The sequence below is a fragment of the Bos mutus genome, chromosome 25 (genome assembly GCF_027580195.1).
Source record: "Bos mutus isolate GX-2022 chromosome 25, NWIPB_WYAK_1.1, whole genome shotgun sequence".
Taxonomy (NCBI): Eukaryota; Metazoa; Chordata; class Mammalia; order Artiodactyla; family Bovidae; genus Bos; species Bos mutus.
In genome coordinates, this window is record NC_091641.1 from 38,310,807 (window position 1) to 38,371,295 (window position 60,489).

The 60,489-nt window shown below is 50.9% G+C and overlaps 1 protein-coding gene across 1 annotated transcript; it reads right to left on the reverse strand.

Moving 5' to 3' along the window:
- Positions 1-7,400: 7,400 nt before the first annotated feature.
- Positions 7,401-42,863, reverse strand: C25H16orf96 (chromosome 25 C16orf96 homolog). Its single transcript, XM_070362523.1, has 16 exons — positions 41,305-42,863; positions 32,422-32,526; positions 31,222-31,302; positions 30,935-31,021; positions 29,529-30,813; positions 25,253-25,338; positions 24,834-24,944; positions 20,482-20,556; positions 19,072-19,236; positions 15,876-15,994; positions 15,102-15,164; positions 13,674-13,766; positions 12,478-12,658; positions 12,272-12,374; positions 8,463-8,543; positions 7,401-7,630 (listed from the first exon to the last, which is right to left on the reverse strand). Exons 1-16 carry the CDS (start codon positions 41,725-41,727, stop codon positions 7,401-7,403), a joined length of 3,288 nt encoding a protein of 1,095 aa, XP_070218624.1. The 5' UTR covers positions 41,728-42,863.
- Positions 42,864-60,489: the final 17,626 nt, after the last annotated feature.

A 60,489-nucleotide genomic window follows, 5' to 3' on the forward strand; every position in this document is an offset into this window, starting at 1 on the left:
CAGGCTGGGCAGGCACCTACTCCTCTAAGGGAGAAGCTGGGCACGACTCTGCCCTGGGGCAGCTTTGAGAGAAGGCAGCCTAGACCTTGCACCCCTTGGTGAGGCTGGAACTTGGGGGAGTAAGGGGACGTGGGCCCCTGCAGATGGTCACCAGTGGACTGACTTCCTAGTCAGGAGGCCTACCCCACTCAGCCCATTGGACAGTGCCTGGGGGTGGAGAGTTCTGTTTCAGAAGATCTGGCTGGCAGGCACCTCAGCACCTGCCAGCGGCAGCCCCGCTGCCACTCCCCGGGGTCACCACACAGCCTGTTGCTGCCCTGTTGGGGTCTGGAAAGCCTCACTAGAGGCCCCCACTGGTCACAGGAGTGACTGCAGCACCCCCACTGCAGCTGTTGCTCATGTCCTCACCTTGAAGCCCACCCTTCTAATGGCCTTTGGGGGCAGGGGCACAGCTCTGCCTCGGGTGCCTGGGGGGGGAGAGAGGAGGCTGTCCTGAGCTCCTGAACATTCACTGCAGCTCTTTCATCCTTTTGGAGGGAAGACAGTTCTCAGGTCGCTGAGGGTAGGACAAGACTGAGTGACTTCACTTTCACTTTTCACTTTCATGCATTGGAGAAGGAAATGGCAACCCACTCCAGTGTTCTTGCCTGGAGAATCCCAGGGATGGGGGAGCCTGGTGGGCTGCCGTCTATGGGGTCACACAGAGTCGGACACGACTGAAGAGACTTAGCAGCAGTTCTCAGGAAGCTGCCACACCCCCTTCCAAGTGTAGGAGGCAAGGAAGTGCTTCTGTGGGTGAGTGTGAGCTCCCCAGTGGCCAGACGACTGAGGTGGCCATACCCACTGGAGCCATGCAAGAGGGTGCACGGTCCAGAATGTCCACTCAGGCTCCCCACCCCCACGCTGGCCTCAGGGTGGCCTGTGGGAACTATACCCTCACTCCTCAAGTGTGGTCACCAGACCAGCTGGGTCCCACGGGAGCTTGTCAGAGATGCAGAACGACCTCTCTCTCTAACCCCAGCCCAGACCTCCTGAGTCAGAATCTGCTTTGAACAGGATCCTCACGTGCCCTGTGGACATTCAAGGGTGAGAATCCCAACCTGACCAAGCCCACTTCTGTCTCCAGAGGCCACCAGGGGCCAGGCCTGGAGGCCCCAGGAGGAGGTCCTGGAAGGACTTAAGTTTCCTGTAGATGCAGCTTTTCCAGTGTGGGCACTCCAGACACTGGGGTGTCCTGTGCAGCACCCCTGACCCCTTTCCATGAGTTCGAACCAGTAGCAGCGCCCAGTTAGGACAACTAGAAGTGTCTGCAGGCAAAGTCACCCCAGTGGAGAGCCGCAGGGCCTCCGGGGAGCCCCCTGGGGGCCCACAGCATTGGTCTCTGGGGTGGAGTCCTGACAATAGTTTTAAACATTCCCCAGGGCATTAGTGATCAAGTTGTGAATGTACTAGAAACCACTCAATCATACACTTTAAAAGGGTAAACTACGGCACGTCACTTATGTCATAGCTGTTCTTGAAGCAGCTTCCAGGTGACTGATAGAAAATGACTCATGGAACACAAGCCCCTCGTGGCAAGCGGGAGCCCACTAGACTCGTGACCCTCCAGCCTGTAGAGCACAAGTGTCCCCTGGGTGCTTGAGGAGGAGGGCCCAGGAATCTGATTTCTAATGAGGGCCCTGGGCACGCTGGGAACCAGAGCAGGAGGGAGCGGAGGGTGGGGCTACAGCTTTCCACCAGTGCCCAGACCTTGCCAGGTTTGCTGGAAGCCCCACGCACACCCTCCCTCCTCCTCCGCTGAGCACCTCCCAGACAGGCAAAGGGCTGCAAAAGGGGGTGGGAGACGCGAGGGGAGGCAGAGGTGGGCCCACATAGATGTCAAGCACTCCGGATGGAACTCAAGGGCAACACAGAACCTGGAACTTCAACTTCTCCAAGCCTGGAGGCTCAGAAGCAAGACAGGAGGAGTCAGTAATCACCTCCCACCACATGTGCAAGTGCAAACTGGCTAAAATGCAAAGATGAGGTACAAACGGAACAGTCACATTTACAGCCATTCTTAGCTGTCCGTTTTGGCACTTCCTGGAGCCTCCTCAACAACACATGAAGACCAGCCTCTGGGCTTCATCACCACCCACCTGATCACCAGACTTGAGCTCCATCACTTTGTTTCCAAAAATTTCACTCTGAAAACACCATTTGCATCCCAGAGGTTCCGGGAAGAATGTGATTGGAGCTTTCCTTTCTGACGAGGGGACACGACTGCAGATGGACATGGAGGCCTAGCCTCCCCATGTGACTTGACGTGGGTGGGCCCTGTTCTTCAATGATTGTGCATGCATGCAAAGTCACTTTGGTCGTGTCCGACTCTGCGACCCCATGGACTCTAGCCCACCAGGCTCCTCTGTCCATAGGATTCTCCAGGCAAGAATACTGGAGTGGGTTGCCATGCCTTCCTCCAGGGGATCTTCCAACTCAGGGATCAAACCTGCGTCGCTCATGTCTCCTGCATTGATAGGCGGGTTCTTTATCAATAGCGCCTCCTGGGAAGCCCATTAAATGATCGGGCATCTTAAGGGTTTTCAGACTCGGAGGCCCCTGGTGTGTGCCGTTGGGCTCGATTTGTTGGCCAGCACTCTAAAATCAGTTTACATGAAAAGCTCCACTTCCAGCTTACCTTGGACGTTTGTCACATCTGGCCCAAGTTCCCTTAAGGCCACAGCTGGTTGAAGTTGACCCATCACGGTGGGAGGCCTCCCAGCCTGGCCCTGGCTGGCCAGCCACTCCTCTGGCCACCATGGTGGCTGTGTCTGCCTTGCACCTCAAGTCAGCTGGCGTCTCTGAAAGAGATTTGCTCTTCCCCAGGAGCATCTGTGAAAGTAGATGTCCTGCTCTGTCAGGGGAGGGGGGACCGGAGGGGTGAAAGGAGGCTCTGAAATGCTTTCTGCAGGCAGGCAGGGTGCCTCCTTCAGAGCTGTGAAGAGAAGGGCTTGTTCTGAGATTCCCCTGGATGGAGGCAGACACTCAGGGCCCCTGAGAACACTGTAGCCGAAGCAGAAAACCACGCGGCTCCCAAGACTGTTCCCCCACAGCCTGGCGGCCGGCGGGGCCGCTGTGGCCCTGGAGGTCTCTGAGGGTCTTTTCATAGCCAGACTCCTCTAAGGACAGATGAGGGCTTTGACTCCAGTTCCTCCTGGTGTCTGTGTTGGGGAGGCCGCCCGGGTTGGCCAAAAGGAGATCTTTTGAGGCAAGGGCTATTTCCAGTTCCTGCATTTGGAAAGGTCTCCGGTTGCTTAGCCACAGTTGATGTTTGGGAAATATATGTATTTCAAGTAAGTCTTAGAAGAACGCAGCTCTTTTAGGGGTGTAAGGGTGCTGGGTCCCTGGATGGCTGAGGCCAGCCCAGCATGAGGCACCAGGAGCCTGCTGGCAGAGTTCTGCTCAGCTTTCTGGCCCTTTCTCATCTCCTGGGAGATATGAGGTGCAAATATTGGGGGGGGGGGCTCATTTTCTATGGATCTAGGAAAAGTTGAGAGCAAGAGGAAGGGGAGAGAGAAGAGAAGCCCTTCTCTGGAGGTTGTGTGTATTTGGAGGGTCTCTGCTTAGAGCTCTCGAATCCATGGAAAGTCAGGGCTCAAGTCAGCCAAGGGAGTGGTGCCAGGGAGACCCATGTGCCCCTAAGACGTCCCTGCCCAGAAGGCCTTTCCTCCGGTGCCCCTGGCGGCCTGCTTTGGGGTCCTGAAAGTGAAAATCCCTCAGCCATGTCTGACTCTGCGACCCCACGGACTATACAGTCCATGGAATTCTCCAGGCCAGAACACTGGAGTGGGTAGCCGTTCCCTTCTCCAGGGGATCTTCCCAACCCAGGAATCAAACCCAGGTCTCCCACGTTGCAGGCGAGCCACAAGGCGGGGTCCTGTGGTGCCTTCTCCAAGGCACACCATCTGGTCTGGGACACATGCTGTCAGTGGTGCATACCTTAGGGTTAATGAGTCTGTGGTCTTTGAAAGGAAGAGAACCTTCAGTGACCCTTTCATTTGCATTGGTGGGTTGTGGAGCTGGTTTTGGGGTGCAGAGCAGTCACCATGCAACACACCGAGGTAGGATTCTCTGCTTGGCCAGAGCCATCTCATCTGTGCCCCTCATGCCAGGCCAGCCTGTGTACCTCCCTCTCCACAGGGCTGATTCATCTCAGTCTTTTTTCTTTTGGCTGCACCTCAAGGCTTTGGGGATCTTAGTTCCCCAACCAGGGATTGAACCTGGAACCTTTGGCAGTGAAAGCCTGGAGTCCTAACCACTGGACCTCCAGGGAGGCAAGTTTTAATGTGCTTTTTTCACAGCAACAACACCATCAAAATAGCCATTATGGGGAATTTGCATTCCTGCAATATTGAAACCTAGCAAATGTTTTTATAAAGAATTTTTTTTTTTTTTTTGGCTGCACCACACGGCTTGTGGGATCTTAGTTCCCCAACCAGGGATTGAACCTGGAACTTTTGGCAGTGAAAGCCTGGAGTCCTAACCACTGGCCCACCAGGGAATCCCCTCATCTGAGCCTTAAAACAGAAAGTTCCAGGGATCCCTCTTCACTCGAAGGCAGACCAGGACAGTTGGTCACACTACTCCTTGTCCAGCCTGGCCCAGCCAGGAACTGTGGTCCCCCAGCAGAGCAGGAGGTGGGACCCAGGGCCTTCAAAAGTGCCCCCTCTACTGACCCCACCCCCGGTTTCACCCACTCCTGAAGCACCTTCCCCTGCTGGGGGGTGGACACCCTGCTGAGCATCGGCCCCCCCCAACCCCCTCAGCCCGACAGGAGGAGGTGCAGCACCGCCCTCCCAGCTGCCAAGGCCAGCAGGTCCCCCGCCCCCGGGGTCCGGAACAGGGCAGGGGGGTTTCTGCCCTTCTCCTTGGCAAGGATTCTGCCTCCAGCTCCCGCCTGCAATCAGGCCAAAAGCTGGCTTCCCCACCAGCCCCCATGGGGGACAGAACTGTCATCTTCAAGACTGCTCCTGGCTGGCTGCAGGTGGGCTCACCGCCCCCCTCCTTCCCAAGCACCCAGGAGACCCGTCCCTGGGCAAACAGTTACCCAGGGCCCTACCTGGCTCACCCCTCCATCCCCGGGCTTCAGGAGCCCACTCAAGCACTGACTCCATCTGTAAATTGAAAAAATGGGCTGGAAGGCAGCTACCAGGGGCTGAGAGAGCAGGGCTTGGCTGCTGTGAGTCCCCACATGTCGAGGCGGCAGAACACAAGCCTGACCGCGCCTGGCTCGGGCGCTTTCCTGGGGCCCCCACCTCTCCTCTGGCCCAAGCCCAGGCCACACGGGAGAGGTGTTGGAAGTTGGACTCCTTACACCAGTGTCCGGCACCCAGGAAGCACGGCCTCCTGGGCAGGTGGCTGGAGAGCTGAGGCCTTACCGTGTGAGCCTGGGTAAGTCACACCACAGCCTCCTGGGTAAGCCACACCTTACCGTGTGAGCCTGGGTAAGGCCCACCACTCAGGGCCAGGGCCGCACAGGGCACTGTGCCGTGGGGGCGTGTGTGATGGGGCAGGGGAGGGTTGTCATGATTCTCTGTGGAGATTCAGCCCCGGTGGGGTGGTGGCTGGCACGGGGCTGACAGGCCCACCCACCCATGTGGGACGGGCAAGGCCAGCCACTGCAGAGGGCATGGGGCCAGTCACCCTCATCCACAGTCAGAAAAGTAAAAGGTTTTATTCTGGGGAGAAGTTGATAAAAATACTCATCTCTGCTACGGGGGTGGGGCCAGGGCTGCACTGGCTGATGTCCCCCAAGGCGGCGTAGGTCACGGGGCTCAGGAAGCGCTCGGCTTCATTTGGACGCAGTCCTCGGAGAAAGAAAAGAGAAGTCAGGTCCAGGAGGGGGTGCGTGGGAGGGGAGGCGGGGCTGGGGGATCACTGGGGGTCGGGGGGGTAGGCACTCAGCACCCAGGACGCCTTTGGCCACTGGTCCAGAGGATCCTCTGCCATGCCAGCGCCCTGATGCCCCCAGGGGGGATCCCCAGGGCAGCTCGCCGCCCCCCACCCAACTCCCTGACTCGCTCCACCACCCCAGGGGCCTCTGGTGGATGCTAGGGGGAGGTGTGCCCCAAAACCAGGCAGAAGGAAGCTTTTTTTTAGTCTTTGTGGAATGTGACAGAAGTGTCAGGAAGCATACAAAGGGTGGAGGGTGCAACTGGACAACCTAGGGGTGGAAAGGGAGAAACAGCCAAACTGAGATGAAGAAGCGTGCGTGCTCAGTCGCTTCAGTCGCATCCGACTCTCTGCAACCCTCTGGACTATAGCCAGCCAGGCTCCTCTGTCCATGGGACTCTCCAGGCAAGAATACTAGACTGGGTTGCCATGCCCTCCTGCAGGGGATCTTCCCAACCCAGGCATCGAACTTGTGTCTCGTACATCCCCTGCCTTGCAGGTGGAATCTTTTTTTTTTTTTTTTTCAGGTGGAATCTTTACTGCTGAACCACCAGGGAAGCCCGAGAGGGAGAAGGGGGACCGATAAACCACCCAGGGACTTCCCTGGTGGTACAGTGATTAAGACTCTGCGCTTCCAATGCAGGGGGCAGGGGTTCGATCCCTGGTCGGGTAACTAAGATTTCCCAAGCCCTGTGGTGCGTTCACACACTCACAAAACCATCCCAGGGACAGAAACCACACGGCCTGAGGGACCCATCAGGCAGGTATGAGCGCGCTGCTCTTTGCCCCAGGGCCAGTCATGGAACCCCAGATGAGCATGCTTTGGTGGTCAGTCCACCAAGCACACAGACAGTGAGCACGTGACCCAAAGAACCAGCAAGATGCCAAACAGGATGGAGCGGTCCTGGAGGATTCCAGGGCTTTTGCTCCAAGTGTCTTGTGGATTAGCCAGAAGTAAATACAAACAATCAGATTCTTTAAACACCCAACTCATAACAGTGATTACTGGTGGAAAGAATCAACAGACAGTAAAAAAGCATGCATGCAGTAAAACCCGGTTCCCATGAGAAAACCGGTCCTGGGAGAAATAACGCTCGCTAAAGAAAATGGACAGCGGTATCGGCTGTGATTGGAACGCATCCTGATGAAATCATTTCAGCAAAATAAAAAGGAAAGTGATTGTTTTTTAAAACCACTGTAACTGTGCTGTATTGAAAATGGGTCAAGGAATTCAATTGGTTTAGTGGAAAATTCAGTCTAGCAAGAAAGCTGCGTTCTCCATGAAACGTAACATGAGATGGATTGTGTCGGGTGTATCCATACCAAGTTAAAAGCAGCTACTGGGTCAAAATGAGTCCCTTGTGGAGACCCCTCCCTTAAGCCCAGGACCCCCGCACCTTGCCCAGGGCAGTGTCTCTGCCTTGCGGGGGAGGGTGGAGATGCCGGTGGGGAGGGGGCGGGCGCAGGGCTCACGGGTTGCTGGGCTCCTTGGCGGACTGCAGGCTGGCTCGGGACTCGAGGCGCAGGGACCGTGGGTGCCTGGCAGCCCCTGGGGCCGGCTGGGGGCCCAGCTTAGGGTCCTGCAGAGATGGCGTCAGTGGTGGCAGCAGCAGCACGGGCGGGAGAGACGGAGGCCGAGCGGGCATCGTCGGCAGAGGGCCCGAGGCGGCTGAGCCCATGCTGACGCGGGGGGGCAGGGCTGCAGTGGGCGGGAGGGGCAGGAGAGACCCACGAGGTGTCCCAAGAACATTCTGGAGAGAGGCTGGCCCGACGGGGCCATCCCCTCTAAGGAAAAGAGAAGCCCCAAGACTGGGAGTGTTCACCTCTGATCACCCAGCCAGGGCATCTGACACTTCCTGGGTGGGGGTAGGAGTATCCATCCTGGGGGATGGGTAGTTTCATCTATCCATCCAAGATAGATGAAACCAGAGGTGGACGAGGACATGGAGCAGGGCAGCCTAGAGAAAACGAGGCTTGGAGGCCGGGATTCCCCAGTTCAAGGTCACTGTGCCTCAGCTCCCCTGCTGTAGCGGCCTCCCCAGCCGGGACAGTAGATGAGATAAGGATGGGGTGAGGTGAGAGTGGAGGAAGTACTCTGTGTGCTGTAAAACGCGCTCAGGTTGGTGATGAGACTCGAGGAGTCGTGACCTCAGCTGCCCCCCCACCCCACCCCCCTGACTCGGCTCTCGGTTCCCCAGCGGAGAGGCCCGAAGGAATGAATGGGCACCCTTATCCCAGCCCTGCAGCCAGCTCGACTCCGGGAATACAGACTCCAGCCCTGGGCCCCAGGGATGGCACCTGGACCAGGAGGCATGGCTGGAGGGTGAAGCTGGAGCCCTGGATGGCTGGGAGCCCCTGCTCAGGGCACTGGGTGCCAGGAGGAGGTTGCTGAAGGGACCTTCTCTGGCCTTCTGGGTCTGGGCAGGGGAGAGATGGGTGAGGTGGGGCTGGAAAGCCTGAGGCTGGGAATGGGGGCCCAGACACGCTACTGGAATCCCAGCTGGGCCAGGGAGCTGGGGGCAGCTACTCACCGGAGGAGATGGCACCAAATAGGGTGCTCAGGCGGGTACCCTCATGCGGGCTTCGGGCAGGGGGATGTGGGACCTTCACAGCTTAGCGGAGAAGAAAGGGGAAGAGACAAGCGTGGGTGGGGGCGCCCCCAGGGCTCTGCCCACCTGGAGGCCCACATCCCGTCCTCTGGTGCCCACAAAGGCCCTTCACTCCAATGGGACCTGCCCTGCGGCCCCTATCCCGCCTCTTCACACACCCAACCCCCACCTACTCGTGCAGGGAAGCCCCTTCTTCCCTCCCCGCCTCCCCTTCTCAAGGCGGAGGTGTTAGGAAAACCCTTTCTGAAAGTAACTCAAGGCCAGGGAGGAGAGAGCCCTTATTCTAGCGTAGACAGATGGAGGCTGCCAGTTCTTAGCGACTCCCACCAGGGCCGGCCACCGCAGTGCCCCGCTCCACCTCCCTGTCCTTCATCTTCTCTGTGAGCACTTTTTTTTAAAGGTATGTACGTGCTGAGTCACTTTAGCCGTGTCCAACTCTTTGCAACCTCATGGAAATAGCCCGCCAGGCGCCTCTGGCCATGGGATTCTCCAGGCAAGAATACTGGAGTGGGTTGCCGTTTCCTCCTCCAGGACATCTTTCAGACTCAGGGATCAAACCCACGTCTCTTAGGTCTCCTGCATTGCAGGTGGATTCTTTACCACTAGTGCTACCTGGGAAACACTTTTTTGAGGTAAAATTCACATAAAATTAATTATTCAAAGTGAACACTTCGGTAGCATCAAGTTCATTCACAAGGCTGTGTGGCCGCCATACCCATCCAGTTCCCGAACATCTCATCACCCTTAAAAGAGGTTGGTACCCATGAGTGAGTCACCCCTGTTCTCCCCTCCCCTGAGCTCTGGCGACCACGAACCTGCTTTCCGTCTCGAGACCTGCCTGTTCTGGACACTTCATAGGAGGGCGTCGCACAATACATGGCTTTTGGGGTCTGGCTCCATCCTTCACCCTTTCTGGACGGGGGTCCAGCCAAGAATCTCCATGGCCAGCCTCCCAGACCAGAGGCCAGTGCATGAGGTGGGAACGTGCAGGGAAGAGGCCGTGAGAGTGAAGGTGCTGGAAGGATGAGGGGGTGAGGAGGGGTCAACGACGGCCATCCACCCAGGGCTGGTGAGGACAGCAGCCAGACTGGTGAGGCGCCTCCGCCTCCATCTGTGACCCAGCCACCTCTGCCTACCTCAGCCCTGCCTATTCTCAGCCCTCCCTGCACTGAGACTTCTCTGGAAGTCCAGCCTCCTGTTGGGGGCACTGTTCACTAGGCACCAGGGGTTCCTCTGGCCCGCCTGAGATCCTGGCCACAGTGTGGGCATCGGAGGGGAGGGCACAGGCTGGCGGGACGGCCCTCAGTGGCCCTGCGGGCAAAGGACAGATGGACGCATGAGACCAGGCTGGCCCTGGGCAGGGTTCGCGTCACCTAGTTTAGGTTTAGGTTCTGGGTGTGTCTTGGATTGGGCTTCCCAGGTGGCGCTAGTGGTAAAGAACCTGCCTGCTAATGTAGGAGATGTAAGAGACACGGATTTGATCCTGGGTCGGGAAGATCCCCTGGAGGAGGAAATGGCAACCCACTCCAGTATTCCTGGCTGTGGAGTCCCATGGAGAGGACCCTGGTGGGCTACAGTCCATAGGGTCGCACAGTTAGACAAGACTGAAGCGACTTAGCATGCCCAAATATTCTTTCGAGTAACAAACGAGCAATAACACAACCTGGTCAAAAAAATCCAGCCACAGGCAGGTTTTAAAGTGATCCCAATTGCCAGTTAGACTTTGTGGCCCCCAAGCAAGATAAAGCAATGAGGCGTCCTGGTTCAGTCCTGCTTTGTTGCGTGGAACTGGAGGGGAGAAAAGCCCCTTGCTCCGGTGACAGTCTGGGGCAGCTGGGTGGAGGGGGTCACCGTCTGACCGATGATGGGGGACGAGGGTGGGGTCTGTATGTCACTCTGGCCCCTCCACCAAAGGGGAGCAGGCAAGCAGCCCTCACTTGCTCGTTTGTGCAATGCCTCCCTGGCTCTTGCAGAGTGAAAGGAGGCAGTGCAGGGCATGGCAAGGAGTTGGATTCATTAGAGACTTCCCTGACAGTTCAGTGGTTAAGACTCTGCGCTTCCACCGCAGGAGGCGCGGGTTTGATCCATGGTCAGGGAACTAAGATCCCGCATGCCATGTGGCGTGACCAAACAGAATAAATAAAAATATTTTTAAAAAGAAAGAAGTTGAGCCCATTCAGTGTTCGCCACCGTTGCTGTCATCCTGCCTGGTGGTCCTAGAGGCCTGGCCTGAGTCTCTTTCTGATAGTCTCTTTCCCTCTCCCGGGGCCTGGAGCAGCCAAACCTTGTCCACATGGAGCTGTTAACACTGCAAGGGTGACATGCATGGTCTGGGGAAATAAAGGGCTCGAGATGTGTCCTGCCCCACTGGATCAGGGCAGGGGCCTGTGGTGGGTTGAATGGCAGCCCCCCAAAAGACATGGCCCCCGGAACCTGTGAATGTGACCTTGTTTGAAGAAAAGGTGCCTGCAGATGTAAATAAGTGAAGGATCTTGAGATGGGAGGAGGAAATGGCAACCCACTCCAGTATTCTTGCCTGGAAAATCCCATGGACAGAGGAGCCTGGAGAGGGTTGCAAAGAGTCGGACGGACGTGACTGAGCAACTGAGCACACACACTTCTTGAGGTGAGGCCATCTGAGTTAAGAGACAGAAGAGGAAGAGACACGGGGAGAAGCCACTCAAAGACAGAGGCAGAGACGGGAGTGATGCAGCCACAAGCCCAGGAATGCCTGGGGCCCCCAGAAGCTGCAAGAGGCAGGAGGGGTCTTCCACTGGGGCCTTAGGAGGGCGCACGGCCCTGCCCACACCTTGATTTGGGATGTCTGGCCTCCTAACTGAGAGAGCTCACTGCTGTCCTCTCCAGGCGCCCAGCCGGTGGACGTCTGTTGCGGCCCCAGGGCACTAAAGCAGGCCGCAGTCTTCTCCCGCACACCAGGGCTTAGGTGTCTCATGCTTGTTCTCAAGTCAGTGGAGGCAAATGGGGTGATGGGGGACACCACAGCCGGGACTCTGTGGCTCCTGGACGAACCCCACTAGGGCAGTGTGTGGAGCCCCTCTTCCCAGACAGGGGAACCTCAAAGGCACAGAGAAGGTGCCCCTTTGGGTGCTTCTGGCCCAGTGCTGGAGCTGAGTCCCCAGGGTCCCCAGCCAGAGCCAGCTGGAGCCAGAGCCACAATGGTGCAGCAACCGGAGTGACTCATTCCCCGTCTCCCTCGGGCCCAGCCCTCCCTGACCTGTGACAGTCCGGACACAGGCCTCCTGGCCTGTCCTTGTCTTCTCCTCATCACGCCCGACCCCGGCCCAGGTAGAGTCACCTTCCTGAGTTCCCAGCCGGGCCTGCCTCGCACCCAGCACAGCTCCTTTGCGGCTGCTATTGCCCGTACCCCCTCCCCAGAGCACTCTCGTCCCAGCTGATTCCTTCATCCAGCGAAGCTCTCTTCCCTTTTCTGAGGCCTCGGGACAACAGCCTGGGACCTCTCCCTTGGACCAGTGTCCCTGTCATGACTCTCCCATCGTACGCAGCACTCCAGGGAGGCCCTCTGGTGCCCTTCCCCAGCCACTCCCCAGTACACGCCTGGCACACAGAGCCACGTTTGCCAGCGGCTATGTGAAGAGCCCCCGTCCCAGGTGTTGCCAGCTCCGGGTCCCACCTGTCTCACACGGGGCCTCACGCTGCCCAGCAAAGGCAGACCCCAGGCAGGGGTGCCCAGGCAGGCTGACGCTCCTCACCCGCCAGCTCCTTCTCCGCGCTGGTCAGCGGCCGCCTCTTGTCCTTGCTGGTCATTCGGCCCTTGTACAGGATCCCGTCCACTCCCAGGAGGTCCACCTCAGCCTGGTTAAGGCAGCCCAGGCCCCAGGTCAGGGAGTGTCCACAGGGGCAGCAGGGCCCGCCTCCCCGGGGGTCACCCACCTCCAGGGGCTGTGGCCTGACTCACAGAGTCATAGTCCAACAACTCAGGGTCCCCATAGGGGTAGACTGTCGACAAGCCGTATGGCTTGAACTCGAGGTTGGTGTCGTTTCTGGGGCCATCACCCCAGTCCTGCGGGGGGCCCAGTGAGTCTAGGCTCCTCTCAGGGACTCCGAGGTTCTGCAGTTTCTGCAGCTGCTGTTGTTCCCTGGGGGCAGGACAGTGGGGTCAGCAGCTACCTGGAGGCACCTCCGCCCCAGAGGAGCCTCAGGTTGGGTCCCAGGGCCTGGCCAATAGCTGGGGAACTCTGGACAGACAGACACCGTTGGGGCAGAGAGCAGAAATTGAGAGCTGTGTTCCCCGAGACCTGGGGCCCTGGTCTGGCCTGCCAAGAACAGGCTCTTAACCTCTTTTTTTTTTTTTTTTTGATCACACTGTGGGGCAGGTGGGATCTTAGTTCCCAGACCAGGGATCAAACCCAAGCCCCCGGCATTGGAAGGGCTAAGTCTTAATCACTGGACCACCCGTCCCTCTTAACCTCTCATCTCAAGAGTCAGGCGAGGGAAGGGGGCATCAGGCACAGGCCCCCAGGCCCCTCACCTTCACGTGGCCATGGCTGCTGTCCAGCTATCACTCCCCACCCTCGAGCCTAGGGGCCCAGGTGTCGGAAGCACTCATGAAGCCATGGGGTGTCAGGGGCTGAGGAGCGGGGCTGGGGCTAGGGGGCCGGCCGGGGGGCAGAGAAACATGAAGGTTGAGGTGCCAGGCCTGCCATACGCTAGCTGTGACCTCAGGCCGGTGGCTGAAACTCTCTGAGCCTCAGTTTCTTCAACTGTGAAATAGGATGATAGCAGAATGACCTCAAAGGGAAAGTGTAAGGTTTCAATGAGGTCCGAACTATCAGAGCACTTGGCACAGAGCCTGCCCAATCACGGGAAGCCCCCCGAGGACCCCGAGGGGTCATGACTCACTTCTTCCAGCAGGAAGCCAGTCTGTCAACCTCACTCACAGGGGCGTGTGAGGTTTGAGACCCTCCCTCACCTAACAGTTCTTGGTCCACAACAGACGCCTGAGAACCTGTTCGTTCTTCTCCCCGTGAGTATCTCACGCACCCGTCTGCAGCCCCACCACCCGGGACAGTGTCCCTCACAGATGGCTGCGGTGCCCTGGACAGTCTTTGCGTCTTGGGACTGCAGTTTGCGCCCGGACCCCTACCTGCTCACCTCATCTGTTGGCGCTGCAGGTACTCGTAGCTGTTGGCGCTGGCCGGCCGCAGCCATGGCAGCAGGTGGGTGTTGCGAATGGTGATGAGTTGCCTGTGGAGGACAAGAGCAAAGGGGGGGTGCACGTGGCCAGCAGAGGGCCCGGCTCCCACCTCCTCCTGGAAGCCCACCCTCAAACGTGGCCTTTCCTCCAGAAAGATCCACAGCGTGGGGCCACCATCCTCTTCGTAGGTCATTGAGAACAACTGTTCTGATGATAAAAGGAAAACTCAGAACGGGTGAGTCCTAGAAATGGGACGTGGGTTGGAGGGTGCCATGGGTTCAGTGGAGAATGTAAAGTGACTGCGGATGGGCACGGGGTTTCCTTTTGGGGTTGGGCCATATTGTCAATGTACTAAATGTCCCTGAACTGTTCACTTTCTTTTTTTTTTCTTAGGCCACAACACCCAGCACGTGGGATCTTAATTCCTCGACCTGGGGTCAAATTTGTAACCCTTCCCTGTAATGGAAGCAAGGAATCTTAACCACAGGATAGCCAGGGAAGTCCCTGAACTGTTCACTTTAAAATGGTTAATTTATATTATGTGTATTTGACCTCATCACAAAAAATTAAAGCATCAGCCTTCTGAGGAGCTGGAACTGTTCTACATCTTGATCTGAGTGGTGGGGAGATGAAAATATTTTGGAATTTGAGGTGAATGGGCTTCCCTCAGATGGTAAAGAATCCTCCTGCAATGTAGGAGGCCCCAGTTTGATCCCTGGGTCAGGAAGATTCCCTGGAGAAGGGAATGGCTACCCACTCCAGTATTCTTGCCTGTAGAATTCGATGGACAGAGGAGCCTGGCAGGCTACAGTCCATGTGGTCACAGTCAGACACGACCGAGAGACTTACACTTTCATTTGGGGTTTCCCAGGTGGCGCTAGTGGTAAAGAACCCACCTACCAATGCAGGAGACATAAGAGACCAGGGTTAGATCCCTGGGTTGGGAAGACCCTCTGGAGGAGAGAATGGTAACCCACTCCAGTATTCTTGCCTAGAAAATCCCATGGACAGAAGACCTTGGCAGGTTACAGTTCATAGGGTCGCAAAGAATCGGACATGACTGAAGCCACTTAGCATGCACACACATGCACTAAATCCCACTGAGTTTTCCACTTTAAAATGGCTGATTTTGTATGTGAATTTCACCTCAATACATAAAGTATTAGACTATAAAAACATGTGCAGGGAAGTCCTACAGGGTTCAGCTTTCCCCGAGCTTCCTCTTACCCTTTTCCTCTGGAGTCCACCCTGTTCCTGGACACAGCGGGCAGCAGACGGGACTGGGGAAGGGAGGGGCACAGTACTGCCCAGGGAGCTAATGGGATCGTGTGCACAGAACGGTGTGCATGGATGTTCCCGTCCCCGACCACCCCCGCAGTACTCACGGGCTGGTCATCATCTCCACGGGCCAGTTGCAGGAGATGCATTTCACCCGCTCAAACAGTTTCCTGGAAGACACCCCACTCCGTCAGCCGCCGCCCCGGCTGGGCCCCATGAGGCCACCCCTGCCCTGGGCAGTGCTTGGGGGAGGCTGCAGGTCCGTCCGTGCCTCAGGGCCAGGGCTTCCCCCCAGATCCCACTCCTTCTGGCCTGGCCTGGCTCAGCTCAGCTCCACTGGCCCCAGCTGACCGTCACGTGGGGCCACTTGGGGCCTCAGTGGGGGATAAAAGTGGTTGTAGTTTCTCTCCTCGCCCCAAACACAGTGGAGGCCTTCTCAACCGGGGAGAGCGACCCTTCACGGTGGGACACTGGAGGGCATGAGGGGTGACCTGAGGACAGGAGCCCCCCAGGAAGATCGGGTCCCTCTGCCGGGGGCTCTGTCTGGATGGGGTGGGGGCCTGGCTCTAGTTCCAGGTCTGCCCAAGCTCCCTGAGTGGCCTCGCAGGGGCCCCCTCCCTCTCTGACCCTCTGTTTCCTCATGAAAGAACGTGGAGCCCAGGCCAGGGAGGCCCATCTCCGAGCTCTGGTGCTCTCTGCCTCATCTCTCCCTCCACTGGGAAACCCCACATCCCCCCTCCCCGGGTTTACAGGTCTGAGTCCTTCCTCCCAGAGTCCAGAATCTGCTGGGAAACCTCTCTCATTTCCTCTCTGGAGGGAGGGCCGTGCAGCCTCTGGGAGCTGCAAGGGCTGCAGGGGACCCCGCCCCTGGAGGAACTCACCTCCTAAAGCCGGCAGCATTGTCGGGGTCAAAATGGAAGCCTTCAATCAGCAGCTTCCTGACAACTTTCCAGACTTCGTCCATGTCTTTCTTCAGATCATCCAAATCGCTGGGAACCAGCTGCCAAAAGCCAAAGGGAAGAGTGTTTAGTCAATTAAGTAAACACTCCGCCTCCCTCCAGCAACCTGCAAAGTTATAGAGAGTAACAAGATTGACGGCAACTCACTCCAGTAGTCCTGCCTGGGAAATCCCATGGACAGAGGAACCTGGAGGGCTACAGTCCACGGGGTCCCAAAAGAGTTGGACAGGACTTAGCAACTAAACAACAATAAGCAAGATTGACCAAGAAAAGTGAGGTGGTTGTGGACTTCCCTAGTGGTCCAGTGGTTAAGAATCTGCCTTGCAATGCAGGGGATGCAGGTTCGATCCCTGGTCAGGGAACTAAGATCCCCCATGCCACGGCGCAGCTAAGCAACTAAGCCTGCAAGCCACACCTAGAGAATCTGTGCACCGCAATGAAAGATCTCATATGATGTGATGAAAATCCTGAGTGCTGCAACCAAGACCAACTACAGTCTTTTAAAACTACACACACACACACACAGACCAAAACTATACACAAGTTGCAAGAATAGTCCAAAGAACACTCCTATATCCACTTAAATTCACCAATTCTTAACATTTCACAATGTCTTCTTTATCTGTCCATATGTATGTAAGTGTTTGTTTTCTGAATCATGTAAGAATAATCACAGACATCACAATATATTACCCCTACAAAAAGTTAAACATGGAATTACCATACGACCCAGCAATTCCACTCCTGGTGGTCACTAAACAAACACAGGTGATCATTAAATGATGAATGGATAAATAAATGACCACTCCTGGGTATCTACCCAAAGTCACGGGAAACAGGTCTTCAAACAAAAACTTGCTCACGAATGTTCATAGCAGCATTATTCACAAGAGTCCAAAGGTGGAAATAACCCGTGTCCATCAGCAGATGAACAAACAAAATGCGGTCTGTCTGTCTGCCCATGTTATTCAGTCACGGGAAAAAATGAACTTCTGATTTATGTGACAACATGTGTATGTTAGTTACTCAGTCATGTCTTAACTCTTTGCAAACTCATGGACTGTAGCCTGCAAGGCGCCTCTGTTTATGGGATTCTCCAGGCAAGTATACTGGAGTGGGTTGCCATTCCCTTCTCCAGGGCATCTTCCCGATCCTGGGATCAAACCCGGGTCTCTGGCATAGCAGGCAGATTCTTTACCATCTAAGCCATCAGGGAAACCCATGTTGCAACATGGTGAACCTTGAAAACATGATGCTGAGTGCAAGAAACCAGACACTAAAGGTCACATGCTGTGTGACTCATTTATATGAAATGTCCCAAATTGGCCAATCCAGAGAGTAGATTAGTGGCTGCCAGGGGCTGGGGGAAGGGGGAGTGAGGGGTCACTGCCTCACGGGTCTGGGGTCTCCTTCTGGGGGGGTGGAAATGTGCCAGAACCAGAGAGAGGTGGTGCTAACACAACACTGTGAGTAACAAATGCCACGGGATTCATCACCTGAAAATTGTCAGTGGTTGATTTTATGTCACGTGAATGTTCCCACAATGAAAAATACACAAAGAAAAGGAGAGCAGTGAGGGCAGGGCCACTTAAACCAACAAACAACAAAAAAGCTTTCAATCAGGAAAAAAATTTAGACACATAGAGAGGAAAAAGACTAGAATCATGAACCCTGAAATATCCACTATGTAGATTTAGTCATTATTAACATATTGCTCCATCTGCCTTTTTTTTCCCCCTCTCTATTCAGCTGTGCTGTGCAGCTTGCCGGATCTTAGTCCCCAGACCAGGGATCAAACCCCTACAGTGGAAGTGCAGAGTCCTAACCCTGACCTCCAAGGAATTGATGCAGTGTTGGTTTTTCCTTTAAGTTATAGAAATCACAACATTCCACCCAAATATTTTAGTGATTTTCTTATATGACTGCAGTACCATTATCCCACCTAACATAACGAGCACTCATGCCTGAATTTGATCTAATTTCCAGCCAATTTTCAGAGTTGGAGCAACTGAAACATGGGAAGTCTCCTCATGTATTGCATTTGGTTGTTGTGACTCCTGAGACTCTTTCAATCTAGAGCAGTTTCTGTCCCACTTTTTTTCACCCTGCCATGGAATTATGGGAGAAAAACAGGTCAGTGGTTCTGCAGATAACTGAGTTACTTCAGCTGTAATTCTGCACTGATTTGTATGATTTTTACGACAAGTGTGTCCCGTATCTGTTTTGCTTATCGTCGTATCCTTCTTAACCAGAGGTACCCAATAGGTGGATGATGAGTGAATAAATCCTCACTTTACAGATGAGAAAACCAAGACTTGAACAGGTTCTGTAACTCAGGACACAATGCTGATCACGGCAGGGCTGGGACTCAGACCCCAAGTGCCTGATTCTAAACCCCAGTGCTTTTATCCACACCAGTCACACCAGCTGCAGGAACCACACAGCATGGAAGGGGTTAGCCTGACTTATCTTGTCTCTCTAGTGGACGGTACAAATGAAGGCTATGACTCCTTATCAACGTTTCCCCAGGGTCTGGCTCAACACAGGTGGTCCTTAAATGATGAATGGATAAATAAATGACCAGCAGGACGCTCCCTCTGCCCGCCACGTCCCTTTGCCTGTCCAGAGAGGACTACTATGGGTCAATGTCCCACACGCTCCCCGACTATCACATTGAACAGGTCTGACCTGTGTAACCAACAGGATATTACAGAAGTGATGGAGGGTGACTTCTGTGGCTAAGTCAGAGAAGACATTGCAGCTTCTGTCTTGCTCTCTTGGATCATATGCTCCTGGCGGGGGGAACACTCGTTGCCGTGTTGTGAGGCTGTTCAAGCAGCCCTAAGGAGGCCACCTCGTGATGAGGAAGTGCCAAGTCTTGCTCACAGCTATGTGAGGGTGCTATCTTGGAAGTGGCTCTTCCAGCCCCAGTCAAGCCTCTGGACGACGCGGGCCCTGGACGACACCCTGACTGCAGCCTTGTGGGAGGCCCTGAGCCACCCAGTAAGCTGCTCCCAAATTCCTGACCCTCAGAAACTTTGAACGTTGCTGTCTTAAGGCACTAAATTTCAGGGTAGCTTGTTATGCAGGAGGTGGTGACTAATACAGAGCTCCTCACCTTGGTACGTACTTCTTTGTCCAACTGCTCCACAGCCTTCTTCCAGTCATCCTCATTGGCAACCACCCTGAAGAGCATGCCCTGAATCATTTCATTCAGCTGCATGGCCACCGTGTCCAGGTCAGCCCGGCTTGCCTTGCCTGCCAGGGAGCTCTTGTCGGCCTTCTGGGGAGAGATGGGACTCAGGGAGGCAGGGCTGTGGGGGTGGGAGAAGAGGGGATCTTGGGGAGGTCAGATCACTTTGGTCAGTTGTTCTAGATAGGGACCCTGGATACCCAGCCTTGGCTTAAATTCAACCTTGGGGTCCGGCTCAAACACAGCTATTAGATCAAAGCCAGGGTTTTCCTGTGATGGGGAAGTTGAGGTATGGTTTTTAAGTTCACTTAACAAATTGACACAAACTATAATTCAGAAAGATACATGCAGGCCTGTGTTCATAGCAGCACTATTCACAATAGCCAAGACATAGAAACAACTAAAATGAACGACCAAAATCGACAGATGAATGGATAAAGATGTGGTGTGTGTGGCATGGAATATGACTTGGCCATAAAGAAGAACAAAATAATGCCATTTGCAGCAACACGGATGCAGCTAGAGATCAGCATACTAGGTGAATTAAGCCAGAAAGAGAAGGACAGGCACCACATGACATCATTTACATGTGGAATCTGAAGCATGACACGAATGAAGCCGTCTGTGAAACAGAAACAGCATCACAGACACAGGGAAAGACTGGTGGTTGCTGGGGGAGGGGTCGGGAGAAAGACGGAGTTGGAGGTTGGAGTTAGCAGATGTAAGCTTTTATACATAGGATGGATAAACAAGGCTCTACCGTATAGCACAGAGAACTATATTCAATATCCCGGGATAAACCATAATGGAAAAGAATGCATATACATGTATATATACCATGTACATTGGGCTTCCCTGGTGACTTAGATGGTAAAGAACTTGCCTGCAATGCAGGAGGCCTGGGTTCAGTCCCTGGGTTGGGAGGATCCCTTGCAGAAGGGAATGGGAACCCACTCCAATATTCTTGCCTGGAGAATCCCATGGACAGAGGAGCCTGGTGGGCTACAGTCCACGGAGTCACAGAGAGACAGACACGACTGCGTGTCTAACACTTTCACTGTGTGCATCGCTTTGCTGTACAGCAGTAATTAACATTGTAAAACAACTAAACTTCAGTTTAAAAAATTGTCACTAATCCTGAGTCGCTGACAATTAGAACTGGTGGGACAACTTTTGAGAACTTCCCCCGGATTTTCTATATGATAAAGGTGGATGGAAGCTTGGGAAGTCTGTGTGCCTGGCTTCGTGCTGGCTGGATGATTCCATTTCCCTCAGTGGGAGAGCCGGGCTCGGGGTCAGGGATGGAGTAGGGGAGAGGAGTCTCTGCTCACTCACCTCTTTCAACTCCTGCTCCATCTCATTTCGGTCTGCCTTGTACATTTCTAGGTTTCTTAGTTGAGCATAGACAACCTAAGAACAGAGGCGGAGGGATGTCAGTCGTCCTCAGGGGTCCTGAGGACAGCCTCTGCCTTCAGCCTCCGCCCTAGGAAGGGAGCCGTGGGGCGGGGTGGACAGCAGGCGGGCTGGCACAGGGAAAGGCTTGAGCTCCAGGTTTCCAGATCAAAAGGGAAGGAACGGGGGCTCGGGACAACCTGTCCCCTTGGGGGTGGCATCATAGAACTCTGCGACACAGGAAAGGAAGGAAGACTGGAGGAAGGAACGCACAAACCAGAGCTGATGCTTTGGGCCCCTAGATGTTTGAGGCAAGCGCATCTCTTCTGATCTGTAATGGAGTCTCTACATCAAGCAAGCACTTATATGCGACATGCACTGTGCCCCGTGTCAGGCGAAAACCCTCACTTCCCACCCCCATGACTCCACAAAGAACCAATTCCCTGCATCAATTCTGCCCTATCTCCACTGACTGGACCCTCCACACGACAGGAGCAGCCAGCTTCCCTGTTGGGAAGAGCCTCGATCTACTGGGCCATGTCCCCAGCAGTGGGGGAGGTCACTCTCCCTCCAAAACTGGAAATAGGCTTCTACTTCTCCCTTCATATCTGGTCTCCCTTTCACTCTCAGAAACAGAACCCCCATCTTTCAGCTGGCATCTGGCCACCCAGAATCATGACTGTATTTCACAGCCTCCTTTATAGCTTGATGTGACCACTGAAGTATAAATGGAAGTGGGTAGCTGTTCTCTTCACTGCTGGCTTAGACACAGAGTTAAATCATTGGAGCACCAGCAGCTGTCTTGGACCATGAGGTGACCTTGTGAACAGAAGTCACACACCAAGGAGCTCTATACCAGCTCTGAGTTTCTTGAACATAAAAGAGAAATACGGGGTTTCCCTGGTAGTTCAGTGGTAAAGAACCCGCCTGTCAAGGCAGGACATGCAGGCTCCATCCCTGGGTCAGGAAGATCCCCGAGAGAAGGAAATGGCAATCCACTCCAATATTCTTGCCTGGGGAATGCCATGAACAGAGGAACTTGGTGGGCTACAGTCCATTGGGGTCGCAAACAGTCAGACATGACTGAGCGACTAACAACAACAAAAAACAAAAGAGAAATACACTTATGACTTAAGTCAGCTATTTGGGGGGTTTATGTTATTTGAAGACAAACCTAATTTTAATTAACACAAAGCTTCTTCACATCACCTTGCGCCCAGGTGGGTCTCAAAGTCTAGTACAGGTGGTGGAGGTGGGGACGGGAGCTCCTGCCCTGCCTGGAGTCAGGCTTTTTCCTCCAACCCCACGTTAGTGGGGAGCTGACCTTTTGGAGTCATCAGGCCCGACAAGAACACTTAGAGCCCCATTTGGCTGATCCTAATTAAAATCTAGAAATATAGAGAAGATGGGACCCTCTAACTTCCACTGCCAGGGTTACCCATGCACGGGGTAGACTAAGGTCCTTCCCAGAATTTACACCTTCCCAGAACCTGTGAACGTGGCCTTATTTGGAAATGGCTCTTCGCAGGTGAAATCAGGTAAGATGTGCTCACACATGGATGAGGAGGCCACGTGAAGACACAAAGAAGAAGGTCACGTGACAATGGAGGCAGAGACTCGAGCGATGCGTCTACAAACCAAGGAACACCTGGAGCTGCTAGAAGCTAGGAGAGGCCAAGAAGGATCCCCCCTGAAGCCTTCAGACAGCGAGAGGGCCCGCCAGGACCTTGGTTCAGGGCTTTCAGCCTCCAAGAATTGGGAAGAGTACATGTCTCTAGTTTTAAGTCACATGGTTTGTGGTTATATGTTACAGCAGCCACAGAAAGCCCAGTAAGTGGCAGAATCGGGATTGAAACCCAGGCCTATCTAACCACAACGGGAGGCCGCCTCCCAACCGGCTGGTTACTCTGCCTGAATCTGTTTCCTCCTTGCTCAAATGGCATTAATATCACTCCTGCTCCGAGGAAGCCGAGGGGACTAGAAATGGCATCTTCCTAGAAGAGTTAGCATTCGATACATGTCACCTCTCGTATCAGTCCTCTCCTGCACCCAGCCAGAGCCTTGGATATCACCGATTGTTCCAAGAACAGCTTTGGATGTATATAACTGATTCACTTGGCTGTACGGCAGAAACTAACACAATATTATAAATCAACTGTACTCCGATAGGAATTTTAAAAAAAGAAAATAAAAAGAATGGTTTTGGGGACTTCCCTGTTGATCCCGTGGTTAAGACTTCACCTTCCAAAGCAGGGGAGTGTGGTTTGATCCCTGGTTGGGGAGCTAATGGTCCCATATGCTTCTTGGCCAAAAAACCAAAACATAAAACAAGCAATACTGTAACAAATTCAATAAAGACTTAAAAAATGGTCCACATCAAAAAAAAAAAGAGGTCCTGGAATGCAGCCTGTAGCTTATAAAAGACGCCTGCCCATTTGCAAAGGGCAGATAGTGTGTTCACATTTCCATACTGAGTCGGAAAGAGTTCTGTTCTCATTCACTTTCCTGCTGCATCCTTTGTGAGAAACGCTCCCAAAGCAGCAGTCTGAGGTGATGGAAATGCTTCCATCTGGATGGTGCTGACATGGCTGCACAAAGAGGCAAAAATGAGTCAAGCGGCTATGCTTCAAGCCTGGGCATTTTACTGTGTGTAAACCATGCTTCGATTAAAGACAAACAAATGCTATCACTCCCCCGCGAGAAACACAGAAGGGCCCGGGCGTTGTCCGTCTTCTTGACCGCTGTATCGCGGGACCCTGGAAGGTCGCCTGGTGTGGAGTGAAGGCTCAGTCACGTGGGCCGAATGACGCAGGGGTGATGGGGTTTCTCGTGCCACTTGTTACGTCCAGAACGTTTTCTCCCAGCTTTCCAGGTAGAAGGCAGTGTTGGCGGCGTTTTTTCACTAGCCCCGCTGCTGCAACAGAACCCGGGAGGGTGTCTGCCTCCCTCCTCTCTCTGCTGGAAGGGCTCCATGGGGCTGCTGATGATTCGCAGCCTGTGTTCATTTAAGAACTATTTGATGAAGTGTGCTACATACAAAGCCCCGCTCCAGATCCTTCTGGGGTCCACTTTTAGAAGCAATTAGCTCTTGTTGGCATGAGGGGCAGGAAGGAAGTCTGGACAAAGGCTGACTTAGTCCATTCAGCCTGTTGGGCCAAACTCCTCTTGAGCTTCTCTCAACGAGGGACCAGTGACGGCTTTCTGGAGGCAGATTCTGAGCCCCCCTTCTCCTACCCTGAGCGGAGTGGGATGTGGTACTGGACCCACATCAGACATGCCGGATGAACTGGTCCTGGTCTCCAACCAGGAAGGGTTCCAGTAGGTCCCTAGGACACAGCATCCCAGCCTTTCTGAAAAGCAGTGGCTAAACAAGAGCCCAGGGTTGGCAAGAGACGGCGCACTTCCTGATCCTAGTACTCACAAGTGTCTCGGCCCAAGACTGTGTATCCTGTGCCCACACATGGCCCTGGCGCTCCCTTCCTCTCCGCTCAGGCTGGGCATCAGCTCTCCTTCGATAAGCTTTCCTCCCGTCCAACTTGCCCTGTGCAGGCTGGCTTGGTCACTCCGTGTGATGACCTTGGGAGGGGAGCTCTGCCCTCCCCTCTGGCTCCCCACATCCTAGGGCGTCCCACCAACAGCCCCTGACTTGGAATGGAAAGCCCCCACAGGAACCACCTCAGGTGGCTCTGTTTGGGATTTTGTCTCATTACACCCCCGGGAGAAAAGGTCACCTCCTCCCCACTGGGAAGGACGGTGATCTTTTCTCTGAAGATCTGGGATGCCTCCGGGACAAGGCTCAGACCGGAATGGTCCCGAGGACCATCAGGCTGGGGTGGTCAGAGCAGCCCAGCCAGCCCACGGGAGGAGGTGTCTGGCTGAGTGACCCCTGGGAGGTGCTTTTCAGGGTCCTCACATTTCTCATGTCAGACGCCGCTGTTCCATCCAGTCCCTGTGGCGTGAGCGCTCAGACAATAAGCCAGTTTAGGGGAAAGGTTAGAGACATGCACAGCTGGTGCCAGAAATCCTCCTATTCATTCATTGATTCGTTCACTCGGCGCCAGGTGGGTGACCCCAGTGGTGAACGAGAAAGACCATGTTCAGGTGCTCTGGTGTATGTGTGGGGGTGGGGTGGTGGGGTTGGTTTGCTTTTTGTGGCTGTCTACTTCACACACAGTGAAATGCCAGGAGAGTGTCCCTGGTTCTCCTGCCTTTGGGCTATCTGTGAAACCTCTGGGAAGAGTCTCAACGTCCTGATGAGGAATCCTCCCCACTCTGGGCCTCCCAGACCTCCGGACCTTTAACTCATCCAGGCGAATCTGGAGCCTGTTCACTGCCCTGTCCAGCACGATGTGGTGGTCCTTTATCATCTCGATCTGGTGGCCCCAAACTCTCTCAAGTTCCTCCTCCTACACAGGAGACACAGACATCTGAGGCCTCTTCTCTTGAGGTTGCCACGGCAGGGAAGGGACTTGAAGAGGGTACTAGCCTGGGGTAGCTTCCAGCCCACAGCCTCCTAAACCCTGTCAGGGGAACCGTACAGCCGCCCAACCTTGGGAGCCCCGCCCCAGATGGAGCAGATCGGCTTTCTTTCCGCTCCGGGACAGATGGTGCTTCTTCGTCTGGAAGGGCAGGACCTGCCCTGGCTCTGGCCATGGACTCTGCGGTCACCTCAAACCATCATCTTCTCAATGTCTTTTCTGGCCAGGACACTGACCTTCATCCTGGATTTCTGGAGGTTGCCAATCTTTTCCTGCAAGATGTCCAATGTTGACCCAAGCTTGGAAGAGGCTCCCATGTTAGCTGAAAGCAAAGGAGTGGGTGGCTGTCAGGGACAGGGATGGGGAAAAATGCTTCTAGAGCTCTATCTGCTTCTGTTATGAAGTATCTAAGATGATGTCTTCCAATAGAAGGAAGCTGTGAGCTTGGGGGCCTTTGAGGTCATCTAAAATTTTCTAGTGACATCTTTTAAAAGAAAAATCTAAAAATTAGCAGGTGAAATTAATTTAAAAAATCTTTTTAACCCACTCTAATCCAAAATTGTACAGGAGGCAGTGATCAAGACCATCTCCAAGAAAAACAAATGCAAAAAGGCAAAACGGTTATCTGAGGAGACCTTACAAATAGCTGAGAAAAGAAGAGAAGTGTAAGGCAAAGGAGAAAAGGATATACCCATTTGAATGCAGAGTTCCAAAGAATAGCAAGAAGAGATAGGAAAGCCTTTCTCAATGATCAATGCAAAGAAATAGAGGAAAACAATAGAATGGGAAAGACTAGAGATCTCTTCAAGAAAATTAGAGATACCAAGGGAACATTTCACGCAAAGATGGACACAATAAAGGACAGAAATGGTATGGACCTAACAGAAGCAGAAGAGATTAAGAAGAGCTGGCAAGAATACACAGAAGAACTGTACAAAAAAGACCTTCACGACCAAGATAATCACGATGGTGTGATCACTCACCTAGAGCCAGACATCCTGGAACGTGAAGTCAAGTGGGCCTTAGGAAGCATCACTACGAACAAAGCTAGTGGAAGTGATGGAATTCCAGTTGAGCTATTTCAAGTCCTAAAAGATGATGCTGTGAAAGTGCTGCACTCAATATGCAGGCAAATTTGGAAAACTCAGCAGTGGCCACAGGACTGGAAAAGGTCAGTTTTCATTCCAATCCCAAAGAAAGGCAATGCCAAAGAATGCTCAAACTACTGCACAATTGCACTCGTCTCACACACTGGAAAAGTAATGCTCAAAATTCTCCAAGCCAGGCTTCAACAGTATGTGAACCGTGAACTTCCTGATGTTCAAGCTGGTTTTAGAAAAGGCAGAGGAACCAGAGGTCAAATTGCCAACATCCACTGGATCATCGAAAAAGCAAGAGAGTTCCAGGAAAACATCTACTTCTGCTTTATTGACTATGCCAAAGCCTTTGACTGTGTGGATCACAACAAACTGGAAAATTCTTAAAAAGATGGGAATACCAGACCACCTGACCTGCCTCCTGAGAAATCTGTATGGAGGTCAAGGAGCAACAGTTAGAACTGGACATGGAACAACAAACTGGTTCCAAATTGGGAAAGAAGTATGTCAAGGCTGTATATTGTCACCCTGCTTATTTACCTTATATGCAGAGTACATCATGAGAAATGCTGGGCTGGATGAAGCACAAGCTGGAATCAAGATTGCTGGGAGAAATATCAATAACCTCAGATATGCAGACGACACCACACTTATGGCAGAGGGTGAAGAGGAACTAAAGAGCCTCTTGATGAAAGTGAAAGAGGAGAGGGAAAAAGTTGGCTTGAAACTCAACATTCAGAAAACGAAAATCATGGCATCTGGTCCCATCACTTCATGGGAAATAGATGGGGAAACAGTGGAAATAGTGACAAACTTTATTTTTCTGGGCTCCGAAATCACTGCAGATGGTGACTGCAGCCATGAAATTAAAAGACGCTTGCTCCTTGGAAGGAAAGTTATGACCAACCTAGACAGCATATTAAAAAGCAGAGACATTACTTTGCCAACAAAGGTCCGTCTAGTCAAAGCTTTGGTTTTTCCAGTGGTCATGTATGGATGTGAGAGTTGGACTATAAAGAAAGCTGAGCACCGAAGAATTGATGCTTTTGAACTATGGTAGTGGAGAAGACTCTTGAGAGTCCCTTGGACTGCAAGGAGATCCAACCAGTCCATCCTAAAGGAAATCAGTCCTGAATATTCATTGGAAGGATTGATGCTGAAACTGAAGCTCCAATACTTTGGCCACCTGATGCGAAGAACTGACTCATTTGAAAAGACCCTGATGCTGGGAAAGATTGAAGGCAGGAGGAGAAGGGGACGACAGAGGATGAGATGGTTGGATGGCATCACCGACTCAATGGACGTGAGTTTGAGTAAGCTCCAGGAGTTTATGATGGACAGGGAAGCTTAGCATGCTGCAGTCCATCGGGTTGCAAAGAGTCAGACATGACTGAGCAACTGAACTGAACTAAACTGAATCCAAAATAGTATCATTTTGGGAATTCCCTGGCAGTCCAGTGGTTAGGATTCCATGCATTCATTGCTGAGGGCATGGGTTCAATCCCTGGATGGGGAATGAAGGTCCCAGGAGCTGCAGGGCCAAAAAAAAAAAAGCATCATTTTAACATGTGATCAACACAATGTTTAACAATATTTCACATTTTTGTTTTTGTAGTAAGCCCTCAATATCCAATGTGCACTTTTAGATTAGATTTTTTTTTTTTAATGTGGACCATTTTTAAAGTCTTCATTGATTTTCATACAATGTTGCTTCTGTATTACGTTTTTGGTTTTTTTGGCCACGAGGTATGTGGGGTCTTAGCTTCCTGACCAGGGATCAAATCCATGCCCCCTGCATTGGAAGGCCAAGTCTTAACCACTGGACCACAGGGAAGTCCCTGGTGTGCACTTTATATTTGGATCACATGAGAACTTGAACTTGCCCCATTTCAGATATTTGACAGTTTTGTGGTATCCTACTAGATAGCTCAGGCCTAGGGAAATCTCTCTGGAATTTACTGCCCTTCCAGAAATGGTCCTGAGTAAAACTATGGCATGTTTACTTCTGGGAGTTCATGAAATGTATTATCACACAACAAGATGCAAAGACAGGTTTAACAAGAAAGGAGTGGGGTAACAAAAAGTACCCTATATCCCGTTTCAGAGGAGAGGCCAAAAAGTGATGTCCAGGGCACAGCTAGGAGGGTACGAGAAGCTGCAGCCAGGACACGTTTACAAGCTATCTTTAGTTTTCTTAACAAAAGTGGCAGCTGGTCAGAGGTAGAGTTTGGGCTACTACGACTTTATGTTTTATATTTAAATTCATGACCGTCATAACCTGAGCTGTGCCCCAGGATTCAGAAATTGACGTGGATCTTTTTGGCTGCTCGAAGTTCTACTTTTTCAGGATCCGTGGGACGGCACCTGCCCACCAAGGGTGGTGCCACATATGGATTCGACTTGGGCTAATTCAACTATTACACTTGGCAGAGAGCACAAAAGCAAGATAAGGATTCAAACAGGCGAGGACAGTAGAGTTCAAAGTGGGTTCCCTGGGTCACCAGCGTTATAAGCAGCATCCCCTGGAATGGGTTAAAATAGAAAGTCCAGGGTCCTACCCAGATCAACAAGCCAGATGTGGGGCTAACCCCAGCAGTCTGTGACTTACCAAGACCCCCTGGGATGCTGAGGCAAGCTTAAGGTTCAGAACTTCTAGGGTAGGCCACTCCCCACCCTCCATTTCCCACAGTGAACATATGCTCATGGTGTGCGTGAACTGGGAGCATAAATCTATCAGTCCTGTGTGCTCAGTCGTGTCCAACTCTGCAGCCCCATTGACTGTAGCCCACCAGGCTCTTCTGTCCATGGGGATTCTCCAGGTAAGGATACTGGAGTGGGTTGCCATTTCCTTTTCCAAAGGATCTTCCTGACCCAGGGATGGAACCTGTGACTCTTGCACCTCCTGTACTGGCAAGCGGGGTCTTTACCACCAGCACCACCTAGGAAGCCCCCTGTTGGTCCTACTGCCCCCTAGAACATGACTGGCCTTTAAGGAAATATGTTTGCCCAGCTATTGTTCCTAATCCCAAACTGACCACATCATCCGGGGTCTGTTCAGTGCGCCTAGAAACTCTGGGTGATCTGAACTTATCAAAACACTGTAAGGCAGTACTGTTTTATGGACGATTGAAAGGGAATTTCCAAGAGTAATTCTGGCTAGTGCTTTTCCTCCTTAGGCACCAACTTTAGACTGTAACTACCCCTCTCCCTTAAGATAAGACCTCACTGTACATTCATTGTAAGAGAATAGACTAGTAAGAGATTAATTCTTAAGCCAAAGGAATGTTGGCTAATGGTGGTATAAGCCAAATGGTAACATTTTGTTGGGGTAGCTCAATGGAGAGGAGGTGCCTCTCAAAGGCCACAAGGAGGGCCTGAGCCCTCGTTACCCTTCCAGGAGTCAGACCGGGCCTACCTAGATAAGTCATACGCTGCTGCAGGTTAGATGACAGCTGGGCAAACTCTTCTTTCAGGGTGTCGTGTCTGACAGGCATCTGGGCTATGTGGCTCATGGAATACCTGACGGCCTTCTTCTTGTCTTCGGGGGTCGTGGCATGTTTAGCGGCTAGCATGGCCTGGGACAGGGCCGTGTCGGGAGAGACAAAGACAGAAGAGTATGCAGGAGAGAGCAAGTCCTCATCCTCCACCTCCAGCAAGTCCTCCACCTCGGCCCCGGAGAAGGCCCCGCGCGAGGGCCCCGCTCCCAGAAATTCTGCAAGGACCCCTAAGGGCCCGGCTGTGGCCGCGGCTGTTGCTACAGTGGCCAATTTGGTGGCAGGGGCGTCCCTGATCAGCTTGGCAGTGGCCTTGGCCGCCCGGGCTGCTGATGTGGCCACATCAGAGGTGTAGGAGGCAGCGGCCGCGGCCATGAGGGCAGCGCTGGGTTTCATCTGCTGAACGGCAGACCGGAATCCCTTAGGGAGGCCTCCTGGCGGGACCTCAGCCCTCGGGGCTCTGTCCCGAGGGCCTTCCCTTTCCACGGAGGAGTATTCTTCCTCCTTTTCTGAGAGAGCAGAGAGCTTGGACATGTCTCCCGGGTAGTACATGGACTGCTGCGAACGAGGCCAAGCTGAGCCCAGCTCCGTGGCTGGGGGTGGGGCCCTGAAGTCCCGGAACCTGGCAGGCGGGAAGCCCATTGGGCGTAGGCCAGGCTGGAAGCCCCAGAAAGGCCCAGGGCTGGTCCCGGGAAAGCCTCTGGGAGGAGGCCAGCCTTGTGGTGGTACAGTCCAGGATCCTGATGGTGTGGGTTGAAGGCCCAGGGCAGGTTCCATTTCAGGGGCAGGCCCGGGTCCGAACGCAGGCCCAGGCCCAGGAGCAGGCCTGGGTCCGAACACAGGCCCAGGTCCAGATAAAGGCCCAGGTCCAGGCGCAGGCCCAGGTCCAGGTGAAGGCCCAGGTCCAGGTGCAGGCCTGGGTCCCAACACAGGCCCAGGCCCAGACGCAGGCTCTGGCACCTGGGGCTGGTCTGGCCCCTCGGCCCCAAGGAGCAAAGCTGTTTGGGCAGGCTCCTCCTCCAGCAGCTGCCCTGGCGCCTGGTACTGCCAGACGGTCCCCAGGAACCTGGGGTGCTGGATGGCCTCTGAGAAGTGGCTGGGACGGCCTCCTCCGCGGTCCTCGGCTGTCTGGGCAACGGCGGTCTCCGAGGCGAGCTCCGCGATCTGCCACAGTTCGGAGTCTCCCAGCAGTTGTGGAGCAGCTCCCTGTGGGATGTGGGGCTGGGCTGGTGGGGCTGCTCTGGACCAGCTCATGGTCACCCTGCCCCCTACCCTGTCACTCGTCCCTCCCTGACCCCGGTCCCCCTCCGCCACATCCTTCACTTACTGGGATGAACATGGCCTCATGGAGACTGCTCCAGAGCACCAGGTCCTCGGGTTTGGGGATGGCAGTCACCTTGCTCTGGAGAGAAGTCTGCAGGTGGGATGGGGAAGGAGGTGGGGAACAAGGATTGTGAACCCAGAGGGTACGGTGCTCTCAGTGGCTTCCTCCTCCACACTTGCAAATAGAGGGGCCTTTCCAGACTGTTCTCCTCTTCCCCCCTCCCTGCCGCCACGCACCCCTGGGCCTGGAGGGCGTGGATCTGGGGTGGGAGTAGGGGGCTGGACCCTCACCACTTCCCGCTGCAGTGCACTCATCTTCCGGTTCTGCCCTCTCAACTCTTCTGAGAAGGCGTCTATTCTTTGTGGACTGATCTGTCAAATGAGCCAAGCCTGTGAGCCAGAGTGTGCAGGGTCTGGTCCCAGCCCAGGTTCTTCCCCAGTGCAAATGCAAGGCCTTAGACTGAGAAACCGAGAGGGAAGAACAGTTTCCAAAACATGTGTTTCTCACGGAGTGGGAAAGGGTTCCTTGGGCAAATGGGAAATGCTAGGCTTAAAAATCATGTAAGGGGTTTCTGTACTGTAGGACATTGTAGAGCCTTCAGTGGACCAAAGTACATTAGGAATCTCCAAGAAGTAGGCTGAGAAGGCATTGTTGCCAAACAGATTTGACCAAGGATCCTATTTAGCATTTCATAATACAGTTTCCTGACAGTCCCCTTGCTGCTACAGAGGGGAGCTACCCAGCCCAAGAATGAAGTTCTCAGAGTTGCCATGATGACCAAATGTGTACACTGACCTGTACATTAGGGATGATAAGGTAAATAATGTTACTGGGGGCAAGTTGTAAAACCTCAGCCACAAAACTAGCTGGAGGGTGTGGAGGCCTGGCTTTCGAGCCCAGATCTGACTCACCGGCTGTGACCTTACATTTCAGGGATTCCATATCCTTTCACATCATGGTAATGTCTGGGTTGATATCCTTATGGCTACAGAAGCTAGAACATATGCCTATGCAAGGTTTACTCTACTTTTCAGTGTGAACAAAGTTTCCCAGACAAAGAAGAAGTATTCTCTTTCTGCTAAGTTGATGGACTTTAAGTCTGGAGCTTCTAGGACTTGAGAATGAAGCCAACCTGGAGGAAAGTACCACTGAAGGAGAAACCTTGATGTGGTATGAGCACCTTGATCTGGCTGTACCTGACAGCATTCCTGACATTTTTAGTAAACGAGACAATAAATTATTTTGCCTAAGGCAGAATGAATTAGGTTTCTGTTACTCACAAATGTCTTTTCACAGTAGGATGAGGGTCATGGTGGAAACTGCAGAGTTCAGTGGGATGGGCCAAGTGGCTGGGCCATGTCAGTCCCCTTCTCTTGCCCCCATATCTGTGTTCTTTGACTAAGAATAGGCTTCTTGGATCTATCTGGTCACCCCAGCCACCAGAGGTTCAAGCAGCAGGACTACTATCAGGGATGCTGGGGAGGATCTACCTTCTCAAACACGTCTTTCAGCATGGCCACCTCCTTCCCGAGGGTTTCAACGGAGACCTTGAGTGCATAAATGTCTGTGAGCAGATCCTGCAGGGTTCTTATGGACTGAAGAGGGAAGAGGAAAGGAAAATGTGAAGTAGAGTGTAGTTAGCGGAAAAGACAGGTAAAGTGTGGAAGCTCTCTGGTGATGGTCATGGTTCTAGAAGTCTTTTTGACTCTTCCAAGGCCGAGGCTGGAACATATTCACAGGTCATAAAATGACAGTAATGTCAGTCGTGCTCTGAGCTCTCAGGGGGCCTAAGTGGGAAGGGGGCAACCCTGGGTGTGAATGTGTTCAGTAAGCAGGAGTCATTCATCATGAAACACCTCATGCCCTTTAGTGAGAACCACTGGAGGGTCAACAAGGCAGTTACTGGATTTACATTTTTGCTATGGTCTCTTTTGTTTCTTTTGCATTTATTTCTGCTCTAATGTTTAAGATTTCTTTCCTTCTACTAACAATGGTTTGTCAATTTTATTTATCCTTTCAATGGATTTACATTTTTAAAGGGTCCTTATGGCTGCATGTGTAGATTCACCCTGGGAGGTAAGGGGAAAAGCCAGAGGAGGAGGGAGGAGACTTCAAAGCAAGTGCTAATGGGTGCATTATAGCTCAGCTCCACCGATGACCCGGGCTGTTACTGCATTTTCCTAGATTTTGAAGTCCTCGATCATTAAATGGGTATAAAAAAATGTGATAATGTATATAGAGGGTATAGTGCATAGTTAGGCATTCATATTAACACAAATAAAAAATGGTGAAATGGCAGAAGTCCTTCTTATCTGTGGCGGCAGTGGTGGCGGTTTAGTTGCTAAGTCATGTCTGATTCTTGTGACCCCATGGACTACAACCTGCCAGGCTCCTCTGTCCACGGGTAATTACATTAAATGTAAATGGTTGAAACTGAATTACATTAAATGTAAATGTAAACATTAAAAGGCACAGATTGGCAGAATACATAAGAAAATATGATCCAACTCATATTATCTATAAGAGACACGTTTTATTATCTATTTATTAATTTTAGGCTGTGCTGTGCAGCATGTGGGATCTTAGTTCTCCAACTAGGGATCTTTTAGTTATGGCGTGCCGGATCCTTAGTTGTGCCATGTGGGATCTAGTTCCCTGACCAGAGATTGAACCTGGGCCCTCTGCATTGGGAGTGCAGAGAGTCTCAGCCACTGGACATCAGCCAAGTCCTAAGATATAATAATTATAAACATACATACACCTAGTAGGGAAGCCCTAAAAACATATGCGGCAAAATCTGAGAGAATGGAAAGGAGAAATAGTTGAAGACTTCAATATCCCATTTTCAATAATGGATAAAACAGCTAGACAGAAGATCATCAAGGAAACAGGAGATTTGAACATCACTATAGACCAACTGGATGTAGCAGACATCTGCAGGACACTCCACTCAACAGCGGCACGATGCACACAGGACATCCTACAGGATAGCCTATACTAAGGCTGTAGAACAAAACTCAGTACATTTAAAAAGATTGAAGTCATACAAAATGTATGATTTTTGTATAACAAAAATATATAACAATGGAATTAAATTAGAAATCAGTAGCATTTGATTTGGAATTTGCAAGTTCACAAATATATGGAAATTAAACAGCCCTGTCCTAACTAAACAAGGGGTCAAAGAAGAAATTGCAAAGGAAATTAGAAACACTTTGAGATGAATTAAAATGAAAATGCTAGGACTTCCCTAGAGACCCAGTTGCTGAGACTCCCTGCCCCCAAGGCAGGAGGCCTGGGTTTGGTCCCTGGTCTTGGCACTAGAGCCCATATGCTGCAACTGAGTCTGCACGCCACAGCCGAAGATCCTGTGTGCAGCACAGCCAAACAAATAGATGAATAAGCTTTTAAAAAATAAATAAGATGAAAACACAAACACACCAAAACCTATGGGATGTAGCTAACACAGTGCTTAAAGAGAAATTTTAGCTGGAAGTGACTATATTAACAAAGAAGAAGGATCTCAAATCAACAGTCTGGCCGTCAACCTTAAGACACTGGGGAAAGTAGATCAAAATAAACTTCAAAGGGATAGGAAAAATGAAATGATAAAGACTGGAGTGGAAACCAATGAAAGAGAAAATGAAGAATAACACGGGGAATCAATGAAACTAAAAGCTGGTTCTTTGAAAAGATCAACAATAAACCTTTTGCTAGATTGACCAAGAGAAAAAGAGAAGATTCAAATTACTAGAATGAGAAATGAAATAGGGAATACCGCTACTGACCCTACAGAAATAAAAAGAATTATGAAGGAATACTATGAACAGTTGTATGCCAACAAATTAGATAAGTTGGATAAGATGGACAAATTCCTAGAAAGACATAAACTTCCAAAGCTGACTCAAGAAAAAAATAGATAATCTGAATAGACCTGAAACAAGTAAAATGACTGAATTATCAAAACAAAAATAGCACATGAAAAAAGGCCAAGCCGGGTGGCTTCACCAGTGACTTTTATCAAACCTTTAAAGGAGAATTAACACCAACTCTTAACACATTACTGACTAGAGACGTATTAACGCTACCGGTGTTCGTTTCTACAAAAATCCCCGGATCAATAATGTGTTAACAAACTTCTCCAGGGACTTCCCTGGTGGTCCGGTGGTTAAGAATTCACCTGCCAATGGAGGGCACACAGGTTTGATCCCTGGTCCAGGAAGACCCGACATGCCACACAGCAACAAAGCCCACGCGCCACAAGTACAAGGACCACTCGCCTGGAGCCCGTGCTCAGCAACAAGAGAAGCCACCGCAACAAGCAGCCCACACACCACAGCGAAGAGTAGACCCCACTCACTGCAACTGGAGAAAGTCTGTACACAGCAATGAGGATGTAGTGCAGCTAAGAATGAATAAATAAATAATAGATCTGGTAAGAAAAAAAAACAACCCCAAACTTTTCCAAAAAACAGAAGAATTCCTAACTCATTCTATAATGAGGCCAGTGTTGCACTGATAAAAATCAAAGACACCACAGGAAAACTACAATACGGATGCAAAACTCCTCAACAAAATGCTAGCAGCCTGAATCCATAAACATAGAAGACAAATAATCCAATTAAAAATGAGCAAAGATCTGAACAGACATTTCTCCAAAGATGATATACAAATGACCAATAAGCACACGAAAAGGTGCTCAACATCGTTAGTGACAGTTGCTCAGTCCTGTCTGACTCTTTGCAACCCCATGGACTGCAGCCCGTACAATTGATAAATACAATTATTTAGCAAAAAAAAAAAATTACTGATACATGCTACAGATAAACCTAAAGATATTATGGTAAGTGAGGAATGGGGCTCAAGGAGGCACAGGAATGGAGAATGACAGCTAATGGTTTAAGGGGGTTCTTTCCAGGTTGTTGATAATGTCCTAAAACTGACTGTGAAAGTTGCACACGTGTGAGTATACTAAAATCACTGCATTCTACGTGTGTGTGTGCTAAGTCATTTCAGTCATGTCTGACTCTTTGTGACCCCATGGACTGTAGCCCACCGGGCTCCCCTGTCCACGGGGTTCTCCAGACAAGAATAACTGGAGTGGGTTGCCATGCCCTCCTCCAGGGGATCGTCCCAATCCAGGGACTGGACCCATGTCTCTTATGTCTCCTGCATTGGCAGGCAAGTTCTTTACAACAAGAACCACGTGGGAAGCCCCCTGCATTGTATACTTCATTTTAAATTGAGGTACAGGGACTTCCGTGGCAGTCCTGTGCTTAAGACCTCACCTTCCAATGCAGTGGGTGCAGGTTTGATCCCTGTCCTGGGAGCTAAGATCCCACCTGCCTTGCAGCCAAAAAAAAAACCAAAACATAAAACTGAAGCAATTTGGTAACAACTTCAGTAAGCACTTTAAAAATGGTCCACATTAAAAAAAAAAAACTTAAATAAATTGAGTATAATTGGTATATAACATTGCTATACACTTTAAATGGATGAACTCTCTGTTATGTGGAATTTATCTCAATAAAGCTTTAAAAAACAGCATTTTTGTTTTACCTGGGGGAAACTGTCAACACTGTCTATTGGATAGTATTCATGAGTTATTGTTAATTTTGCTGGGAGTGATAATGGTATGAAGAGACCAGCTTTCCAAGGCCTTATCTGCTGGAGGTGAAAAAATGCTTTTCAAAGGAATCTACAAGGACCAGGTCCCCCATCCATGCAGGACTTCTCCCCCTCCCCTTGTCTCTCCAGGTGTAACCAGGAGGACTGAGTTACCTGAGCAGGTATCAACCTCCCTCCCATGGGGAAGTGCAGGGCAAACCCAGGAAAAATGGCCTGGCTGCCCTGAGGGCAACGGCTGCACCAGAGAGGAGGAAGACTCATCTCAAGAGGCGCTGGTCTCAAAGGCTCAGAGGTAAAGAATTACCTCAGGAGACACGGGTTCGATCCTTGCACTGGGAAGATCCCCTAGAGGAGGACATGGCAACCCACTCCAGTATCCTTGCTTAGAGACTCCCAGGGACAGAGGAGCCTGGCGGGCTAAAGTTCTTAGTGTCACAAAGAGTTGGAAATGACTGAAGCAACTTAGCATGCACAGTGGGACCTACGAGTGTATTTATGGAAATAGGGTGAGCCCGAACAATCTTAATATTAAATAACAAACAATGGTCCTTCATTTTCCCCCGTGAGGCTGGTGGCGGCCGGCCAGCAGGGGTTATCATCACAGATGAGATAACCGAGGCCTCAAGGAGACAGGCAGGGTCTTCTGAACAACTTTCTAGAGCTCCTGGTCAGGGCTGCCTGGGAACCTGTGATTCTGGAAGACTCCCTGGCGCCCAAAGTCTGGGTCGGCACCCCCATGGAAGTTATGGAGACGATGTACAGTGAGCCAGGAGCCCATGCTTTCTAACTCAGCACTTCTCAATGGGGCAGTCTGGCCCCCGTGGGCGTTTGGCCAAGTCTGGAGACATTCCTGGTTGTCATACTGAGGGGTGCCCTGTCCTCTAGTGGCTGGAGGCCAAGGATGCTTAGTGTCCTCAGTGCACGGGACACTCTCCACCACAGAGAAGCCTCTGGCCCCAGATGTCAACCATGCCGAGGGCTAGAAACTGCAATCTAAGCCTGCTTAGTGAGGCCCTGCTGTCCCACCCCTGAGCCCCCAAACCCGGCAGTGTGCTGACCAGGAGCACCAACCCTCATGCCATGCCTGTAGGTCCTTCCAAGCCATCTCTCCAGACGTTCCCTGGGTGCCTGCCTTAGTCTCCAGGGCGCCATTCACCCTGTCTGGGATGGATGCTGGGGCTGGCACGCTTGTCTTTCCCCATAAAGGGTGGCATTTGGTCTGCCAGACTGACTGATGCAGGCGGAGGTGGGGGGGATGGTGGGGGTAGGTTGCAGACTCTTAGCTAAGCAGCCTGTACCGCCCTAGAACCAGCTACCATGGCAACCCTAACAATGGGTCACCGTGGTAACCCCAGCATCCTCAGCCAGGCTGGGACTTGGTGACATTCTGTAACGGTAGTGGGGATATTCCTAGGTGTACAAGTAGTCCTCTGAGGGTGGCGTGACCAGTTCCGAACCTGTCCACCAGTCCACTGTGTGAGCTGGCTGGGACATTCCGGGTAATCGTGATTTCTAAAAGCCTTCATCCATCCAGGCAGGTTGCTCTGGAGGGGCTGACACCTCAGACACCATGCAGCTCTGAGGCCTGTGTAACCTGCCCTCAGCCACCCCTGCAGCCTGCTGTGTGTCTAGTAACAATTCTTGTCTTAAGGTCTATCTGTCTGTGGTTAGTACAGTCACTCTGGCTCTCTTCTGGCCGTTACTTGTGTGCAATGTCTCTTTCTATCCTTTTATTTCCAACCTGTTTGTCTTTGAATCAAAGTGTGTCTCTTGGAGACAGCATATGGGTTAGATGATGTTTTTTTTTTTCTTTCTTTTAACTGCTTCTGCCAACCCCTGCTTTTTGTGCATATGGTAAAACACACAAAGCAATACTAAAGTGCACAATTTGGCGGCGTTCGGCACATTCACGAGTGTGTACGACCATCACCACTGTTTAGTGTTCCAGAACGTTTTCATCACCTCCAAAAGAAAGCCCATTCCCACCAGGACTCAACCCCCAGCCCCTGGCAACCGCCACTTTCTGTCACTACGGACTGGCCTATTCTGGGCAGATTGCCTGTGAACAGAGTCATGCACAGCGCGGTCCTCTGTGCCCAGAGGCTCTCACTGAGCACGGGGATTTACGGTTCACACTGTGCCGCTTTGCCCTCATCTCATCAGGCCACCTTGGCCAGAACAGACATCCAGCTCTGTGCTGAGCAGTTCCCACGCTTTATCTTGCTTAATTGTTGTAACAATCTTGGAAGGAGGAAGCCACGGCCGCCCCTCACCCTTCCGGGTGATAAGTGGCAGGGCATCTCAGCGTCCACATTCCTATGCCTTCCGCTTGCCCACTCAGCACAGGCTGAGTCTGGCTCCCCGTTTTGTAACCCTGACCTCTGCACCTCCGTTTCCTCATGTGTAAGCTCAGGATAATGACAGCACCTGCCTCTTAAGAGTTGCTAAGAAGATTGACGGAGGAACAGATGTAGCGCCTGGCTCACCTGGCACGCAGTGAGCTCTTATTCTCAAGATCACTCCCCTGGGGATGGGCCCAGTCGGGGAGCTAGGGCAAAAGGGAAATGAGGAGAAGGGGCATGAGACCCAGAAAAGTCAGACTGGTGAACTCTGGCCTGTCCTCCTTGTGGCCCAGCGACTCTGGGTTCTAGGAAGGTAGTTAGGCTTGTCTGATATCTCTACAAAACCCTGGCACCGGGGCTCCCACCTTTCTCAGCTTAAACGTAAAGCCTGGTGGCCCCTGTGTGTGGATACCGTCTGGGGTGCCTGCTAGTCGAGGCAGCGGGAACAGGCCCCGGGGGGCTCTAATTCTTAGGCACCACCCTGCCTGTCCGGCTAGGAGTGGACGTCTGACCCCAGGTATGCTGTCTCATTCTCTTACCTAAAAATTATAATCAGAAAACCTGGAGACTGGTGGCTGGAAGCTGAGACGTGTTAAAGCCATATTCAAGATGTAGGTTGAAGTGAAGGCTTTCACCCTATCAGGCCCGCCCACCTACTTTCTTCCTTTTTTGCTGCTGCTGAGAAACCCCTGCGTCCTTCAAAGTATACACTCCTTTGTTTAGAAAGAGTCTCAACCCAAATGCCCGTCAACAGCTGAGTGGTTAAACCCGATGTTGTCTGTCCCTACAACAAAATACTATTCAGCCATAAAAGGGGGTGAAGCACAGACCCAGGCTACAATGTGGGTGAACCTGGGAAATCTGGTGCTCAGAGAGAGAAGCCAGACACAAAAGGCCACATATTGCACGATTCCATTTATGCAAAATGCCCAGATCTGGTAAATCTTCAGAGCCAGAGAGCAGGTGGGTCTTGTAGGGGGGTGGGGAAGAGACATGGACACAGGGTTCCTTTTGGAGCCACGGAAACAGTTTAGAAGGGGGCGGGGGTGGTGCTCATATTACATTATCAATGAGCCAAAATGCCACGCGGTTGTTCGCTTTATGCTACGTGACTTGCACCTCAATTTAAAATAGAAGAGTGTTGGGGAGTTTCCTGGTGGTCCAGTGGCTAAGACTCCATGCTCCCTATGCAGGGGGCCCAGGTTCCATCTCTGGGTTACAGGGGACTAGATCCCACATGCCGCAACTAAGACCCGAGCTGCCAAACAAATAAAAATATTTTAAAAATAAAAATAAATTTAAACACAAGAGAGTTAACCTAAGATGTCGTGAAATGGTCCCTCCGTGTGATGGATGTCCTCTGGCACCCCCGCACACCCATCCTCTGCCCCCACTCAGTGCCCCCAGGAGCTGCCAGCAGGCTGTGCCCTCCACACCCCGGGGTGCTCTGACTTCTGGCCCTGCTGTGTGGCCATGGGAGGAAGGCAGGAGAGAGGAGCCAGGGTATTTATTCCCCAAGATCCAACTCTTCCCTGAGGCTACAGCTCCAGATGGATAACTGTGCGGCGTGGGGGGCAGGCGAGCAAGTGGTCCAAGGTGGGTCCTGAAACAGGAGGCCTCGGCTCACTGCCTGTTCCACCGTCACGGGCTCTGCACCCTCAGCCAATCCATGAACGTTTCTGGCTATCAGTTTCCTCGCCTGTAGGTCCTATGCTTCCCAGGGGGCTCAGATGGTAAAGAATCCGCCAGTGATTCAGGAGACCAGGGTTTGATTCCTGGGTTGGGAAGATCCCCAGAGAAGGAAATGGCAACCCACTCCAGTATTCTTGCCTGGAAAATCCTGTGGACAGAGGAGCCTGGGGGCTACAGTCCATGGGGTCGCAAAGAGTCAGATATGACTGAGCAACTAACACTTTAATTTCTTCACCTGCAGATCTTATAGGTCTTCGATTATTATTTTTTTTTCCACTGATGTGAGATTCACATAACATACCATTTGAAAGTGTATGGTTCAGTGAATGCATTTAGGGCATTCACAATGCAGTACAAACGCCAGCTCTATGTGGTTCCAAAACGTCATTATCACCCCCAAAAGGAAGCCCCGTAACCACTAGGCAGTCCCTCCCACCCCTGCTCCCTCCAGCCCCTGGCAGCCACTCATCAGCTTTCTGTCTCTGTGTATGCGCCCCCTCCAGACACTGTGGCCTTCTTACCTCTACGCTGATGAAGGATGCAAACCTGGCCACTCAGGTTGCAAACTCAAGGTTCCACCTGAGACCAAAGCCGAATCCCTCCCCGTTTAAGGGAAGGGCCTCTCATCGGGGGTGATGGGGGGCGAGTAGGGCTGAACGCCGGGCAGGAGAGTCAAGGTGAAGGGCCGTGTCTGGAGGCTGGGTGGCTTACCTTGGCCACAGCCTCCTCGTTGCCCTCCACCTTCTTCCGGAGCCTGATCAGGTTCCACAGCTCCTGGGCGGGCTGCCTGGTGCCCTGGCTGCTCTCCACCAGCTGGGCGGTAGACGGCATGTCCCTCAGCGCGGCCAGCTGGCTCTCCAGCATGTCCACGCGGCTCACCAGGTGGTCGAAGATGTTGCCGAGCCTCTTCAGGGGGCTGAGGGTGGGTTGGGCGTCCCCTTCCCGTGACGGGAATGTGACTGACACAGAGGCCTGGAGGAAGTCCTCATCCCCTGAGAGGTCCTTCTCGAGCTCCGCCATGTGGATGTGCTCCAGGATGCCGTGGAGCAGGAAGTGCAGGGCCTTGAAGTTCACCACCCCGCACTGCGGGATGGCGATGTTGACCAGCTCCGAGAACTTGAGTGAGAAGCTCATTTTGCTAGGGTCATGGGCTGGCCCCAGCCGGCCTTCTGGGCATGCGTGGGGACAAATGGTGGTTTTCAGTGGGCCCTTGGGTGGCACGGACAGGTACTCAGGCTCCTGGGGAGCCTGCAAGTCACAGTGGTCAGGGAGAGAATGGCTTCTGCCCTGGTCGGAGCTCAGATCACTTTCCAGTTGCTAGGACACCAGAGAACGTGGGCGAATGGGTGAGCTTCCGAGAGCCTAGGGTGGGCAGAGTAGCTGCTCAGTTAGTCACTGAGGAATGTTCCGACAGACCCATGGGCCGTCTTTTATAAATACGCCGTGCATGCTGAGTCGCTTGGGGCTTCTCTCCAGTTGAGATACGGAGGTTTGGTAGTTGTGGCGGGTAGGCTTAGTTGCCCTTGTGGCATGTGGGATCTCGGTTCCCTGACCCGGGATGGAACCTGTGTCCCCTGCTTTGGGAGGCAGATTCTTAACCACTGGACCTCCAGGGAAGTCCCCAGGCTGACTTAATTCAAGTCCTTCAGTTATGTAAGAGCCGATGACCCCTTCTGGGAAGCAGGCAGAGGGGTGACAGAGAAGCAACTCACTTCTCGGAAGCCTCTAGAATCAGGACTCCTCCTTGGAGTTAGGAAACCCTAGGTTCCTGCTCTGGGAGCCCAACAAACTGAGTAAATGTCAGTTCACTAGCAGATACCAAAGCAAGCCCTGAATTTCTCCTTGTGTAACTGAAGAGAATTCATGTTGGAGCAGACACTTTTTGTAGCGTCAGTGTAAATTTCACATAAACCATCGATCAAGTATGCAGTTCATGATGGGCCTCCAAAAAAGTCAATAGAGTCTCTAGGGAAAGACCAGCCTCACTCTGGGGTGGTTTTCATGGTCTGGGTTTGGCAATCAAGGTCTCTATCTTCAGGATCTGGTACTAGAACCAACAGCCCATTTTGTTTCTGACAACCACTTGCGTTGTGGCGGGTGATGTCCGCTGTCCAAAGCCTGAAGTGCAGGGCCTGCTCAGTGAGAGGACTGGACAGCTCACGTGTACAAAAGCAGGAGGTCTAACCACACACAGTCCAGCTAATGACCTCCTGCCCCGCATGCTTCTCTCTAGGTACTGAGATGAGCATCCTGGGGTTGACTTCAGCCACCCTCAGCTACAAGGGGGTGCAAAAGAGGAGAGAGGCAGCTTGGACGGGGAACTGGCCCTGCTAGGCGGGAGTTCACTCCTGTGATGGTAACTTTCCAGGAGCCCTGACTGACAAGGCTGCTGTGCCCCGTGATGAGCTCAAGACCTAACAAGACCAGTCCCGGTCATGCCTGAACTCAGCCAAGAACAGAAAGTCGTCCAAACTACAAACATGATCATGTGTAACAGCGGCCTCCCGGTCCCAACCCGAGGGAGGCCTCCTCCCTCTATGGCAGGGGCCACACGCCCTTAAGCCAGGGGCCGCTCCACTGAACCTCTCCTCACAGGGCCGGCCTCGGCCAGCCCACCGGACCTTCCCCCCCTCCACCCACTGCATAAACAGGCAGGCAGGAGCTGCACTCTGGGGACTCCAGCTCCCAGGCCACCTCATCAGTGACCCTTGAAGCCAGCATCGGGCTGAGCCCATGGCGCCTGCCACCTCAGACGGAGGTCCCAGTAATGGTGGGTTCAGCTGCCTCCGAGTGGCCACCACGATATCTGGCTGGTACTTCTTCAGACCTGGCCTCTTTTTGGTGCAGCACCTTTCTGCTCAGGGTGTAATACCCACCAGGCTTGAGCCACCCCAGCAGCCCTGCTCAGCCATTGGTTGGTGCTGCAGCGGGCCCCTCCCCCAAGTAAGCTACCCGATATTGAGCGACTGTCCACCAGCAGCCATTAGTGGTCCTGCTCAGCCACTGGTCGGTGCCACAGTGGGCCCCACCCCCTCCTGTATAAACAGGAGCCGGATTTCCACTGAGGGAAGATGGTGTTTTTGAGACACCAGTCTGCCATCTTCTCAGTCTGCTGCATGTGCTCATTCGCTCAGTTGTGTCCAATGCTTTGCAACCCTATGGGCTGTAGCCCATCAGGCTCCTCTGTCCATGGGATTCTCTAAGGCAAGAACACTGGAGTGGGTTGCCATGCCCTCCTCCAGCATCTTCGCGACCCAGGGATCAAACCTGCGTCTCTTTTGTCTCCTGCATTGGCAGGCAGGTTCTATAGCACTGGCACCACCTGGGAAGGCCCTCTGTCTGCTAGGTTTCCAATTTAAGTCATCATTCCTTGTTCCAACAACTCAGCTCCCAATTTACTGAGCAGAAAGACCTTGGGCTCAGTAACAACCACACGGCCCCTGTCCTGGCTGAGCTGAGTGGCTACTTCTCGACCAGTTAGACCGTTAGACTGGCTTTGTCCCTCTAGCCTTCACAGTAAGACTGGTTAGAACACCAGTCACAGAACTCCTGCTTCCCAACCACACCAGCCCACTCCAACCGCATCACAACACTCCCCACATCGCCCGACAAGGGCTGAGTCCCAGAACAAGTCCTTCTGCCTTAGCCCTCCTGTGAGATGCCCCAGGGGTCCCCACTGTGAGGTTAGACCAAGATTTCTATTTATTTTGGCCATGTGTGCAGCTGATGGGATCTCAGTCCTCCAACCAGGGATTGAACCTGGGCCATGGCAGTGAAAGCACCGAATCCTAACCACTGGACCACCAGGGAACTCCCCGTAGACTAACAGTTCAGGTGCTACTTACCTTGACATCCTTGGTCTCACAGGCTCCCTTGGTTTCCCCTGCTCTCATCAGACATATCTCCACTCAGCAGGAAAGCACCCCCTCACCGTGATAGATCCCCCTTGAGTCAGACCAGCTGCACTCCAGCCCACCCTCAACCTGAGGGTCCTCAATTCCCTACCAGCCTATGAAATTATTCAGACAAGCCCACCTGAGAGTTCACCTGCCATAACTAAAACTGTACTACAACTAAAGACCCTGCAAGCCACAACGGAGATCAAAGATCCTGCTGCAACTAAGACCTGGCGCAGCCAAATAAATAATGAATATTGACAATAAAATAAAAATCATGTCATTCACCATAAAATTTCTAGAAGAGAACATGGGCAAAACATTCTCTGACATAAATCACAGCGATGTTTTCTTAGGTCAGTCTCCCAAAGCAATAGAAATAAAAACAAAAATATACAAATGGGACCTAATCAAACTTACAAACTTTTGCACAGCAAAGGAAACCATAAACAAAAGGAAAAGACAACCTATGGACTGGGAGAAAATACTTGAAAATGATGCAACCGACAATGGCTTAATTTCCAAAACATACAAACAGCTTACACAACTCAAGAACAAAAAACCAACCCAAGTGAAAAATGGGCAGAATACCTAAATAGACATTTTTCCAAAGAAGACGTACAAATGTCCACTAGGCACAATGAAAAGATGCTCAACATTGCTAATTATTAGAGAATTCTAAATTAAAACCACAATGAGGTACCACACTGGACAAAATGGCTAACGTCAAAAAGTCTACAAATAATAAATGAAGAGGGTGTGGAGAAAATAGAACTCTCATACACTGCTGGTGGGAATGTAAGCTGATACAGCCACTTGGCAAACAGTGCGGAGGTTCCTCAAAAAATGAAAAATAAAGTTGCCAAATGATCTAGCAATTCCGCTCCTGGGCATATATCTGGACAAAACTATAATCTGAAAAGATACATGCACCCCTATGTTCATAGCAACACTATTCACAACAGTCAAGACACGGAAACAGCCTAAATATCCACTGAAAGATGCATGGATGAACAGGCTGAGGTACATATATACAATGGAATATTACTCAGCCCCGAAAGAATGAAATAATGCCATTTGTAACAACACGGATGGATCTAGAGATTACTAAGTGAAGTAAGTTAAATACCATATGATATCATTCATACGTAGAATCTAAAATACGACACAATTGAACTTACTGACAAAACAGACAGACTCACAGACATAGGGAACAGACTGGTGGTTTTCGAAGAGGGTGGTGGCGGAGGGAAGGACTGGGCGTTTGGGATTAGCAGATGCAGACTGCTCTATGTAGGATGGATAAACAAGTCCTACTGTAGAGCACAGGGAACTATACTCGACATCCTGTGATAAACCAGAATGGAAAAGAATACAAAAAAAAACACTGTGCATATGTATAACCAAATCACTTTGCTGTACTGCAGAAATCAGCACAACATTGTAGATCAACTATACATCAATAAAATGTTTTAAAAATCGTGTCATTTTTGGTCTGAAAATGTAACATTTGTTTTAAAAATGAAAGACTCAAAGACATGGCTGCTGGTGGGGAAGAGGCCACTTCACAGGATGCTCTCAGCTTCCTGGAGGGTCTGCTGTCCCCAGGGACCCTACCCGAGAGGGACACTACCCTTAGGTCAGCAGATAGCCGCTGTGAGCTGGCACCACTCCGTTTTGGTGGCAGAACCCTAACTCAGACAATTTTGGTAAAGACTTCTCACTGAGACGTTCTCTGAGTGGCTGGTCAGAGCCAGAAGCCAATCAATATGATGGGAATCAAACAGGAACATTTTTTTCCTCCCAAATAAATTGAGGTCAATGATTAAATCAGTTCTGTAAAGTTTCGTTCTTCTGCTTTGCCCAGACAAACCATTTTTCTCACTGGATAAACAGATAAGAATGGTAACTAGTCTTATCTATAGTGTTCCTTTCTTCTCTTGCTCTGGAAAGAACCCAAAGGAGGAAAGACTTGGGTCACTGGTGGAGGATTAGAGCTTGTGATGAACGTCTGCACTTTTTGGCTGCCGGGTATCTGGACATTCTGCTTATTAGGGGTGGGGGGAGGGTGGGGGATCTCAGGACAGGTGCAGGCGAGCTGCCCCCTACTCAGAAGCTGAAGGTCTGGGACTTCCCTGGTGGCCTAGTGATTAGGATTCAGGGCTTTCACTGCCATGGCCCAGGTTCAGCCCCTGGTAAAAAAAACTGAGATCCTGCAAGTCGCAGGGTGCAGCAAAAGGAAAAAAAAAAGCTCTGGAGATTCCACTCCACCCACCGAGGTCTATTTTGTAGTTAGATGGGAGAAATCAACAAGGCAACTGCTGTCTCTGGTTCTGAATTTTGAGACCAATGTTTCATTTAATATTTACTTATTTTTTAAATTTTTTTGCTGCACTGGGTGTTCATTGCTGCCCGCAGGCTTTCTCTAGTTGCTATGCCCTGGCTTCTCACTGCCTGTGGAGCACAGGCTCCAAGTGCTGTGGGCTTCAGTAGTTGCGGTACACGGGCTTAGTTGCCCCTCAGCATGTGGAATCTTCCTGGACCAGGGATTGAACCCATGTCCCCTGCATTGGCAGGCAGATTCTTTCCCACTGGACCACCAGGGAAGTCCACGATCCCAATGTTTTAAAAAACCTCTTTCAATGTAAATCGGCTCCGGCCTAACCCACAGGAAGCTGTGGGCTAAGCACTGATCTGGGATGGTCTGTGGGATTGCAGTGACTCTGCCCCTCCTAACCACGTTGGGAGGCCACTCACCTCCTGAGCCTCAGCTTTTTCATCTCCTCCTCATCTCACCAGGATGAAGGGCCAATGGACAGGGAAAGGGATTCTGTTCAGGGACATTGCACTGTAGGTGAAGGTCCAGTGGCTGGGTCACCGGGTAATGGCAGGCTGAGCTTCCTCGCCAGGCTGTCTGGGGTGGCATCTTGGCCAGGCCCAGCTTCCTGGTTCTCATTCAAGCTGGGTTCCCAGCCAGGAACATAGGTTCATAAGTGACCGTGACCTTCCAATCAAACCTTTTTCTGCTTACGTAATGTGAGTCAGTTTCTGTTGCTTGCAACTAAGAACCTCCAACTGGTCTGAAGTGCTCATTTGTGAGGCTGGCTGAACATAAGGAAACTACAAGTGGAACCTGGTGGTGAGGGGCAGCTGGGTGTCCAGGGGAGGCCACAGCTGATCCGAGCCTGCACTTGCTGGGTCTCAGGATGCCCTGATGCAGAAAAGCGTGTCGAGTGGGGAGCAGGGGCTGCAGGGTCCACATATCTGCCTGGGGGAGGTAAAATATGAGTGCACATTTGTGCACTGGGGCTTGGACAAGGCACAGTCCAGCTCTCTTAGCAATACCACAGAGAGGCTTCCCAGGATGTGAGGGAGGAGCCCAGAGGCCTTCCAGATGCAATCCCCTCCCTGCACCCTGCCAACCATCCAGCTCACACCCTTCATCAAGCCCTGCTGACGTTCCTTCCTCAATATCTCCCAGTTCCATCCACTTCCCTCCTTATCCGTGGCCAGCCCTGAGGTCCTGCGCTTAGGACAAAGACCAAAGCACTTGACACGGTCCCCTCGACCTCCAGGATCCCATGCCTGACGATCTGAGGTGGAGCTGAAGTAATAATGACAGAAATAAAGTGTAAAATAAATGTAATGCTTGAATTAGCCCCAAACCATCCCTGACCTACTACCCCGTCCATGGAAATATTGTCTTCCATGAAACTGGTCCCTGGTGCTAAAAAGGTTGGGGACCACTGGTCCACAGGGTTCAAGGCTGGATTCAAGGCTCTTTTCTTTTTTGCCACACCACGTGGCATGAGGGATCTTAGTCCCCCGACCAGGGATCGAACCTGTACCCCCTGCAGTAGAAGCGTGGTTAGTCCTAATCACTAAACCACCAGGGAGTTCTCCCTACGCTTACCTCTTTGGCCTCCACACATAGCAGCTCTCTCTGTTCTCTGATTACAGCACATTAATTTTTTCTTTTTTTTTCAATTGTGATAAAATACACATAACATTAAACTTAGCATTTTAAGTACACAGTTCCCTGGTGGCTCAGCTGGTAAAGAATCCCCCTGCAATGTGGGAGACCTGGGTTCAATCCCTGGGTTGGGAAGATCCCCTGGAGAAGGGAACGGCTATGCGCTCCAGTATTCTTGCCTGGAGAATTCCACGGACTGTATCGTCCATGGGGTCGCAAAGAGTTCGACACGACTGAACGACTTTCACTTTCAGTGGCATTAAGTACCTTCACACTATCGTGTGACCATCATTTCCAACATCAGTCTCTAGAACTTTTCTCATCCTCCCAAATGTAACTCTACCCCCAGTAAACAATCAAGTAACTCCTCATCTTTTCTTCTCAAGGCCCTGGCAACTACCCTTTTACTTGCTGTATCTGTCAGTCTGAGGAATCGAGGTACTTCATACAGTATCTGTTCTTTTGTCACTGGCTTATTTCACTGAGCATAATAAAGTCCTCAAGGTTTATCCAGACGGGTAGCATGTGTCAGAATTTCCTTCCTTCTTTTTAAACAATGAATGAATGAATGAATTTCTGGCTGTGCTGGGTCTGTGTTGCTTCACAAGCTTTGCTCTAGCTGCGGCGAGCAGGGGCGGCTCCCTGCCGCCATGGGATGCGGGCTTCTCACTGGGGTGGCTTCTCTTGTTGTGGAGCACGGGCTCTGGGACCCACGGCTTCAGCAGTTGAGGCACGTGGGCCCAGAAGTTGTGGCTCGAGGGCTCTAGAACACGGGCTCGATAGTTGTGGTGCACAGGCTGAGTTGCTCTGTGGCATTTGGGGTCTTCTTGGATCAGGGATCGAACCTGTATTTCCTGCACTGGCAGGTGGATTCTTTACCACGGAGCCACCAGGGAACACCCTCCTTCCTTCTTAAGGCTGAATAATATTCCACCGTATATGTAAGCCACACATTGCTTATCCATCCATCCCCTGATGGACAACAGACACTTGGGCTGTTTTCATATTTTGGCTATAGTGATTAATGCTTCTGTGACCATCGGTGTATTTGAAATACCTGTTTAAGTTTCTGCTTTCACTTCTCCTGGGTATATACCCAAAAATGGAGGTGCTGAGTCATATAGTAATTGCACAGCTAATTTTTTGAGGAACTGCCATACTGTGGTGCATCATCTTACATCCCCAGCAGCAATACACAAAGGTTCTGATTTCTCTGCATCCACACCACAACGTGCCATTTTCTGCTTTTCTGATTATAACCATTCTAGTGCTGCTGCTGCTGAGTCGCTTCAGTCATCCCCGACTCTTTGCGACCCCATGGACTGCAGCCTGCCAGGCTCCTCTCTCCATGGGGTTCTCTAGGCAGGAATACTGGAGTGGGTTGTCATGCTTTCCCTCCAGGGCATGTTCCCAACCCAGGGATCGAAAGTGCATCTCCTGTGTCTCCTGCGTTGGCAGGCGGGTTCTTTACCACTAGAGCCACCTGGGAAGCCCAGCCATTCTGATACATGAGAGGTAATATCTCATCGCAGTTTTGACTTTGTATTTCCCTAATGAGCAAACTCAGGGAGATAGTGAAGGACAGAGAAGCCTGGCGTGCTGCTATTCATGGGGTCTGAGAGAGTCAGACAGGACTTGGCTACTGAACAACAACAATTAGGGATGTTGAGCATCTTTCCACATGCATGTTGTTAGCCATCTGTATGTCTTCTTTTATAATATTTTTATTTATTTGGCTCAGTGGGTCTTAGTTGGGGGACTTGAGCTGTTGGTTGTGTCACGCGGGATCTTTCCAGCACCACAGACTCTCTAGTTCCGGTGCAAGGGCTCAGTAGTTGTGGCGCATGGCTTAGTTGCTCTGCAGCCTGTGGGATCTTCCTGGGCCAGGGATCAAACCTTTGTCCCCTGCATTGGCAGGCGGACTCCAAACACCGGAAAAGAAACTGAAACTGAAGTTGCTCAGTCGTGTCTGACTCTTCGCGACCCCTTAGTCTGTAGCCTACCAGGCTCCTCCGTCCATGGGATTCTCCAGGCAAGAGTACTGGAGTGGGTTGCCATTTCTTCCTTCTAGTAAAACCAGCTCTTGTCCCCTTTAATCAAGCATCAGTAATTTGCTGTTATCTTCTGAAGGCTTCTATTCTTGCTCTCCCAACTCTCTGCATTGCCAGAGACCAAACCTTTGAGGAGAGGGACTGGGACACAGTGTGATAGAGGAGCCACTGGATCAGAAGGTTGGCAATCAGAGGACTGAACTCTAGATCTGCCCTGTGAGCTTCCCTGGTCATAAAAATGAGCAGTCACTTCCTTGCACCAGGGCCTGTTCTCTGTGTCTTAGCCTGGGATCAGCACAGGGGATGAATCAGGGAGTCAGATGGCCGGGTGAACTTGGGTGAGCCTTTAACTTCCCTCTGGGTTTGAGCCTTGGTTTCCTCATCCGTCCAGTGGATGGGGTTGGGGCTGGGCAGTGGAACAGCAATATAAAAGAAGGGTTACTAAAGGAATCAAATGGTATTTATTAAATGCCTAGCTTGGTTTTCAACAAATGGCTAGCTAGCTATTCGACAGATAAAGAAACTGAGGCCCAGAGCGCTAGTGGTAAAGAGTTTGCCTGCCAGTTCAAGAGACATAAGAGATGTGGGTTCGTTCCCTGGGTCGGGAAGATCCCCTGGAGGAGGAAATGGCAATTTGCTCCATATTCTTGTCTGGGAAGTTCCATGGGCAGAGGAGCCTGATGGGATATAGTCCATGGGGTGGCAAAGAGTGGGACACGACTGAGCACACACGCACACCCACTACCAGAGTAGACAGGTGGGTGCTTGCTAAACTGGATGACAGATGCAAAGCGGATGACATGTGAAGAAGAGCTGTTAGCTCCCATGGGCCATATTAATGACAGAAATGTAACAAAATAGATGTTAACATTGAAATCATTCATGTGTCCATTTAGGATCTTTAGCATTTAGATTCGAAGGTCTGGCAATACCAAGTGTTCTCGAGGATATGACCAGCAGAACCCTGATGCTCTGGGGGAGTGTACGTTGGCAGAAGGACTTTGGGAAACCTTGTGCCAGGATCTACAAAGCTGAACAAAGGAGCACCCTATGACCCAGCCTCTCCCCTTCACTGGGCACCTGACAGAATTATGCTCATGCCATGCACTGGAAAGCTTGTGACAGCACTATGAGAATAGCCAAAAATTCCCACCTGGGAATTACCTGGATGCCCATGAGCAGCAAAACAGACAAACTTCGGTCTATTCACACAATGGACCATCACACGACTGTGAGAATGAACACGACAACTGTGTACAGCAATATGGATGACTCACGGGTGCAAGACTGAGCCAAAGAAGCCACAGTCAAGAGTTCATACTACATGAATCCATTTCTATAAAAACTACAGAAAGGAAGAAAGCTAATCTTTGCTGCTACAAATCAGGAGCATGGTGACCCCAGGGTGACCTTGTGCTTAGAAGGGAGTGCAAGTCAGGTCGCTGGGAGGTGGGCCCATTGGCATGTTTGGTTTGTGGGAGTGCATCATGCTGCACCCCGTTCTTATCTGTGTCAAAGGTCTGGGAACCTGCAACGATTCAAACAAATCAATCATCCAACAGTGTGGCTCCCGCAGGGGTGGCGGGTTCCCCTCCTGTCCTGTGCAAAGCGTGGGCCTGCGTCTGACGGCTTCCTCTCTCGCCCCTTCGTGCTGGCTCTCGTTACCTGTGGAGGGAGGCAAGGGTGCTGGGGGATCAGCCTAGAGCCATAGGAGCTGGCTCTGCCGGCCACTGGCTCCGAAACTCCGAGTACACCACCTCTCTGCTCAACTTAGGTAAACTCGCACAGGATCCTTACGAGTATGGAGGGAGGAATGTGCTAAAGAGCTTAGCCTGGGGACTTCCCTGGTGGTCTGGTGGCTAAGAATCCGCCTTGCAATGCAAGGGACATCAGTTCGATCCCTGGTCTGGGAAGAACCCACATGCTGTGGAACAACAAAACCAGTGTGCCACGACTACTCAGCCAGCGCTCCTGAGCCAGGAAGCTGCAGCCTGCATGCCTAGAGCCCACGCTCCACGACAAGAGAAGCCTGAGCACCACAACGAACAGTAGCCCCCATTCCCCACAACTGGAAAAATTTTGTGCACGAAGACCCACCACAGCCAAAAAATTTACCAAAAAATAAATACATCTTAAAAAAAAAAAAAGACTCTGATCTTCCAAGGCAGGGGACCCAGGTTCGATCCCTAGTCAGGCAACTAAGATCCCAAAAGCCGTGTGTTGTGGCCAAAAGAGCTTAGCGTGGTACCTGGTGCAAAGGAAGTCCTCAGTGCTGTTAGTTGTGTCTCTCAGAATGATCACAAGATTGCGTTTGAGGCTTTCAAGCCAGTGTGCGTCAGCCTGGTGGGTGGAGGCCGGGTGGTAAGGAGGACGCGGAGGACTGTGGGAGGAGAGAGGCACCCACAGGGTCTCAGGCTCTGCTCCAACGAGCCGAACCCTCCAAGTAACCCTCCTTACCTGGAATGTTAGATTACACAGCTGTACTCAGTTCACTCCAGTTGCCTCCAACCTGTAACAGAAGATACAAAAACAGGCAACATGAATCTATTCATAGAAGCTGGACTGGAGGCTTCCTCCTGAGGGGTGACAGTGAGTGGACGAGGGCACAGGGAGGCTGCTGGGGAGAAAAGGTCACGCTCTGTGTCTTGAGTGAGGTCCGTGAAAATGCATCAAGCTCGATACTTAAGATGTTCACCTTTCCTTTGGGTCTCAGTGTCAGAATCGGGCTCAATTTTAGCTCTGGCCTAAGAGAACTAAACAAAGAAGGCCAAACACTACCCTGGCCCCCTTGTTCTATAATGCAGGCTCCAAGTCAGGAAGGACAGGCCACGGGAGGAAGCCACTTCCCCACGTGTGTCACCGTTTTGCCAGCAGAGGGCAGTAGTTCAGAGAGGATGGAAGCGCTCTGATTTTCCCCACTACTGGCTATTTTCTGCACAACCTGGGAAGCAGAGGAAAGTTATCTGGAATCCCATGGGCCACCCAGTTGAAGGCCTACAGGGGTTCGTCTAGAGGCAGGATGACCTAATGGCAGGGGCTGAAAGGCACCCGTGGCGGAAGGTGTGCTGGCCCTGAGGCACTCCAGCTGCCCCAGTTCAGTTCAGTCGCTCAGTTGTGTCCAACTCTTTGCAAATCCATGGATTACAGCACGCCAGGCTTCCCTGTCCATCACCAACTGCCGGAGCTTACTCAAACTCATGTCCATCGAGTCGGTGATGCCATCCAACCATCTCATCCTCTGTTGTCCCCTTCTCCTCCTGCCTTCAATCTTTCCCAGCATCAGGGTCTTTTCAAATGAGTCAGTTCTTCGCATGAAGTGGCCAAAGTATTGGAGTATCAGCTTCAGAATTATCCTTCTGATGAATATTCAGGACTGATTTCCTTTAGGATCCCAGCTGCCCCAGTTAGGGTAAAATCAGGACTAAAAGGGCGGATGGCTTCGAAGTTCAGGTATGTGGTCAGTGGCAGGTGGAGAAGAGGTAGGTTTGGGTGTGTTAGGGAGGAGGGAGGGGTCTGCAGAAAGTGAATGCTCCCCAGGAGAGGGTGAGACAGGCAGATATCCTGCAGGACAGCTAATGACAGCTCTTGCCAATTCCTGGGATGGTCGGATGTAGCAACATGTTAATAATGAATAAATCTACAAGGTGGGTGTATCGGAGTTCATGATTCTCATCTTGTCACTTCTCTATGTATCTGAATTTTTTTCCTGGCTGAAAGCTTTTTTGCTGTTTATTGGTTTAAGTGATCCTGTCCTCATTGCTTTTTGTATATTTTTTAAAAAATATTTATTTATTTGGCTGCACCGGATCTTAGTTGCGCCACGCAAACTCTTTAGTTGAGGCACATGGGATCTAGTTCCCTGACCAGGGACTGAACCCAGGCGCCCTGCACTGGGAGCACAGAATCTTAGCTGTTGGACCATCAGTGAAACCCTCTATTAGTTGACGGGTTGTTTCCACTCTTTTGCCTACAGTGAACATGAACGTTCGTGCTATAAGTTTGAACAAATGCTATGGACATTAGTGTATGGGTTTTCGTGTGGACGTATTTTTCTTTTCTCTTGGGTATATTCTTAGGGGCATAATTGCGAGTAACCCTATATTTAATCTTTTGATGAACACTTGCCTTTAGTTTTAAGTCAGATACAATTCAACTGCCTCATTTATTCCTTGACTCCTTTAATGGCAAGGGGGAAACGCCAATGCCATTTTTGTGCGTGAGGGAACGGAGGCCAGGGCGTTGTAAAGACAGCAGACACTAACACTTCCATTTGTGTGAGTGTCAGTAAGTGCCGACATCCATGCAAAGTGGCCTAACTGCAGTGAGCCAGTCCACCCTCGCAACAGCCCCACGGAGCTGGTCTTACATTCAATCCCATCTGTGCTTGGAAAAATTAAGTACTTTGAATGAGGCCACACAGCTGTACAGTCCAAGACTTGAACCCAGTTCCGTCTTAATAAACTTAGGCTTTCAGTGGTGCTCAAGGTGAAAGCGAAAGTGTTAGCTGCTCAGTCATGTCAGACTCTGTGATGCTATGAATTGTAGCCCGCCAGGCTCCTCTGTCCGTGGAATTCTCCAGGGAAGAATACTGGAGTGGGTTGCCATTTCCTTCTCCAGGGTATCTTCCCGACCCAGGGATCAAACCCGGGTCTCCCTCTGCTGTTTAGTGGACTCTGGAGCATCAGCAAATCCTCACCAGCCTCTGGCATAGTAAGGTTTGCCTGTACTCTTCTACTGCGCGGGACGCTCTGGACCACCCTTGACCTCCCTCCTCTCTGACCCTTCTCAGTCTCCACAATTCTTCCCTCTGGATCCATTCTAGAGCCCTCTCCCTTCCTAATGGGTCTTCCTGCCTCCAGTCTCTGCCCCTTCCTCACTGCCAGAATGGTCTGTCCAAAGCACACGTCTGGTCACATCACTCAGCTTTAAATCCTCACCATTCCCCACTACCACCAAACAGGATCAGTGCTACTTGCCATAGACGGGTCCAGAAGACCAGTCTTTCCTGACCAGCACCCTCCCATTTAATACCCTGTGAAGAACTGCTTGCATTTTTCCAGAGATTCTTGGCGTCACTTCTCCGGGACTTTGCAGGAGCAGTTCTCACTGCCTGAGTGCCCTTCCCCACTTCTTCCACCTGGGGATCTGTCACGCATCTGTCAAATCCCAACTTCAATGTCTACCTCCTCTGAAGCTTTCTCCATTTGAGTGCTTCCTCCCTGACTTCGCAAAGCACTTGGTCTTGCAGTCTTCAACACAAACTACTATATTAGCCTCCCTAGCTGGACTGTGCACTTCAAGAACAGAGACTGGGCTTTATTCCATTCTGTGTATTTCCAGGCCTGGAACAAGATCTTGCTTGGCTGAATGAGTAAATGAATAAATGTTTGATATCTGCACTATCTCATACAATAGCTACAAGCTGCATGTGGCTATTGAGCCTATGAGATGCAGCTGAACCAATCTGAGATGTGTAAAATAAGTATAAAATACACTGGATTTTGAAGACTTGGTGTGAGAAAAATAAGAATGCAAAATATCTCATTGATAATTTTTTACGTTGATTAAATATTGAAACAATAACATTTTGCATTGTGTTGTGTGTGTGTGCTCAGTCATGTCCAACTCTTTGCAACCCTATGCACTGTAGCCCACCAGGCTCCTCTGTCCATAGAATTTCCCAGGCAAGAATACTATTTCCTCCTACTCCATGGGATCTTCCTGACCCAGGGATCGAATTTCTTGTGTCTCCTTCATTGGCAGGCGGATTCTTTACCACCGAGCCACCTGGGAAGCCCAATATTTTGCATATTAGGTTAAACAGAGTTAATCTCATCTGTTTCTTTTTACCTTTTAAACATAATTAGTAGAGACTTTAAAAACTACATGTGTGCTGGTCTCCCAACTTCCTAATTGCTTCTCGGTCTAAACCATGCTCCTCACAACAATCAGAATAATTTTTTTAAAAAGTCAATCAAATCATATGGAGTTGAGTCTCATTGTTAGTGGTATTTATGTTCTATAAAGCCGCTGCAACTTCCCAGCCATAAAAAGGAATGAAATAATGCCATTTGCAGAAACATGGAGAGACCTAGGGATGATCATATTAAGTAAGCTAGAAAAACAAATATCAGGGACTTCCCTGGTGGTCCAGCGGCTAGGACTCCCCACTCCCAATGCAGGGGGCCTGGGTTTGATCCCTGGTCAGGGAACTAGATCCTACATGTTACGATGAAGATCGAAGATCCCATATGCCACACAAGACCTGGCCAAATAAATTAATAAACATTTTTTTAAAAAAGAAAAACAAATATCATATGATATTACTTATATGTGGAATCTAAAATATGACACAAATTGGGAATTCCTTGGCGGTCCAGAGAATTAGGACTCTGTGCTTTCACTGCCAATGGTGTGTATTAAATCCCTGGTCAGTGAACTAAGATCCAGCAAGTTATGAGGAACAGCCATAAACAAAAAATTTAAACGTAAAATAAACATAGAAAACTCAAAGGCTCATGGTTACTAAAGGGGAAAGAGAGTAGGGAATATAAGTTAGGAAGTTGGGATTAGTAGAAACAAAGTACTATATATCAGTTCAGTTCAGTTCAGTCACTCAGTCGTGTCCAACTCTTTGCGACCGCATGAATTGCAGCACGCCAGGCACCCTGTCCATCACCAACTCCCGGAGTTCACTCAAACTCACGTCCATGGTGTCAGTGATGCCATCCAGCCATCTCATCCTCTGTCGTCCCCTTCTCCTCCTGCCCCCAATCCCTCCCAGCATCAGAGTCTTTTCCAATGAGTCAACTCTTCGCATGAGATGGCCAAAGTACTGGAGTTTCAGCTTTAGCATCATTCCTTCCAAAGAAATCCCAGGGCTGATCTCCTTCAGAATGGACTGGTTGGATCTCTTGCAGTCCAAGAGACTCTCAAGAGTCTTCTCCAACACCACAGTTCAAAAGTATCAATTCGTCGGCGCTCAGCTTTCTTCACAGTTCAACTCTCACATCCATACATGACTACTGGAAAAACCACAGCCTTGACTGGACAGACCTTTGTTGGCAAAATAATGTCTCTGCTTTTGAATATGCTATCTAGGTTGGTCATAACTTTTCTTCCAAGGAGGAAGCGTCTTTTAATTTCATGGCTGTGGAAAAATCTGAAAGAGATGGGAATACCAGAACACCTGATCTGCCTCTTGAGAAATCTGTGTGCAGGTCAGGAAGCAACAGTTAGAACTGGACATGGAACAACAGACTGGTTCCAAATAGGAAAAGGAGTTCGTCAAGGCTGTATATTGTCACCCTGTTTATTTAACTTATATGCAGAATACATCATGAGAAACGCTGGACTGGAAGAAACACAAGCTGGAATCAAGATTGCCGGGAGAAATATCAATAACCTCAGATATGCAGATGACACCACCCTTATGGCAGAAAGTGAAGAGGAACTAAAAAGCCTCTTGATGAAAGTGAAAGTGGAGAGTGAAAAAGTTGGCTTAAAGCTCAACATTCAGAAAACGAAGATCATGGCATCCGGTCCCATCACTTCATGGGAAATAGATGGGGAAACAGTGGGAACAGTGTCAGACTTTATTTTTCTGGGCTCCAAAATCACTGCAGATGGTGACTGCAGCCATGAAATTAAAAGACGCTTACTCCTTGGAAGGACAGTTATGACCAACCTAGATAGCATATTCAAAAGCAGACACATTACTTTGCCAACAAAAGTTCGTCTAGTCAAGGCTATGGTTTTTCCTGTGGTCATGTATGGATGTGAGAGTTGGACTGTGAAGAAGGCTGAGTGCTGAAGAGTTGACGCTTTTGAACTGTGGTGTTCGAGAAGACTCTTGAGAGTCTCTTGGACTGCAAGGAGATCCAACCAGTCCATTCTGAAGGAGATCAGCCCTGGGATTTCTTTGGAAGGAATGATGCTGAAGCTGAAACTCCAGTACTTTGGCCACCTCATGTGAAGAGTTGACTCATTGGAAAAGACTCTGATGCTGGGAGGGATTGGGGGCAGGAGGAGAAGGGGACGACAGAGGATGAGATGGCTGGATTGCATCACTGACTCGATGGACCTGAGTCTGAGTGAACTCCGGGAGTTGGTGACGGACAGGGAGGCCTGGCGTGCTGCATTTCATGGGGTCTCAAAGAGTCAGACACGACTGAGCGACTGATCTGATCTGATCTGATCTGAATTTCATGGCTGCAGTCACCATCTGCAGTGATTTTGGAGCCCCCCAAAATAAAGTCTGACACTGTTTCCCCATCTATTTGCTATGAAGTGATGGGACCAATGCCATGATCTTTGTTTTCTGAATGTTGAGCTTTAGGCCAACTTTTTCACTCTCCTCTTTCACTTTCATCAAGAGGCTTTTTAGTTCCTCTTCACTTTCTGCCATAAGGGTGGTGTCATCTGCATATCTGAGGTTACTGATATTTCTCCCGGCAATCTTGATTCCAGGTTGTGCTTCTTCCAGCCCAGCGTTTCTCATGATGCACATAAGGTAAATAAGCAGGGTGACAATATAAGCCTTGATGTACTCCTTTTCCTACTTGAAACCAGTCTGTTGTTCCATGTCCAGTTCTAACTGTTGCTTCCTGACCTGCATATAGGTTTCTCAAGAGGCCAGTCCGGTGGTCTGGTATTCCAATCTCTTTCAGAATTTTCCACACTTTATTGTGATCCACACAGTCAAAGGCTTTGGCATAGTCAATAAAGCAGAAATACATCTTTTTCTGGAACTCTCTTGCTTTTTCCATGATCCAGCGGATGTTGGCAATTTGATCTCTGGTTCCTCTGCCTTTTCTAAAACCAGCTTGAACATCTGGAAGTTCACGGTTCACATATTGCTGAAGCTTGGCTTGGAGAATTTTGAGCATTACTTTACTAGCATGTGAGATGAGTGCAATTGTGCGGTAGTTTGAGCATTCTTTGGCATTGCCTTTCTTTGGGATTGGAATGAAAACTGACCTTTTCCAGTCCTGTGGCCATTGCTGAATTTTCCAAATTTGCTGGCATATTGAGTGCAGCACTTTCACAGCATCATCTTTCAGGATTTGAATTAGCTCAACTGGAATTCCATCACCTCCACTAGCTTTGTTCGTAGTGACGCTTTCTAAGGCCCACTTGACTTCACATTCCAGGATGTCTGGCTCTAGTTGAGTGATCACACCATTGTGATTATCTTGGTCATGAAGATCTTTTTTGTACAGTTCTGTGTATTCTTGCCAGCTCTTCTTAATCTCTTCTGCTTCTGTTAGGTCCATACCATTTCTGTCCTTTATTGAGCCCATCTTTGAATGAAATGTTCCCTTGGTATCTCTAATTTTCTTGAAGAGATCTCTAGTCTTTCCCATTCTGTTGTTTTCCTCTATTTCTTTGCACTGATCGCTGAGGAAGGCTTTCTTATCTCTTCTTGGTATTCTTTGGAACTCTGCATTCAGATGCTTATATCTTTCCTTTTTTCCTCTGCTTTCGCTTCTCTTCTTTTCACAGCTATTTGTGAGGCCTCCCCAGACAGCCATTTTGCTTTTTTGCATTTCTTTTCCTTGGGGATGATCTTGATCCCTGTCTCCTGTACAATGTCACGAACCTCATTCCATAGTTCATCAGGTACTCTATCAGATCTAGTCCCTTAAATCTATTTCTCACTTCCACTGTATAATCATAAGGGATTTGATATAGGTCATACCTGAATGATCTAGTGGTTTTCCCTACTTTCTTCAATTTAAGTCTGAATTTGGCAATAAGGAGCTCATGATCAGAGCCACAGTCAGCTCCCGGTCTTGTTTCTGCTAACTGTATAGAGCTTCTCCATCTTTGGCTGCAAAGAATATAATCAATCTGATTTCGGTGTTGACCATCTAGTGATGTCCATGTGTAGAGTCTTCTCTTGTGTTGTTGGAAGACGGTGTTTGCTATGACCAGTGTGTTCTCTTGGCAAAACTCTATTAGCCTTTGCCCTGCT

Bases quoted from the DNA above. Each gene is read 5' to 3' on its own strand.
- C25H16orf96 (XM_070362523.1), bottom strand. From the start codon at position 41,727: ATGAGCTTCTCACTCAAGTTCTCGGAGCTGGTCAACATCGCCATCCCG. The intron at 12,375-12,477 runs GTGAGTCAGGCC...TGCCTTAACCAG, and splicing joins AGTTGTTGGACTATGACTCT to GCTGAGGTGGACCTCCTGGG. The intron at 8,544-12,271 runs GTGAGGAGCGTC...TTCTCCGCTAAG, and splicing joins CGCGGAGAAGGAGCTGGCGG to CTGTGAAGGTCCCACATCCC.